The following is a 72,089-nucleotide window of genomic DNA, read 5'->3' as shown; positions in this document are numbered from 1 at the left end:
CTCAGCGGGGCTCTGTGGACGTGTTAAACTGTTGGATCATTCAGAAGGTGTCTTATTGGCTGAGGATGTTTGTCATTCACGATTTTAACTTAACTTTTATGTCTCTTTGGTGCCAAACATTCAGTCCTTCTACATGCTATTAAACAGCCAAAAATCAAAAATGTGTTTATGACACAGCATTTATTCTGCATGAAATGAAAGTGCTAATCAAATAAAATGTAGCTCATCACAAATAGCTTCTGTGTTATCTGTAAACAGCGTAAGGTCACGAAATGTTGACAGCATGTATATGTGGAGATGTGTAAGCGAGACGGTCATGTGCAGGTTTAAACGCCAAACAGCTCAGAGAACTCGCCTGCTGCTGCTGTTTGTCACTGTCACATTCTAGGGACTCATTCACTCACACCCAGAGGGGGAAAACTTTGATCTCCCCAAGACTAGCCATTCATTTTAGGACTAATCTGTAGTTTTTCCACTGTCAAAATATTAAATATGAACTCACGCAACCACTGATAATGTGGAAAACCTTATTAGATGAAATATATTTCATTACATTTTGAATTATTAATGGGTGCCTGAATTTTGTTTTTGCCTCTATATAAATCAGGTCAGATCCTCTTGAAATTAATGCCAGAAAAGGTGCAAGAAAAGCAGTGTTTAATGCTCACTTTTTCATGGGATGGATCCCCAGACCCCTAACTTAATGTTTCCCTTCAATATTCACATAAAATGTATGCAGAAAGAGAATTGCTTGTTTTCTTGAAAGCATTTAAACATCCTGTAATGCCTGTTTGACATCTAACTCAACATCTTTCTAAAACCACCATCCCCGTTCCTGTGCACATTATGCAAATTTCACTGCAGGTGTTTTTTTCTGTTGTGACTTTATTGTTGTCATTCCTGCAAGTTTAGATTTGAGGCCCCCCAGGCGTATCGGTGTAAGTCGAGGCTTGTACGCAGAAGTTTTGCAGAGCAAGATCGCGTCTGTGTGGTTGCCTTGTCTTTTCAGTATGAGACCGCATTAGTAAAGTCACTTTTTATTTTCCCGACGAGGCTGTTGAACCCGGGTGTAGACATAGAGGCATGAGAAGCAGCTAGCGGACTGTTTATTTTACAGGCAAGCAGAAAAACTGGGCAACAAACTGTGCTGGGGAAGTCAGGCTGAAGAGGCTTTTAGCAGGAAGACTAAAACTAGGACTTGTACTGGTTGCTGGAAATCTGGGGATGAGACCTAGGCCCCATTTACATGTAGCAAAAACAGTGATATTTCAATGCGTTTGGGCCTTTGGTTTAAACGTAAACGAAGCTACAAGTCACCGAAAACGATCATATCTGAAAATTTCAGCCAAAGTGGAGATTTGAAAAAAACTTTGTCTTTACGTTGGCATGTAGACGGGAGGAGACGGAGTTTGACGTCACAGTATGCGACAAAAGCGTCATCAATGTCATATGTACGCGACTTATGACCCAGTCAAGTATATTTTCAAGCATTTTACGTGTTTTGTACTCTAACACCAGAAGCTTCACGTCTCTGTCGGTCCAAACACACGACCCTCGCGCTATTATCATTGAAGTAGCAGGAAGTAATTTGTGCCATTTGTTGTGTTTTTTTCCAGGATTCTGATGGCTAGCATGGCTTTTTACTTCTCTTTACACTGCCCCCTGTAGGTTTGGCATGCTCATAGCAGCTCTCAACAAGGTATTTATACAGGTCTGTTTAAACTAAGATTTTTTTGAAAACGATCTGGTGTGAGCAATGTTATTTTTGAAAATGTAGATGTTTTTGTAAATACCCAGCTATGTGTAAAAGTAGCCTGAGGCGTTAAGCTGGGAACCAGAGACCAGGGCTCAGACTTTGGCTGGTAGCTGAAAAGCAGAGACCGGGGACGAGGCTGGGCCAAGCAGGGCAAGTGGGAAATACTGAGAGGAGCCAAGTGAAGAGGGAGGCCAGCAAAGAGCTCAACCCATAAAGAAGACAAGACAAGGCAACAAGTCTGGGAGCGAGCACCGAAGCATCAGAGGACACAGCAAAACAGGAAGTAACAAAGCAGAATATTGACGAAATGGTAAAGAACAACCAAACGGCTGGAACCGCAACTGACAGCTTGGACAAGCTTTATGATCTGGAAGCCAGGAAACGGCAGAGCAGAGTATTTGAAGCCTGATGAGTGTGATGCGGTGCAGCTGGTGAAGCTCTGCTCCAGCGCCAACACACCTGTCTACACTCCCACAACACACACAGAAGCAGAAGGTTCACATCTCATTTCACTCATTTCAACCTCCTCTTTCACCCAGGAATCAATCTTGGTTTGCGATCACACAGGACAAAAAATGACTGTTTCATATAAAAGTAAAAACTAATTTCTACAAAGTAATGTCAGTTAATTAAAAATATAAATACAACAAAAATGATTGCACAAGTTTTCACTGTCTTTAAAGAGACTCACCTAATTGAACACAGGTGCAGCCATTTGGTGCTAGAAGTCAAACATTTAGTGAAATGGAGATCATCTGAGTGCACCGAATGGGTCTCTGGTGATTGTAGCATTAAAACACCAGTCAGTGGTGAACCCTGGCCAGAACTACAGCTTGAAAACAAAAGAACACTCCAAGCAGCTCCATGAAAAGGTCACAGAAAAGCACAAGTCAGCTAATGGATACAAGAAAATAACCAAGTCAACGAATATCCCTTGGAGTACAGTTAAATCCATCATTAAGAAATAAAAAGAATGTGGCACATGTGTTAGTTTGCTCACAGAAGGGTGTCTTCAAAAACTGATCATGCAAGAAAGAAGCGAGTGAGGCAGTAAACCAATCCATATCAGAAAAATCTACATCAGAATTTCTCAAAGCTACTATAAAGTAACATTTTTCCTCGTGAATGTGAACATTTAATGACTTGAGCTGCTGTTTTTGTGCTTCTTATGTCACATTTAAACGATTTAGCCGCATAAATAGATTTTCTTTATCTACTATATCTATCTATGCATCTATTAACAACACAGCAACAAATATCTGGAAGTCTGTCTACTCCTGCCATTGCCCTTAGTTAAACTGTATAATCTCCTCTGCCGTCACACACAAGTCTTTGAAGGTTTACTGTCACAGCCTGAAATCACATTTTCACAGGCCACAAGTTCTTTGAATTTGCCCTTTTATGTGTCCTTGACTAACTCTGCTGCGGTGATTCAGGGGCATGCTGCTCTGTTCAGCTGACCGCTTTCATACAAGACACGTTTTGTTCAGTTTATACGTCACAAATTTCCATTTACAGAGCTTTCTCACAGTTTAACAGCCCTTGTTTTTCTTGCATAGACTGGACAAAACACTGAAGTGCACAGAGAGAAAGAGCACATTTCAACCCATAAAATGCATATATTTACCTGCAGCTGACACAGCCCAGTGGTCCACTGATACATGGACCATGGCCTTTATTAACTCTCAATCATTTGTGTCTTTATGAGAAGTATTTCAGTTTCTTGCCTCAAGTGGATTCTTGAAAATGTTGAATCGGTCAGTGTGCTCAACATAGTGTTGGTGAAACTGCGCACTGTCTCCCTAAAACGTCATTTGACTGGTTATTTTGTTCCATAAGACAAAATAAATGTTGTTTACCAGCCAAAGTAATGTTGATTCTGATTGTGAAGAAGGTAGAAAACAGCATAAAACACATCAAATCAGTCTAAGGAATCAAAATTACATCTTTTCTTGTCGTGTACAATTGTGATGTGAAGGTCATGGAAGCAATTCAGGTGCTTTAAAAATCTTTAATGTCTATTGTGGAAAAAAAGCTAAGATATCGATTTAGAAATTATAGAACAAAGTGTGTTCTTTGCTACTCCAAAACTCCAGGTTTTATTCAGTATCAAAGTAATCCAGGATAGCTTCGTGTACATTCATGCGTATTTTTGCAAACACCCATCCATTTTCTTCCACTTAACTGGAGTCAGGTCGCAGTGGCAGCAGACTAATGTGAACAAAGACAGGCGAAATAAAACAAGGCTAAAGTTGTACACCACAGTAGAATTACCTTAAATTCATGTTATACTTATTCAACTCTCCAAATATAGGCTGTGGGTATAAGCCTGCCATTTTCACCACATTTCACGTGGCTTTCTCCTCTCCTTCCACTATCTGTGTGTAACGACAGGCAACAACAACAATAACCTCAGAAAAGCAACGCTGAAAATGGCAAGTCTGGAGAAGGTTTAGATCGTGCAGTAAGGCAGCTCCTTCTCTTAGGACGGTGAAGAGGGAGTTGAGCTGGAAGACGAAACTCTCGATTTATCGTTCAATCTACGTTCCAACCCTCACCTATGGTCATGAGCTCTGGGTAGAGACCAATAGAAAGAGATTGCGAATACAAGCAATTACAAATGGTTTCTTCTGGGTGGCTGGGCTCAGCCTTACAATATGGGTGAGGAGCTCAGATGGGAACCAGTTGAGGAAGTTTGGACATAATAGGATGCCTCTGAGGTGCGTTTGGTTGGATTTTTCCCACCCAACTGCCCTACTTTGTCTGCTATCACAGTAATCTGTAACAAGTGGATGGATGGATGGATGGATGGATGGATGGATGGATGGATGGATGGATGATAGATACTATACTATACTATACTATACTATACTATACTATACTATACTATACTTGCTGATTACACCCCCCAAAGCAACATGGAAACTCCTTGTCCAGAAGTTGCAGACTGATTCTCTTCCAGGAATTAGGTTGTGCTGTTCACGTGCCCGGTTGTCAAAAATGAGGTACTTTATTGCTTAATAGAAGAACTAAATGGTGTGGCAACCTTAAAGAAGAAAACCGTCTTTGTCTCATGTAAATTTGTGTTTATGTGCTCTTTTGTATTGCACAAGATAAAAGCACAAGTTGAGTTTTCAGTTCATTTAAGTATTAGTGGAATCTAACATCCAAAAACAGAATCATTGCACATACACTAACTGATTGGTGGGTGTTGTACCCATGGCTTTGTGCACATGTTGAAACGAGAAAGGGCCTTTCCCAAACTGTTGCAACAAAGCTGGAAGCTGATGAAAATACCTTTTGTGCGTCTGAGCATCAGTATTTCGCTTCACTGGAACAAACCAGGAAAAACGGTCACAGACACCAAAAGTACACCAAAGTATGTGGACAGGTGTATCACGTTTGTTATCATGACTCATCAAGCCAAAAAAAGAAAGAAATCTAACTTGAAGACCTTTGTCCTCTGCAAAGCTCAGGAAGAACAGACAAGGAAGAGTTACTTCATACATCTAACATCATTGTGGGTGCATTCAGACCGTCCTGACAGTATGAATAAACAATAACAACTGTGTTTCAGAAATCTTATACCCAAAGCAAAATGCTGACCCGATGCCACAAATGGGTCAAGCTGTGTCAGACACCAATGTTTTTTGTTTCTGAGAACTGGGATAACAGAAGGAGGAGGGCAAGCGAATAAGCTTCATGAAATATACCGGAATAATCCTGCAGCACAGAGGCTTTACGCCTGCTGTTGCTGCTGCTCAAACGATCCTGAATCTGCAACAAAACTATTCCTGTTACATAACACTTAGCAAAGCAATTACATGGACTGAGCCGGTTATCCTTCACTCCAAACAGCAGTGTTTGAATCTGCACAAACCTCCCAGCAACACTGCTCATGCAGGACAGGAGGGAGCCGTCACTCAGGCCTTTTCGGATTCTATCCTTCCATCAGATGCTGTTTGCAGACTATTTGCCTTATAAAAATACTCACAGGAGTACCATATAATCACCTGATATGCCTGGAATGCTGATAAAACTGCACAAGCTGCATTTTGTACAGATTTAAGTCCTAATTTGGAAGAGAGATTGACTTTTTTTTTTTTTTTTATCATATTCACCATGATGCATTCTTTATTTTAAAAGTCAGGAGACAAAAAAAAAGAAGAAATGATCATACAAAAGCAAAAACTGAAGTGTTTATATCAAGATGAATGGTTAGATTGGACCAGAATGACTGGATTGTAATCCTTTACCTTAAGTCAGGTCTATAAAGGGCCTTTGGGATTCAGTGGGACATATTACTGCAACCAGGTTCCAAAATCAGGTGCAAAACGTGAGACCAGAAGATAAAATGCTGTTACAGGAGCATATTAGTTCATATTGTTTTGAAATGACATGCTCAGAAATCACATGAGTTAAAAGCATGAGGGTCCACATTGTTTTTGCCATGCATGTATGCATCTGGAGGAAAAGTCTCAGCACCTGGAGATTCAGAACGAACAAGCAAAGACCAGTTGCAGTCACATACAAACTTTCAGTAAGAGAGGAAGGACATTTTACTATTGCTGCACGTTAAGTTTTCTGTTCTTCCACATCACAGATGTAGTTCACAAACTGATTTACTGTGGTGCAGGGAACCAACTTTTCCTCCTGGATTTATCTACAGCAAAACCAATAAGTATTAATTGGTTCAAACGCTGTCTCCATCTAACTTTCTAGCAGTTTAAGAAGAGTATTAAAGTGGGAAACCAGTATTGAGGGTCATTAATTTTACACCTAATGGCCATTTAGTATCAAGCTAACAGACAAAACTAAAGCTAACAGGTCCAGTGAGGCCAGAAGACTATAAAACACAGGAACAGCAGTGTTATTGTATTGCAGTGTGGTGTCCGTTAATCCCAGTATTACAAGCATGACTGAGATTTGATGCTTAACTGTTTGCATTTTCTATTTTCTTCTGCTTGTCCGGGGTTGGGTAACGGTGGCAGCAGGGATCCCAAGATGTTCGTAGGCCAGATGAGGTAGATAATCCCTCCGGCGAAGTCTGAGACTACTCGTGAGTCTCTTTTCTGTTGGATGGTCCAGAAAACCTCCAAAGGTAATTGTAATTAGATGCCCAAACCACATCAGCTGGCTCCTTCCAGAGACGTAATAACTTCTTTGGAAGTTTGGAAGGAAATCCTTTTTAACTGCCTTTATCTGCAATCTCAGTTTTCCAGTCACTACTCAGAGCTCATGACCAGAGATGAGGGTTGGAATGAAGACTGACTGGGCTGCTCAGCTTCCTCTTCAACAGCCCATGCATTACCTGCATTAATTTATTATCATCATTATGTTTAAAAGCAACCTGCAGCCCTTCAAAGTACGAGACACCACTTGGCCTTGAAAATAATATTGAGCTGTTACTGCTGTAGGTATTAAGACAGTTTGCTGGGTTTGTTAATGTCAGTGGCTTCTATCATGCTGTTAAATCTATCTCTTCATTCAATTCAGAGATAGATTTATATGGTGCTAATTTACAACATGAGTCATGTCAGGGCACTTCCCACAGCGAGGTCAAGACCTTTATAATGTTATATTGCACAGAGAAATCCAAGGATTCCTTTTGAGCAAGCACTTGGCGGTAGTTTTGGAAAAGGCTAAAAAAAGACACCTCCGTCCCAACTCTTTGTATATACACTCCAGTTCTATGTACACATCGCCTAAACATGTGGAAAACTTCTTAACTGCTTGACAGGCCTGTTGTGGAAACTTTCAGAGGCTTGTTTAGTGGAGCAGAAAACATGAAGCAGTCTCATTTAACTTTCGGAGCCATTTTTTTCACTTTTTGACTCACCCTGGGCTAATTTTTCACTGCAGTATAAAGTTCTGCACCGTTTATGGAAACTGCACAGACATGACTAGTCGTAGTGAGAACTCGGAAATGTCCTCAGTACAGTTTGACACAGTTACACAGCCATAAATCATAAATAAAAAGTTGAATTTCTTTGATTATTTTACTAAAAAATGTAAAAGCTGGAATAAACCTGCAGTTTGAATGTAGTGTAGTTTATGTAAAATGTCCACAGAGACACGTACAAGGAAGTGTCTTTGATGAAATATCGAGATTTTAGGTTTAGATTTGGTTAATTTTACTGATGGAACTGCACCTCAGATGTGACACATTGAAGGACAGTTAAAAAGGCTGAACATCCAACTGTTCTTTGGATTTTAATGGTTTCTAGCTCTGGTAGATAGTGTAATTTTGGAAATCTTTATAAGAGATAGTGTTTTTCAAACCTATCAGAGGATTTTGGCGTGAAGAAGGTTAAAACTCATTTTAAGGTTCACCAAACTCAGTCCAGGCTTGCTCTACTGTGGAATCTATCTGTTGTTTTTGTCCACCTCCAGGTTTATAGTTCAAATAAACCCCACATCGACAACTCTGATGCAAGCTTCCTTGTTCCGGGAAACCGCATACTTTGCTGCTTTTATTTGAAAGAGTTTGTTCAGAGCCAAAACACTTGCATTGTTGCAGCAACGGCACTTCCTTAGTAACCAAACTGGGCTATGAGGAATACTTGAACGAGATCTAATGTCACTGGGAAATGTTTAACAAAACCATGATTCAGAAAAACAGGTGAATCACAACAAAGGCTGCTGATGTTTTTCCTGGCAACCTCACCAGCCAAGGAAAATAAATGAGAGACGGGATCTTCTTGATCTGTCAGTTAATAAAACAATTTGCTTTATATTACGAGCAGGATTAAGCTTTTCCACAAAACTGCAAAGTAACAGCAGCCTGTTGAGATAATCACACCGAACCTCGTTGTGTCGCCTCTGAAATGCAAACAAATGCTCTGTTTTCCAGCTCTTGCTTTGGGCTTGAACAGAGTGGCTCTGTATTTCCTGCTGACTCTCCACCTACCTGCTCATCATCTCCACTTGCCAGCAGGTGAGAGATGCTGAGGTGCGGGGTTGTTCATCTCCACATCCCACACACTGCATTAAACACTCACATCCCCTCGCTCGCTGCCATACACTCGGGTGCCCACACACATCGAGAGGGCTGCAGGTGAAACAAGTGGCTGACAGTTATATATATTTCTGGAGCCTGAAATCTGCTGAGAGTCCAATTATAGAGGCAGGAGAGGAAAAGTGAGGCTCGGACGGATGTTTAGATGTGGCTGCAGAAAGATGAATTAGTCCCAAAAAATCTTAAATTGGCGCTGATAAATAGCAATAAATTATATATTTTTCTATTTCATTTTTAATTTGTTTTTGGATTGACACTATATTTTATGCTTTGGAAAACCCAACATGACATTCATGCCAATAAAACATACTAAATGATTAGTCCCATATTACATAAAGATAGATGTTAAAAGAATATTTTGCTTTTCTGTGCTTTGTACTCAGAGTGTTTTCAGCTGAAGAGCAAACTGATGCTAAAACTTATCACAGGAGGCAGAAATAATGTGAATAGTACTTTCTCCCATTACAGTGATTACTCTCTTTGAAGTAATTTTTTTTTTTGTGAGGGCAGAGTGACACCGACTGAATGGTTTTGCAGCTATGTCAAGAGCAAGTCAGTAAGAGTGTGTGAAATTCAGTTTCAGTACTGTAGAAATTGTACTTTGGCTGAATATAGACTGTATTTGATAATTAAAGCTGAGGGCTTAGAGAAAACAAACTGAATTTCAGCTGTTACAGTTTGTTTGTTCGGGGGATATTCACTAATCTTACGGTAAACGTTGACGCTGAGTCTCTTGTTTGGACGTGGAAGAACAAGCAGAAAGTGCAGGTAGATGAAGTGAAGCGGCTTTAATAGAGGATTTGAAGGTGATGTATGCGCACAGGCAGGCCGGCACAGGTAGAAACACAACAAAAAGGAACAGGAGAGGTGGCAAGAGTGGGAGCTCACAGCATGAAAAACACACAATCGGATAAAGGGCAGGTAGAAATGGACTGTATAAATACTGAAAGAAGCGATTAGGAAATGGGCAACAGGTGAGAGAGTGGGTGTGGTGAACCAGGTGAGCTGGGACTGTCTGGTGGATGGATTAAAAACTGAACTTAATGTGGCTGAATTGGGCAGAATAAGCACAAGCAGCAGGGCAAGAATTGTGACAGATTAAAGTGTTTGATTACAACAGATTTTTATGTACATGACTAAACTAGATCTAGAGTCTCTTTGGAGGATTCACAGTAGCTCTTACCATTTATAGCTTAAGAAAAAGAATAAAAAACATGAAAGTGGCTTTGCAAAAGTTTGGGTTTTCATCAAAATTTCTGTCACTCGAAAGCAGGATTACTGGTTTATTTTCATATTTTACAGTCCTAAAATACCGAAACTCCCTTAAGCAAATGTTTCGTCACCCCACATGGTCAACACTTAGTTACACCCTGTTTGACAAGTCACAGCTTGTAAAAGTTTTTTTTTTGTAGCCAGCTAGGAGTGTTTTGGTTCTTGATTGGGGGATTTCTGTCCATTAATCCTGCAAAAGTGCTTCTTGTTCTGTGGGATTCTTGCAGTCACTGCTCTTTTGGGATCTGTTTATGACAATGAGGTCTCAAAAACCTTCAGTTTCTACTGTAGACATAGTCCACTGTGGATTTTAAAGTGTGTTTAGGACCAGTAGGACCATCCTCATTTCAACTTCAGTTTTGTTTTTTGTTTTTTTCAGATAGTATGATCTTTGCTTGGAGAATCTGCTATTGCCATTTGCTATTTGTTATTCATCTGAATCCATTTTTTCACTCTACCATTTAAATATTCCTGATGCCAATGGCTGCAACACAAAACATGATGGGTCCAGGAGAAGATTTGTTCCTTGCATGAAATTCTGCAGTTATCCAACAGATCAAATCTCTTGGGTTTGCCTTGTGCATGTGTTCTTGTACTTTTTTCAGTCCAAAATTGTGCAAAACAAAAATATTACACTTATCTTGTTTAAAATTTTGGAGGTCAGGCCTTTAACTCACTTAAAACTAAAATTTACAGTGGTGACCAAACTGTTGCATGCCATTGTATCAAATTATATTGATATATTTATACAGACAAGTGAGACTTTAAGGAAAATCCCCAATAAATGCTTCCATACAGGCCACGAGGGCTCATTAAATAGTTTGGAAATGATGTGAATCATATGCAAAAATATGTGGACGCCCACTACATGTGGATTTTCAGCCACTCCAGCATCAGTTGGTTCTGTTAGTTAACCTCTTTGATCCAGGCTGAAATACCAGAACAGCTATTGCCATAAGATTTCAACATTCGTGGTTCCCGGAGGATGAATCCTGCTGACCTGAGTGATCCTCTGACTTCTCTTCTAGCGCTTCAACCGAACAATGAAAAAAAATTGAACAAAAACGGTTTCCAGCAAATCAAAGGAAAATTAATACACAAAAACATTCCTTTTTATTGTGATGTTTTGATGAATATACAGTAGATAGAGGTATAAAAGTATTTTGTGGCCTCATCAATACCGAAGTCATAGCGGAGATTGACAAATGATAATATGTGGATTTTGTTGCTCACTGTGAGCTCTTTTCTCACTGCAGTGTAAAGTTTGCATATCTGGAAATACTGGATACCAGTACTGTGGGAAAATGTAAAATATGTGTTTTTTTTAAACCTGTTTCTATACCTGTCTATGTGCTCTGTGTAAACATTTCCTGTAGTTCAGCAGAGTTCAGCTAAAAGGTCGTTCAGTGTTTTTCATGAATTTCAAAATTCAAATGAAGTTTCCATCACATGACTATCGGTTGCAGCTGAGTCACTAATGGTCTCAAGTTTGTTCCCAAAAACGTTGTTTTCTTGTTTTATCTATTTATTTATTTTACAGATTCTCTTTGGAGCAACTACTTCATTTTTAGCAAAAGTTTAAATGTGTCAAGAAGTCCTGGAGCACAGAACAGGTGGACACAATTACACAACACAACTAGGTTCAGGCAGAACGGCAGGTTTCTTTTCAGGCAGGATTTGCTACACAGGTGATCAGTCAATCAAGCAGAGGCATCCAAAGATGAGAGGCAAAAAGGTGAGGTTGAAGGCAGAAAACGAGGTCGTACACAAAACAGACCATGACGTGACTATGAAACGCTGGGACGAGGACCGTGAAGTACGAACTGGCAGACTGTGAGACACACAGGGTAAAGTACAGGAGGTAATGAGGGAGGATGGGAAACAGGTGAGGAGAGCAGGTGTGATGGGGGGGAAGGGCGTGCGGGAAGTGAATAAAACAGAATCAACAGGTTAGTGATTACAAAATAAAACAGGAAAGAAAAGACATGAGTTATGCAAACATAAAACGGAAACTTGACAGATGTGACAAAATGTAGAATAAAATGATTTTTTATGATTTGTAGTCATTATGCAATTTTGTTGTTTTTCCTGATGGAACGGTACGTCACAGATGAATAGATCAAGGACTTTTACAATGTTGACAATCCAATGATTTGTTGTGTTGTTGTTTTTTCAGTTTCTGGCTCTGATGAATGGTGTAATTTAAAAACACTTTAAAAAGACCTTCAAACATGCATGGTGGCTCGGTTGTTAGCATCATTGCATCCCAGTTAGGATGCCTCAGATCTTTCTGTGTAGAGTTTGCATGTTCTCCCTGTGTAGTGTGGGTTCTGTGATAGGCTGGCAACCTGTCCAGGGTGTCCCCTGCCTTCACCTTGAGTCAGCTGGGATAGACTCCAGTCCCTCCGTGACCCTTGTGAGGATTAGGCTGTGTATAGATAATGGATAGATGGTAGCCTTCAAACACATCTGCAGGTCTTGTGGTTCAATCTGTTTATTTCTGTACATTTCTAAATCTTTATTTATTGTCAGATTGGGTCTTAATGCCAAACATCTGGCTCCCTTTACTCCTGCTTTTTCTTTTTGAGTCATCCTTCAATTTGCATCCTTTTGTTGCTGCATCCTGTCCTCTCCACCTTGCCCTCCTTCACGTGGCGCACAATATTTCCTCCTGTGTGGACTACAGGGGAGGTGTTACTGGGAGCACATGGAGAACCTGATCCTCCTCACTGGACACGACCTGCCAAAACAACAGTGCCTGCGAGGATTAAACAGAAGGATCACTGCGATCCTCTTCTCCAGCATTGATAGATATGAGGCAGTGGGTTTGATTACATGCTGGGTGCAAACTGCACTGCTGAGTCTAATGTGACATGACAACCAGACTTCATTCATAGTCTGCGTGATTCTGCAAAACTGTTGCAGTATTCAAGCTGGTGGAGATCAGCGTTTGCAGCCTGCTCGCACATGCAGAGAGAGAAAGACTGCGAGACACACACATCCAGAAACAAAATCACAGGCGCACACTCCCCTGCTGTGCTCTGCTCCCAGTACTTGTATGGAGTCACATGCTGTCAGCATGGACGGACACGTTTCCAAGCACATGCCCTCTGCCTCTCCATCCCTTCTCTTTTTTTCTCTCCCTTATTTTGCAGTCTCCTCTCCCTGCTCTGACTCGCTTTCTACATTTCTCTCTTGATCCTCTGTTCCCGTCCTCTAAACAAAAAACCTGTTGTGTTGATGTTACGGGCTTTGTGTGTCTTTTCCGTGGTCATGCGTCTTGCAGGACAGCAATGTGAGTCAGAAAGGAGAAAACGGGCAGCGACACACGGCACGACAGACCATTTTAATTTAGCCCTCTCATTTTTCCACGACATGAAGCGTAAACAATCCGGACCCAGCGGAGCGCCTCATTAAACGACTGCTGTCTGCTCCCATTCCAGTGTTCACTTGATTGAAGTTATTACTGTTGAGGCGAGCCGAGGGAATGACTGCAATCAGAGAATAAGTGATTATCCACTACAATTAACTTCACCGGACTGTGACAGGCTTCTTCAAACAGGTATATTGATGTCCAGCCACAGTAAAAAAAAATTTAAAAAAAGAATCATCACCAGTGGGTGAAAGTGTAAAAATGTTATTCTGCTGTACATGGAAGACAGCAGCAGCTATCAATAGAGCTGTACACTTGCATCATATGACTTGAACTGGTGAAGCTTAATGCTGAATTGAGACTTCGACCAGATACTGGGGCTGGGCCTTACTGGACTCAGTTTTTGGTCTTGATTTAGGATCGGTTGGTTTTGACTTTGACCAGATTTGGAATTTAGCCATGGTAGTCTCAATTGCTAGTCTTGACTTAGGACTTGTTGGTCCTGATTTTAAAAACTATTTTCTTTAGTTGACTTTTTCACCTTTATTGATAGAGCAGGGAAAGATAGACAGGAAAGTGGGGAGAAGAATGGGACAGAGACCTGCAGCAAACGGCTGTGGGTGGAAGTCGAACCCACGACCGCTGCGTGGGGGACTATAGCCCTGTATCTGGGGCACTGTCTTATCCAGTTGAACTATCAGGGCGGTCCTGATTTTGACTTGTTTTGTAATTATACCTTGTTGGTCCTCTTTTCTCTTCCCAACTTAGGACTTAACGGTCTTGACTTCGATTACGTCTGGATTGGGAATTGTTGTTCTTAACTTCTGGTCTGACTTGGGACTTGTTGGTCACATTTTCCGTCTCAGCTTGAGACTTGCTGGTCTAAATTTTGGGGTCAGTTTGACTAAAACTGGAACTGGACCTCATTGGTTTTATTTTTTTTGCCTTTGACTTGGGACTTCTTGGTCTTGATTTTGATCTTATTCTTTAATATCAGCTGGTACTGGTTATATTCCATGCTGTCTGGATATCAACAAAAGAAGAGAAAAAAAAAGCTGATCAGTCATATTGCTAAACTGTTTTTCCTTTTTTTTTTTTGGCAAAATTGGGATTTTTTTGTTGTGCTTTTTTTGTTTTTAAATTTAATTTCACAAACGATTTCACGTGCAATACTTTCAAATGTGCATAAAAATCCATGATGAAATTACAGCAACATTCAAAAGCTTCTTAATGCATTCAGTTAACAGGTGATGAAACAATATACACAGTAATGTTAGACTTGCCTGCACAGAGTCCTGCATTCAGCTCAATCCAACACTTTCAGGTTGAACTGGAATGCGAACCAGGTCATGTCAGAGTCAGACCTCACTAATGTTCTTGTGACTGAATGGGAGCAAATGCCAAAGATTGAAATGATATGTTCAACAACCACATCTGGTTACAATGTTATGGTGTCTACATATTGTATCCAGAACTCGGTGAAGAAATAAATGCTGTAAAAAAGAAGTGTGGGAACCTTCAGTCATTTGTGCTGCACGAACAGTTACAAGATGCTACAAACACCTGTTCAGTTATATGTCCTCAGTCTGTTCTTACTGCAGTAGCAGCTCAGGAGCACACAAGCATCTAGTTTGCATTACTAAAATGCTTTTAGGAGGTAAGCTTATGCAAACCCACCTGCACTTGTCATCACTTTCACTTTTCATCATAATTACAAAGAATTCATGTATCAATTACTCCCTTGATGTGCCTGTTTCATGTTGAAATGGGTGCGACAGGAGAGTAAAATATCGGCCTCAAAGGTAAACCAGTTCATGTTTATCTGCTTGACTTGTGAAGCAGAGGAGGGGCTGGCAAACATGGCAGTCAGTGTTTATTTGTGCATAAAGGCAGCACTCAGGGGTTGTTCGGGGTAAGACTCTGTCCTGGTTTGTGTCCCTTTAAGGTTGGAGCTCAGTGCACACAGCAGATGGTGGCTACAGGTAATGCACCGGTCATACTTTGACTCGTTGACTCATCTGTGTCAGCAGCGTTTACCTTCAAATAAGACGATGCTGCAGAAATGACAAGGCAGTACTGGGGGAACAACAGAACAGACAGACAAGACGCCACCCATTACTGGTCATGACTGACTTGCACTTCATATGTAACGGGGCGGTTTGAAAATGACTAAACACTTAGCTGGCTGGACTTTTTCAGAGCAGAAACACAGGCGGCTCAACTGAAACTACATCTCTGCTGGCAGACAAAACAACCGTGGTGTTAATCCAGATGCAGTTTACTACTGTTTTCACTCTAATTACCATAAAAATCAGTGCAGGAGCTGTATCCAATAGCATTCAGATGTGACTGGTGAACAATCACATGCACCACATGTGCATTTTATTATTCAACTCCAGCTTCTACACCATTCCTCTTTTGCTTTCCTTTTTTTGCTCTCCCATTGCACACTGCTGCTTTCTCTTAAAATTAATTGAATATGGTGGCTGTAACCAGTGCATTTCACTTTGCATGTTCCTGAGCCTAATTCAACCCTAAGCATTGTCACTTATGCTTTGAATAAAACATAATTTTGCGACTTATTTTGGGTTTTCCACTGGCTCTTTGGTTAGGTTTCTGTACCAAAACTATGTGGTTAGAGACAGGAAAATATCACACTTGGGTTAAAACTTTCAACAGTAAATACTTGTTAGAAGCTTGGTTAAGCTAAGGCATCAAAATCATTTGTTTAGGTTGAGGAAAACATTGTGGTTTGGGTTAAAATACAACCTTTTTGCTTCATGTTTGAAGCTCCATTTTCTGGCTAAACAGGGTACACCCAATATATGAAAAGCAGCAACACTAAGGTAATGAAATAAATAGCAAAAACATGTTGATCTTAAATGCCTTTGTGATACGTCACAAACACGTTTCTGCAGACAATATGTTTCCCTTATAGCATAATTGAGAATGTAGTTCAGTTCTATAGAAATGCAATTTCTTGGAGACAGGGCTGCCCAAGCTCTACCAACTGCTGGTTTCAGGAAATAATAGTTCCAAGAAGCTCAGGTCCTCATTTGATGTGATCTTTGACCACAGGTAGTGTGTGGTTAAAAGTACACTCCCTATTTTTATCCCTATCCAAAATCAGCAGCTGACATGTAAGATTAAGCTACTAAAATGTCACAGTGCAAGTGAGGGAAGAACCGCAGAAGTCCCAAAATTAAGCCGTTTAACCAGGATGTCAGTCTTGAAACATGTACCCACAACAACCGTCACCCTCCTCCGGCTTCCTCCTGCATCAACCCTGAACCCTGTTTCCAAGGTGAAAGTTTTGCATATAGGATGGAAAATCATCAGAACCTTATTTGCATCTTGTGCTTGTAATTGGACTGATCATCTGAGGTTACACAATCATTCTTTTTTTTTATTTCAGAAAAACAGGCCTCATAGTTGGCAGAGTCTGGCTTAAACGGCACAGTGAAGACTTGTGAATGAACAGTGAATGTGTTTGCACGCGCTCAGTAATCCATTCAGTGGCAGAATTCCAGTTCTAGTGCTGCTTAGGCTGAACTAAAGGTGAAAGAAGTTTCCATGCCTCAGGAACAGCTTTAATATGGGAGCGAGCCAAGTGGCTAAACTGGGTTTCTCGTAATTGGATGTGTTTACTACTAAGAAGCCAGTTTGTTTAGTTGAATGGGTTAAGTGCAGTGACTGATGCAACCTTTTGTGCAGCCGAATGGTGGAGGCGCACTGCATCCTTCAGGCCTGTCTGTTATTTCCGGTGTAGCCGTGTTGGTAGGGCAACAGCAGCTGCTGCCCCGGCTGTACCGCCGTCCTGCCTCAGACGGCCAGAGCAGAGCCAGGCCAGCGTCTGCAGAGCTCAGGCTTTGGAGCAGAGCAGGGAGGGAGGAGCAGGAGGACAATTTGTGTTTGTGTGATTGTATGTGTGTGTGTGTGTGTTTCAGGGGGAGTTGTCCTCCGGCTGTCTGGTGTTGTCACGGAAGCCCCTTGGAGACTCGCCAGCCGGCCTTCGGGCCAAATGATTCATCCTGGCGATAATGTCAAAGCGTTAACAGCTAACAAGCATTTAGCTGCTACAGACCTGGAACAGCTCTTCGACATAGAAAGTGCAAAAGGAAGAACAAGTTTCAACCAGTTACAAACAATAACTCAGATAATTTGAAACTGAAGCTTGTAAAACCACATTTGTTTGTGTTGATTACATGTGTGCTTTGTCATTTTATATGCAACTACATTTACACAAGTCCTCTGCAATTGGATACCAACATGCAGAGTCAGAAACAGTAGAAACTACAAACACGAAAGCACTCGATTTATGCAGTTTCAGGAAGGTGGTTCAAACAAGATAAGACGGCCAGATATTGTTCAATAGCAATTACAAACTCACGCTGTGCAGCAAAACTTCAACACTGCACAACTTGATTTTAAACTTTACTTAAAATAAAACAAACAAAAACTAACTTTAAAAAAAACAAAAAAACTATTATTAATATTGCTATTTTACAGCTTTTCCAAGTGTTGTTAAATTACAGAACATGACAAGTAAAATTAAGTCTAGAAAATGTGTTTTAATTCTGGAAAATGTCTGTATTCTTACAAGATGATTATTTTACTGTATTGTTTTTGGCACCACAGCTGTCAGCATTTTTATTTACAGTTTGCGTTCCTACCAAACTTGTCTGCCATAATCACAGATGTACAGTGTCGTATCATTAGAGCAAAATAGTTGACCCCAAGCTGACCAGCTGATGGGAGGATTAACTAAATAAATCCTGCGGTGTCCTGGAAATCTTACCGAGCCACCTTAATGTGTCGGAGGGCACTCTGGATCATTACACAGACCTAGAAGTGAAGAAGAATCAAATATGATGCCACATATGATAAATCAGTGTTCAGTTATTTCCTCAACAGAGCTGGTCTTTCATGTGCCTAACATTCAGGTTGACACTTCTTATACTTAACGAAATCTGCATAAATAATGAGGGATTAGAGTTTGTTCTCGTAACCCACACTTATGTCACCACACCGAGAAGAAAATCATGGCAGAAACATGAGTCATGTGAATGACATAATGTACATGTTTTAGAAAAGGAACCGTAACAGCAACACCAGCATTAGATCTTTTTCTTTCCCAGACTGTATTTTGTCTAAAAATCTGAATCAGCCTCCAGGCTGTGAATCTGTGATGATGAGACATTACAATGACCAAAATGTGCAACCTTGGAGTTATAAGCAGTTTCTCTGTTTCTAGGCAACCTCATCTCTGTCGGCTGCGGCAAGTTCAAAGGATCAGATGAGAGTTCATGCTGTCACTCTTATGTATTCTGGTTAGCACGACCTAGTTTCACATATATGCCCGCACACTGGTTGCCTCTGAGCCAATCGCCTTGTAATCAGATGATGGCTTATTGACGTGTTTTCTTCAGCTTGCTCTGACCTTTTTTTCCCCTGCATCTTCTGCTGGCCAGGATGAAACAGCAACAGCAGCAATTTAAAAGCAGCCCTGCAGAGTCAGTTTAACCCTCAGTGCTCATGCACCTCCACCTCTACTTTAATAATACTTCTATTTTTGTCATTTTCAGATGTCTGACCAGCACGATATTCACAGCACCGTGTGGGAGGATGTTCCTCAACAGCAAATGGTGGAAATAAAACATGCCTCACCAGGAGCTGTTAATGTATTTTCTCATTTTCTTACATATCTTTGATTTGAACCTTTTAGTGCCCCATGAGGTGCTAAAAGCTGTTTCACAGGATTTAAGAGCCTGCATCAAAAATGTGTTGTCCTTCTCTGGATATAGGTGTAAAAACGGCTTTTACATTTCCTTAAAAAAAATTATAAAATAATCTAGTGTGTGTGAGCTCTTTTGTGAGAAAACTCAAGGTTTGCAGTAAAAAAATATCCTTACAATGGAATTTAACAGAGAGGTGAGGCAATTACACAAAATTATGAGGAGATACATTTTTCTTACATAACAGCATGTCCATATTAGAGATGCAGTCTAACAAAAAAATGGATTACTAATGTGCATTTGCTGCAATTAAAAGCAGGTAAAATGAAAGCTAAGACATACATACATACTATACATAGATCACCTCAAAGTGGTTTACACTGTCAAATGTGAATAAAAACAGGCACTGAAATAAATATTATTGTGGATTATATAAGAAAAGGGGGGGTGTCTAGAAGAATATTATTTTAGTGATTACAGAAGAAAACATATTTATGAGTCTATCCGGATGTTAAGTTGTGACATATCGAACTTTTGATAATGCTGTTTGCTGGTCCGAGCCTCTACTGCGTTGGCTGAGGTCATAGTCTTTTCAACATGCTGCAGTGCTGTGTGTCAAGAAATAACTATTCAATTGGCATTCTACCACTGCACCGCCTTTTATTCGCACCATTCATCTATAGAACCCTTTTAAAAACACTCCAGCATTGTATACTACAGCCTCCAAGTTTACAGTGTTTGGACACCGATATTTTAATGCCTCAGAAAAGACTCACTGTTGGAGAATAATTTTACAAGATTCGCAAATAATTCACACAGCATTAGCATCCACTGATAAGTAAACTCATGTCTTGGCTGCAATTGTACCCATTTTTGATGTCTTTGTCCTGTCATATGATGGCACTGATAGGGTTCTGTATCTCACTTTGGGAACTTCAGCATGTACCTTTTATTGAAAACTCTTAAACTCTCATCCTAATGCTACAAGACACCACCAATGCTGAGTTTATATTGGTCTAATGATACTTCTGTATGTAGCCAGGGGGGTGTTGATCATTATGTTAACCTGTGTAACTTCACCAACCTTTCAAAAGTTGTCTAAACCTATTGAATTCATCTTAGTGTGTGTCCAAATGAATAGCAGTCCTGTATGCTTATATTTTTTTTAGAGATTGCTCAAGCAATGTGCCATGTCATCTTTAGATGTCAACTAGCTAGATAGCGTACTGCCAACTTCTGACTCAGCACAACCTCATAAATCCTCTTTTACTGGATACCTGAATTGAACCTTTGATTATATCACCTACGAGAACAGCTACACTATAAATTTAAAGGAGTTTGGACCCTTCATAACCCTTATTGTTGCTTTGTTTTGGGATCTCAAGGAACATTTGGGGCTTGAAATATTACAGCATTACGTCAGAGTGGATTAATATGCTGATGGGCCCCTACTAATCCCCCACCACTCGCTGTCTTTGCATGTTTATGTACTATACTACGTCACCTCCAAGTTTCCATTAGCTTCAGTGCAACTTGCACTCCAGGACTGGATTAAAACCTAATGCGGTTTAGTTGTCTGGATTAAACACAAGTTTAATAAAGAAATGTAGAATGTGAGGACAATATAAACAAAAATATGAAGCTCTCAAAACTGATTGACACGTTCAAAAAGCAGCAGCCAATCACACAGGAGCAGCAACATCTAATAACACCCAAACACATAGACATACATAGATTCTGGGGCCCCAAGAAAGTTGCCTGCTCTCTAAATCCAGCAATTAAAGGGCTTGAGGGTGTTTCATCATGCCTTCTGGTTTTGTTCTTAACACTGGTTAAACTGTAGCTGGGACACACTAAATTAATTAACTGCAATTTGTGCAATTTGTAATGATCTTTATAGTTACTATCAATAAAAATGAGACGCTGTCTGCGTGGCACATAAAGAATTGGAAGTCTGATAAAATTCTGCGAAAACTAATCTCCTCATGTTTATTGAGTGAAGCAGCGGAGAGGTTGGTAAACATGGCGGTGAGTGTGCATAAAAGCAGCACTCAGAGGTTGTTCAGGGTGAGACTTTGTCCTGGTCTCATGTCTCTTTAAGGGCCCAGCTCAGGGAACACAGCAGATGGTGGCTGTAGGTTCTGCACCGCTCACACTTTGACCCAATGACTCATTTGCATCAGCGCTTATCTTCAAACGAGAGGATCCCGCAGAAATGACACAGCAATAACGCAGGAACAACAGAACAGGTAGACAAGTTTGGTATTGATCATAATGGACCGGCACCTACAGGTTGGATCCCTGCTGGACGTTCCATATGTCTGTAGTGAGTGTAGCAACAAACTTGCCAATAACCAAAAAAACAGCAAATAAGCAGAGGTGGCAAGTATCAAGCATGGAGGTTTTTGGAATTTTTATTTTATGTTTTTATTTGCATTTAAGGTCTTTTTTAGATTAGCATTTATGGCCAATAAAACCGGACTTGGCTCAAGTCATGTTATTGATAAAGGTTATCTCCATGACAGAAGACGATAACGTTCAAACAACAAGTTAGCCATTACTCCAAACCAAAGTCCTTATAGGTAAGTTTTACTACGTTGCAGCCATCTTGGTAACATTTCCAGGAAATTATTTCAGGCTAGTAAGACCAGGCTCCTTTCTAAATCAATAGAGGGAGTCCTATTTGTTTCAGTTATCACTATGACATAAAAACTACATGTATAAAATCATCGGTCAAATTTACTCAAAAAACACTTTGAAAGTTTGGTAAAAATAAGGTTCAGAAAGCTTTTGCTTCTCCCATACATATGCAAAATTTCGTGACTCTTGCATCAGGTTCAACAGTTTGCATTCATTTTTTGATTTATGACAACTTGTAATGAAATTATTCTCATTCAACAAACTGTATTAAGGAAATTATGTATTTATTATTATTACTCACTCAATGATTGATAGCATAAATGCGTTTCCTAGTTGATTACTTCCTGATAGTATTTTCCATTATTTAAAGGGTTTTTAGGGGGTATATTTGAATACCATAATTGTAAACTCAAATTTATGTTGGCAAATTGAAAAAAAATAAAATAAAATTGCGTCGCTCCAGTGTTGGGCAGGTAGGGAATCCAAGTAAAAAGTCAATTTCATTAAGTTACCTCAACTAAAATTTAGTTTTAAATCAACTAATGCTGAAATTTAAGTTTAAATTACATACGATACTAAGTTGATGCAATTATTAACATCATTATGTTAACACAACTCATCAAAGTAATGGTTGCATTAGATTTTTACATTTATTTTTTTATTTTTTAATTTTGCAGCCATGCATTTAATCAAGTGGTAAGAATAGGCTTCTTGAGGTACTTCTTGGAGTATAGATTTCTGTTTAGGATTCTGTAAGTGGTGTGTCTCTGTCATCTGCTGCTATTTTTTAGTGTTAGCATGTGTCAGCCATTTCCAGCTCTTTGGAAAAGTTCAAAATGTGGCTTTTTTTGCTTTCACAACATATAATAGGTTAAATCTAGTGCTGAATGATGCATGTGTTGGCCTAAAGCTCCACTGACTGCTGCTAACTAGATTCAAGTTTTAGTTTAAATAGACTATGCACACAACTAGAAACTCAAACTAAACAAAGCCTCACTGCCTTCAGTCGACTTGCAATCACTCGCATTTAGTACTTTGAGGCACAAAGAGCAATATGTGGAGTGCAACTGGCTCAACTCAGTAAACAAGAAAAAGCATTTTGTTTGTTGGACTCTTATTAAAGAGTAAAAAGTCATTTTTTAAAAATAAAAATATGGTGGTTTGAGTATATTATATTCTATTCCATATTCTCACAAATTAGCACAAACCTTAGCATTATTTCTTCAAAAAGGAGCAGTACTTATATTAGAGCAGAGTTTTTTTTTTTGTTTTTTTTGTCACATCTGCTCAGAGCTGATTTGAAATGTTCTTCATCTCTGGCTGTGCGAGACATGTTGGCTGATTTTATGTCGTTCCCTGTGGAGGACGAGGCAGAGAACCCACCACCGAGCCACGCAGCAGAGACAAACCTGGCAGCTGTGTGGGCTGATGTTCCCACTGAAACCATTCAACACGCTACGCTCTCCTCGTTGCTTAACGTTTAAATACACTGGGAGTTTCATATGATTTCTTAAATGAGCACAAACTATAAAGTAAAGAAATGGTGGATGCAAAATATACCAAAATGACATTATATTCCTGTCATAAATATACTTTCATGTGTTCTTAGTGACAAAAAATTAGAAAATGGCGAGAAAGCTGTAGAATTTAGATAAATTAATTACGCATAATTTAACCTTTTCCATGTGACATTAAAGCTCTTTAAAGATCAAAAACCTACTGACGCTTTTGGCAGAGTTTGATGTGAAAGAGGTGAGTAACAGCAGACAGTGGGAGCTCCTGACTGTGACAAATTCAGTGACTGGTTCAGGCCTGTTGTTGGTATTACTGATTATGAACAAAGCATACACTGATGGATACATTAAGCTTTGTATTTCAGGGAAAATGGCACCTATTAATCAAGAAAATCTCTCTTTTAAAAAAAGGCACCAATAATAGAAAGCTCTCAGAAACACTGGTTCTCCACAAAGGCAGAGTATACAGTAAATTGGATCTTAGTTGTTGTACCGCCCAAAAATGAAGCAACTACTTTACATCATATTTAACGTTTGTTTTTTCCACAAAAGGATGTTGAGTCAGGGTTTTAGCAGATTGTTGTTGGAAGTGGTTGATGGGTTAAGGATCTAGTCCCCTATAACAATGAGGCTTTCAGCAACAAGTGCCCAAATAGATCAGTGTTATCCAAAATGACTGGTAAGAAAAACATCTGAAGAGGCATTTTATGAGCCTCCATCTCTATGATTACGATCTGGCTATGCTGAGGAAACTAAAAAGGTTTGGAAAAGGGATCACGGTTAAGACAAACTGTTCTTGCACAACACATCTGCAGTTTTAAATGATTATAGGGTAAATCCTTGGTAAAATTTGAACAATGGGTGCTTGACTTTGGACTGTGTTAGGCAAAAGCAGACTTCTTGTTTCCTCTTGTCTCCTCTTTTTTTGTGTGTGTCAAATGAGGATAAAGTCTCAGGCAAAAAGTCGGTACCCTCACCAAATGATGATTCATGTGGAAGGCAAGGAGAAAACAAAGGAGCAGCAGTGTTGATGCACAGTTGGCTAGTTCGCCTTTGTAGTGCAGTAAAGAAGTTTCTGATATTTCAGACAGGAAGGCTGAGTCACGCATCACTTCCATCGCAGTCTAAAAACCCACTGCTTCAAACTACTTGTCAACCTGTGTTGTGGTGTTGAATGTCCTTTCAGTCATTTGTTTAAAAAGGATACAACGTCAAGCTTGGATGTCTGATGCAGTTGAGAAAAAAAAAAAAATGTTGGTTTCAATCCAAAACTGACTCATGGAACTGAAATCGAGTGTGCATGATTGAATTTTCAGAAAGAGCGACCCAATTTAAGGACGACCAGAGCACGGCCAGACCGAATCGAACTGAAAACACTTGAGATTAATAATCACTATCCAAAATGTGATCGAGCCAAAAAGACCCGAACAAAGAGAGAACAGGAGTACCAGCTACAGCTAATGCTACAAGCAACTCTGTGAAAAGGTTTTTGAAAAGCATAGGTAAGGGGATTGATGCAAGCAAATGTCAAAGTCACTAACTGTGCCTTGGAGTACAGTTAAAGCCATCATTACGAAATTCATAAACCTGCTTTAGAGTAGGCTGTCATATTGTGGGGATAGTTCTCACCAGCAGGGAGATGCAGATTTAAATGATTCTGTGCAGGTTCATCACAATACCTAACCTCTTCCACATTGCCACATATTTTTAACTGATGTATTGTGATTGTAAAAATATCAGCTGCAGCTACTTTAAATTCATAAATCTGCCTTAGAGGAGGCCATGCTGAAAAACTGAAGCATGGTGGTGGCAGCATCATAATATGGGAATGATTCTCAGCAGCAGGGTTTGGAGGGCTTGTAATGACAGTGTAGGGATTTATGGAGGACAATGTAATAGAGTCTGAAGGGAACTTCGATTTAGGGAGAATATGTGTTTTACAGTAAGACAACAACCTGTAGCATACCACCAGAGCTGCATAGAAAATATTCAAAGACTACAACATGTTCTGGAGTAGCCAAGTCAAAGTCCAGACCTCAATCCCATTTAGAATTGATCTTTGGGGTTAAAAAAAAAAAATCTGTTAGCTCACAATCCCAGTGCAACCTATTAGAGCACGAACAGATTTGCCAAGAAGAATGGGGTAAACTTTCAGTGTCCTCATGTGCAAGGCTAATTGAGACCTGGCCACAGGGGCACAGTGCTGTAATTGCAGCCAGAGGTACATCTGTTAACTTTGACTTGAATTAACTAATTGCTAATTTTGCATTTTATACACTTGACAAACTAATTGACATTATTTTGAAGAAGTCTGTCTTTGGCATGAAAGAGTCTTTTGTAAATTCTTGTCAAAAAAGTCAAATTAAATTGATCATGATTCAGTATAGGAAAGCAGTAAAAGGGGAAAACTTCCAGGAAGGTGAATAGTGGATATAGTCAATATACTGTATGTTGCTTTAGCATCTGCTAAATAATGCAATGTAAATACACAAGGTAATGATATAGTAGCTAATGACGTGCTAAGTCTGGGCCTAAGGGAAGAGTTGGCATGCTAATTTTAGCAGTTCATGTGAGAGCAGACAAACATCCAGCTGAATCTATTCTTTTCCTTTGTGTTTCTAGGTTTTGAAAAGATGACAAATGACGTTCACACCGTTTCAGCATGTGAGCACCTGGCTAACTTGCTCTGGCATTATGCAAATTGCTAATGGTGACTAATTTTAGCAAACACCTTTAGACAGATTTATGTGACCTTTCACAGTAAGGATTTTTTAAAGGGCAGTGCATTAGTAGGCAGATGACTAATTGAAGATTGTCAGGTTTTTACATAACATACCTGACATTCTATTTACATGCCATTCTCATCCACACCTTCATGCTTGCTGTGTGAGGCATTTTTCCTTACAGTCAGCAGGAAAATCAATTAACAACTTTCCTGTACCTGAGAAGTGATATGAGGAAACTAACAGGTCTGTATTTCATAAAAGAATTTTTGCAACATTTCTGTAAGATTAGTTTTTGTATAAAAACGTAATGACTGAGGATTAATTACAAACCCAAAAAAGAAACAGGGAGGCAGGTCAGCCAGACAGCGTGTTTGAAGGGTTTTTATCAGGCCGAGATGAAACCGTGACAGATTTCAAAATAGGGATACATCTGTAATCTCTATCTGTGTAATGAGGAAAAGAAAAGGTTATCAGAACTGCAGCAGGAAGAAGATAATTTATTCCCGCTCACACACTGTCTTTATTCTGGCCAGCGTATCAATTTGAAACCTGCAGGCTTTATGCATGGAGACATTCGGCCTTTTCTTCAATGGCATTAACGCTGCGACAGCTTACATCATCCACTGCTATTAGAGCAGCTATTCATTCAATTTGAGGAAAATGAGAACAAGTCATATCAAGAAACTAAGGGGATTTTTGGAGCGTTCATTTAAAAAAAAAATTTTTAATGGATCATTCCCTGCAATAGCCATGTGAAATTAGCAAAACTGTTTAATAGTTAGAACTTGCATAATGTAAGTGGAATCTTCATTCTTCTTTTTGCTCAATTTTTGGTCTCTACCAACATTTTAGGGAAACATCTGTCTTTCTAGCAGCTGGCTACTAACTTTGTCTGTGTGCCAATTGCCAAAGAACAGGTCGTGAACAGTTTAGTTTTTACAGTTTTTTGGGGTTGCTGTTTTTATAAGAGCCTTATAACCAAAACCAACACTGTGACTGTAGTGGCTGCTGGCCTCACTGACCCCCACAATACTTATATTCATATTTATTGTTCTGTTCTATTGCTTGCTCTCCATCGGCTCTCCTGTTTTCCCCAACCCCTCATTCCCACTCTCACCCAACCGGTCGAGGCAGATGGCCGCCTTCCCTACGCCTGGTTCTTCTGCCGGAAGGTTTTTTTCCCGCTACTCTGCTGCTGCCTGGATGTTTCGTTGCCTCTTTCACTTAGGCTTCCTGTGGTGGAGGCTGGAGGCTATCAAGGACCAGCAGCTGTGCAAACAAAACACATCCATGACCCTGTGTTCCCTGCAATTTCCACCCAAGCAACGCATCCTGGCGGTCTGCTTCGATGCTGATGAACTTGATGTTGGTGTGCATGTGGAGGTCAGTGAGAGGTCCCGGTCTGATGATACCAGTCCTTACCAGCCAGTAGGAACCTTAACCAGTGCAACAATTCCCTGTTGCTATTTTGAGATATTGTTGCTGCACCCTGTTCCTTCCACCCAAGATGATTGTGACTGGTTTAAAGGAGCACAATATCTTGCCAGGGTTTTTTCCCCCCCACAGCAGAATGATGAGGTGAAGCCAGACCATTCTTCACAGCACTTTGTTAGCACCAGATAACGTTCTGGCAATGTAAAACTAGGACAATGAACCGGGCTCAGGTGGCAGCTCAAAAGGGAGGGATGAAAAAAAATAAAAACCCTTTTCCTCTTTACCACCAGTAAAATCTTTGGACAGTTCCTAACTACAAGAAGGACAGTTGTGATCCAACAGATGGTCGTTCAACAGCTCACGGATTTTTACGTACGGCTTAACATTGCCACTATGAGCTTTATAGTGTGTGTTTTTGCATTTCTGTGTCACTGCTGTATTTTCTGATGTAGCCAGTCCACAGCAACATGCCATAAAGTGCATCAATCTCAGATCATCCAAAGTCCTCTGAGTTACATAACAGCCCCGCATTCCAGGTAGAATCCCAGGCTGGGCTAAAGCGCCTGTGGACTGAATATAAATTCACTTAACACAAAAAATATTTCATACCAAGTGGGCACAAATATGCTGTATACACCTGCAGGTACAGATTTTATCAATGCACTGTAGGTTGCACAAGGGCTGCGTAAAGAGGAGATGAGCTCAATGCAAGTTCATTTTGTCCGCAAGAGTGTGTCTGCAGAAGCCTCATTTTATTTCTTTCCCTGCTCTCTCATGTTAATACATATCATGACCTCTGTCGCTGTGACCCTCCTGCTCCTCGGCTTTAAGCTTAAGCTACTGTTTATTCATCGACCACCTCATGACTGCTCATTTCAGATCCATCTGTGCAGGAAATTCACGAGCTGACGGGACCAGAGAGGTCATGTACTGAGGTAGCAATTTAAGTATGAGACAGCAAAACTGATGGGGAAGTTTCGTTTGGCTTTTCCAGGGCCAAACGTTACATTAAATGACTCGTCTGGGTGTGTTGTTGTTGTACGGTGGGTTTCTTCTCTCTCTCTCTTTTGCCCTGCACACCACTGGCTGGCTGCATGTCACCCAGATCACAGTCAAGAACCCTCACCGCACAATCATTCCAGTTGCTGAATAATACAAAGCAAACAGTGACCTACTTTCGAAGTAGGGAACAAGCTGGAGAGAAGAGATGGAGTGGAATCCAGCATGGAGGTGGACTAGGGGAGGGGCAGAGTCAGACCAGGAGGCGGGTGGAGCGGTGATGGACGGGTTTAGGCATTGGTTTTCGTCACGACTTAGGCAAAAAGGGGCGTGCCTGTGCTGACGAGACCTGAGCGGCGAGCATGGTCTGCCATGTGAGCTGCAGAGTCCGGTCCAACAGGCTCCATCCACCGCTTGCAGCTCACTGCAAATGTGATTAAAACAGGCAGGCACAAGAATACTGCAGCAAGCCCCTATCCTGGAGGCCTCCCTGCACAAGGAATGCAGTTCACAGAAACAGGGCCTCACACATGTGTCACACCATCAATCTGGGCAATGTACACTTTTTGACCCTGTAGCTGCCCTTCTACATTCTTGCTATTTTCTACCTTTTGTTTACATCGTGTTTATCTTGCCAAGAGCCGCAGGTACGCTGTAGTGTTGCACTTGTTGCTAGGGCGTTTTCCTCCTACCCCGTCACAGAAAACTGACAAACAGGAAACAGAAAGTGCACACATAAATCAAGAAAATTCCCCCGCCACAATCTAAAACCCATTTAGAACGATCATCTTGCCTTAATTTGCTACACTGACATGCTTCACAATTAATTACAGGTTGATCAGAGCTTGTTATGCCTTGTTTTAAGTATAATTAATGACTTCTCCAACATCTAATGACTTTTAATTATCTGGGGCTCCATTAGGCTCATAACAAGTATTAGCTTTAAGTAAAAGAAACAGAATTTCCGTCTAAAGATGCAAAGAAACAGACCCTTTAAAAAAAAATTACAAAAATTCTCAGAATGAGTCAGATATGCTGCAGATTGTTTGTATGAATTTAATTTTGATGTGTTCACTTCTCCACACACAGCATGTTACTTTTATTTTTCAAATTTTGTCCTAAACAGAAATGACTTCTTCACTCTTTGTGACAGTGGACTGTTTGGGTCAGTAAACATGAACTTTCAGTTGGCAGTTAAGGCAGAGAAGTTCAATACTGTTAAACTTTTACCTTTTTTTGACATCTGGAGCCAAAACGTGCAACAAGTTGCCCAACCACTGAGTGCACACAAATATAGACATAGGCCAGGTGTCGATTCTCTTTTTGTTCATCGCCCCCATTTAAGCCCTTCCACTCTCAACTGGTGAGAAAGTATTTTGTTTTTGACAGAAGATGTGACTTTTAAAGGGAAATTTTAAAGAAACAACCCACATTTGGTCAAAAGAGCAGAACAGTGCAACAGCTGTAAGTGGTTAATAATTAAACAAAAATCTCCATTTCATTCCTTCTGCATTATTCAGTCAGAAATCATTTTAGCCTCTTTTAGATATGGACAGGTTATTTTGGTCTTATTTTGGCATGCACTGAGTTACATTCATGCCAAAGTCATTGTCAGTTGACACAGAGACTTCGGTACAGATTGCTTGGAACTTAATTTTTTATTTTTCTTTTACATGCACTGTTAGCTTGTAATTAACCACCTCTGTAAGAATAAAAACTGCCCAGCAAAACAAAATTTTTAGACATGACAGGAGTTCATGGTATGAATAATTCTGAACCAAGAACACTCTGACTGATAGCAAGCTTGTTAATTCTACAAATATACTGTAGTTGCTATCATCCAACTTTTTATACCAGCTTGCAAATATTCATGTATTAGTACAACTTTCTGGTGTGACCACACATTCACACTGTTAAAAAGAGAGATCCTTTGGAAGTAAGGGGGAAAAAAAAATATTGCAAAATCACAAGCATTTTAAATAGAAGTGTTTTGATAAAGAATCTAGAAGCTGGGGGTGGTGGAGCAGAGTTACCAGATAGCTGATGGAGACTGATTGAGATGCCCGCGACATCCCAGACGAGATGAAGATGGAAGAACAGGGTCTAGGAGCTAACTGGCTTACAAACAGATCATTAGACAAGAGTAGTGATATTGAAATTGAGAATGACAGCATGGTGTAAAGAAGGGTTAAAGAGAAAGTCGCTGTTAAACACAATCTGAAATTCACCAGAAGGTATGTGAGAGACTTTGAAGTCAACTGGAAGAAGGTTCTTTGGCCTGATGAGACCAAAAATGATTTTTGGCCATCAGACTAGATACTGGCATCATCATAAACACACCATCCGCATTGTTAAGCATGGTGGTGGCAGCATCATGATGTGGGGAAGCTTCTTGGCAGCAGGCCCTGGAAGGCTTGTAAAGGTAGAGGGTAAAATGAATGCAGGCAAGTGTAGGGAAATCCTGGAGGACAACTTGATGCTGTCTGCAAGAACACTGCCACTTAGAAGAAGATGTGTTTTCCAGCAAGACAATGACCTGAAGTCTACAGCCAAAGCTGCATAGATAAGGTTTAATGATAACAAGCTGAATGTTCTGGAGTGGCCAAATCAGAGCCCCGACCTCAATCCAGCTGAGAATCAATTTAGCCCCAGTGCTGTAATTGGGGCTAAAGGTGCATCTACTAAACACTGGCTCACGCAGTCACTTAATTTCCATTTTGCATTTTTAATCTGTTTTTACTTTGGCATGAAAGAGTCTTTTTTGTACATTCTTGTCAAAAATACCAAATTAATTGACCATGGTTCAGTGTTGAAAAGCAATAAGAGAAGGAACCTTCCAAGGGTGATGGATTCTTTTTTATAGGCACTGTATTTACTGAGAGGAATAGAGTGTGAGTGAACACATATTCCTTACTCAACTGATGCATGAGCTTCCTTTGACACCATTTTTGGACAAACAGGCTAAAACACTGGGACTCCTGCCAGTCTCCCACTCTGAAAGTTGCTTCTGTAGATCTTAAGACACCACCAACACATTAGAAAAGTGAAAATGTGATAATTATATGTAGACTGATGAGTAATGCTGCTACTTGACTGGAGGAACTGTTCTCAAACTTGCCTCTGGAGGCCATTGTCGGTAGAGCATCTTTTTAAACAGGTCACACATTAACCCACATATGTGGAATGTTTCAGACAAAAGTGCCAGACATGGAGGTTTCTTTCTTCATCTCTGACAGCCGGCGTTGTCTCCCGGTGAGGCTCCTGCTCCTCTGACAGCCGAAGTTAAAGTCACGACGCACGGCTCGGAGAGACTGGCTGAGGTGGACATGTACGCAAGAGAGGGAAATGTAGGGCACGTCGGCAGCACTTTGCATCCAGCAGCCGCAGTATATGTGTCTGCATGTACAGTACATGTGGGGTCAAACCGAGAGGTATAAATAGATCAGGACACACTGGGCTGAAGTTCACACCGTCTAGTTTTCCAGTTCTACCAGTTTGTCGCCGCCTGCTGTGAATAACCAGGCTGGGTTTTGCTCTCAGCTTGGTCTTTATTAATAAAATATAGATGTCACTGTGACTAATAGATGAGGCATACTGGTAATGACTGCGCTGCTGTGGAGGTAATTTGGTTAATCATGCTGCGTGGTGTTTGTCAATACAAACCAAATTTGGTCATTTATCAAAAATGGCATTGGCCTGCATACAAAGCAGTCTACGTTATTAGGCACATTGTTAACTCTTTCATTGCTGGAGTCCTTTACTGTAAACCGAAAAAAAAAAAGAAGTGATGCTTTGACTGGGGTATGGATGTAAGAAAGGAAGCACCTGATGCCAAAATATTAAGAGGAATAGTTGGATGTTGCAGTCTGTTATTGATCAGTATCTTTCAATGTCCTTGAAAGAAAAATATTCACTGAAACTTTATTCAGTTGATAAACTACAACCTAAAAATCTTTCTAAGCTGTATGTTTTTAAGTAATATCTGATATAAATTAAGCCGAAAATGAGGACATATAACAAGACTAGTAGAAGTGTTATCCCCACACCTCTACAGTCAACTGTATTTTGTAATTTTGTTCATTACATGCCAAAGAAACAGGAGGTAACTTGAGCAAGAAACCATCAGCCAAATCTGGGAACTTTATTCTCCAACAAAACATTAAATTTACCAACCTTGGTTTTGATCAGAGATAAAAAAGGAAATAGCAAAGAGTAAAAGCAAAAGAGAGAGAAAGAAAAAAAGAAGGCAGAGACAAAACAAAGCACAAGAAGCAGGTTGAGGCAAAATCCAAAAAACACAGGCAAAGTGCCAAAAACATGCAAGGGCTGGATGGAAACAGATCACCAGAAGGCTAAGACACAAAGCTCAGATGAATATTGGAGAGCTGGAGGCATATATAGTGATTTAGTGAGTGGGAACAGGTGAGTTTAGAGGAGAGGCGGGTCAGGTGACACCACCGGAGGGAAAGGCCGGGCAGGTGGGAGTGGTAACGTCTGAAATGACAACAAGGAGACAGAAAAAGACCAGAAAAAAACCTAGAACCATGACAGAGTTGGCGATATGAAACTAAGAGAGTAAAGCCTGTACAAAACTCTCAGCAGGTGTCTCTAGTGGGCAGAGGAAATACCAATAAAGTGTGACACTAATCTTATACTCAAAGAAACTTCCTGTAAAATGCTGGTAGCTGTGGTCACCAGCGTTTTACTGTATTTCTAAAGTGTTACAATTATGATTTGCTGAAATAGTTAATTATTGTATAGCTAATAAATTTAAATATGTGGTTTACTGTTTATTGCTGTCACTAGAACAACCACTTATATACCATCTTTATATCGTGCTGCCACTGTAACCAACATTAACTGTAATGTGCACAGTAAAAATGAATTCTGTAAAACAACAGTGGAAAGAATACATTTTTTCAAGGTATTCTCTGTTTATCCAAAGCATTTGAAGGCCCCATGATTCTAAATCTTGTTTTCCACCAAGCAAAACGCTCTAGCAGATGTCTTTGAATAAATGGTCTCTCTATGTGGAGTCGCTGAAACACAACTCTGTTAGCGTAAACCTAATGAGGGATTAGTGCGAAGGCTTGACCTCCGACCTCGGCCACCAGTCAAGACGCTGTTTAGCTTCGTGCAGCTGTCCACAGCCACTCCGACTCATCGTACTGCAGATCTGACACTGATAAGCTATAAGGACAGATGTTACAGTAATTAGTTCAAGGTTAAAGAAGTGAAGAAGTAAATTAACTTTGCTTTAAATCCACATTCCAGATATTAGGAACAACTAAATACAGATTTTTTCCCCCCCTCTTGTACATATATTTATGATTTCTGGGTCTTTCTAAGAAAAACAAACTGTAAAATAAACATAAAAAGCACTGGCAGCTCCTAACCTGGAATTTGCTTGGTAACTTTCAAGAAATTATTCTATAATTTTTTTGTTGATGCTATTTAGCAATGTGCAAGCAGTAAAAAAGAAAAAGAAAAAAACATGACATTTTTGGTATTTTAATAGTAACTCTATCATTAAAAAAAATCATTTGCATTTACATACACTTTGCCCAATATATATACATATATATATATATATAACAAACCAGAAAAACGTCTGTATTTTGATGGTGGCTCTATAGTAAAATAAATGATCACCTGCTACACACAGCCCCGGCCCACCTGCACACTAGGAAGGGGAATTATGTGCAAATGCTGTTCGGGGACTTCCATTCAGCGTACAACACCATAATCCCCTCTAGACTGGTCACGAAGCTGCAGGACGTCGGACTCACCTCCTCCCTGTGCAGGTGGGTCTGCAGCTTTTTGCCCAGCAGACCACCGGTATCTATCTATCTATCTATCTATCTATCTATCTATGAATGAATGAATGAATGACTATAATATTAATCCTAATAAAAGACATTTTTAGTACATTAATAGTACATCAGCAATAAAACATGACACATGTTCTACAATACAAAACATTTACAATTAAAAAATACACATTTTTTGTTAAGGAATTAAATCAATATTTTACAGGCATTTGCCACTATTTTCACTTTTTACAGGTTTTGAAGGTCAGTAGTTTTTAGTATAATTTTTACTGGTGTCCTTACTGCCAGATTTTTGACATTTTCCGTATTTAATGCTGAAGTATTTCGCTTCATTTCAAATTGTGTCTGAGATGATCATTTCTACATTGAGCCAGATAATACAAGACTCAGACAAATTCATTCTGTCTTTCCGTACATATATGTCGCTTAACCGATGACTTTTTAACCACACTGTAAAGACATGAACCCAAGGTGGAGAATAAAAACTAACTCTTTCCCACCGAAAGATGGAAGAATGTGATACCATTTTTCTTACAGAGTAATTATGGGAAAACCAGGAAATGAAATAAATAAATAAGTAAATCTGCAGCAGCAATGAGAATGATTAAAGCGTTTAATTTCTCTGCAGGTCTGGAAAACGTGGAGGGAGACAGTGGCAGAAGGACGCTGTGCTGTGTGCTTCCTAATCAGCAGTTATATATTCATTACAACGTGGAGTGCGTCGGTCAGAGCGGCTCCTCATCATCATGAGTGGTCACTGTGGGCTCTCAGGTGCAATGATGTCGTGTCCCACGTCGGCCTGTAGCTGGTTGTGTAAGTCACCTTCCTGCTCCGCATGAGTACGTGAGCCATCCACCTTTTTTCATGGAAATTCTGACACATAACGGCAGAAAGAACACATGCATGAATGATATAATAATGATGGATGGTGCAAATGTATTTAGACGCATCACACCCTGCTCACACATACGCCGGTATTAGGGATTAGCAGGTTAGAAAAGCGTGTTATTTTTTTTCTTTTTTTTTTAAATCACAAAAATGACAGAATTTATCAGAGCCAGTAACTGTAAACACAGAATAAAGCATCGCACTTTTAGCTAAACTACTAATCTGTGTGCATTTCTGTTGGGAAACTTGACCAAATCTGAGCCTAAGATCAAGATATTTCATCCAAATCACTTTATTCTGCATGTCATATTTAAACATTTGACAAGAATTCTGTGAAAAAAAACCTAATATTTTGCCATCCTAGTACAAATGTGAAGCCTTTAGTGGCTCAGCTGCATCGCACAGTAACATCATAAAACTCTTTGGACTCTTTGGCTGAGCTGCAGGCTAGTATAGGAATATATTTAAAATCTAAGTTGCAAAATATATGTAGACTATTTTTGTCTCCATTGTTGGTAGCACCTGTGGGTATTTGGAAAAATGCTGTATGTGTTGATTCCAGGTTTTCTTTACTTTTGACATTTTGGCATTTTTGAGTTCTCCCTACTTCTGTGGTTGTGCTTTTTCTATAGAAGTGAAAAACTTTATAATACAGTGAAAAACGAGCCCACAGTAAGCAAAAATAAAACAGGCGCAAGAAAACATCCAGAGCATAGTTTTGTCTTTGTGTTTTGGCCTTGAGTCCAAATACAAACACAGTTTAAAGTCAGTCAAAACGGAGCTTTGGGAAAACTCCTTCCAGGATGAGAATATATTCACAAACTCTGTCTGCAGTGTTGAATTTTTCTCTTGCGACACAATGTGCGATGGTATTTCCTTTGTTTACATGTGTAATTTTTGTGTGATGGTGAACGTAGCCAAAATATGGTTGCTGCCAACCTGCTGAGAGGACCTTTTACATATTGAAACATGATTGAGAAACGGAGCACGTTAGAATTAGTCCACACATATGATCCCCTTCTTCCTGGATGCATCATTGTTCGTGGCCTCCCAGAGCCAGGCTCAAGGTTATATCACTTCCTGATGTTATGACCTGCTCTGGGCAGTGCTTCAGTTGGGTTTTCATGTGGACAAACACTGTTTTTTGGAGCAAAGGAGGACAAATCCAGTTTTTAAATAATACCTGTGTGGACTAGGCCTCGTTTTCAGGGTCCTGTTGCCCTATATTTACTCTGTCAAGCTTCTGGGTCATATGATCAGACAAAATGCCTGTCAGCTAAATTTTTAAAAAGCTTTTTGACAGACTTCACCTGAAAAAATGTAAAAACTTTTTACTTCATGGTTTTGGTTTGAAATGGCGCATTAAACACCAAAACTCATGTTTGCACTTAACAAATGAAGCAATAGAAATTGGAGAAAACTTTTTTTACACTCAACCGAAATGGAAAAATGAGTCTTTTGATGTAAACAAAATGTGACCAACGGAAGCAGACTTGACCTGCTTGAAGCATGTGACCTAAACTCTGTCTGAGGAAACGAAAACACGAGGAGGCTGTAACCTTCCTCACACTGATGCACAAACAAAGATTTTATCTTTCCATCGTGTTTTCCACATTGTATTTACGATGTCGTCATCTGGTTGTGTCCTACTTTTCTCTGTCTTAAATGCACCTCCATCCTCAGTAACCCAGATTCTGATGTTTGCACAACAGTAGAAATTTGAAGCATCATTTTATTTTACTGATTTCCTGAAAATTTCCTTTACATGTGGTTAAAAATCTGTCTATTGAAGCCTCTCCTTTTAAATCTTTTAAGAGTTTTGGTGTTAAAAATGTAATTACAGAAACACTTTCTAACCTCTAAGATGAGTCCTTTATTTCACTGTTTCCAAATTTCACTATTTCAGAACCTTACTTTGTGGAACATCTAACAATGGGTGCAACGTTTTTGGGTTGCATCCTCTTTAAGACCAGCAAAGACACATCATCTACAATTATTTCTAAATAAGATTTGATCTTGAGTTCACAGCCAGCTACAGGTGTATTTTCGTCTTGACAACACAGCCAGCCTCATGTGTTATAAAAGCCTCCGCCATCAGAGAATTGGTGGTCCTGAGGACGTGATGCAACTAATTGTAAGTAGCCGTTATATCATGCTGTGAAGTCAGGGGTTGCAAAATGGAAAACGTGGCGTGAGATGTGATCTTTGAAGCGACGGGAAGCCCGGCGTATGGGAAGAGGATGACTTTCATGAAGCTGCGCCGCATTCAGTTTTAGTGAAAAAAAGCCAAATGACTCAAACCACTGATTGAAATGCGTTCTGTCTCTGTGTTGGCTGCGTGGAAACCCACAGTCGCTACGCTGGCAAGAGAAGAAGAAGAAGAAGAAGAAGAAAAAAAACCCTGCTGTAGTGTAAAAGCGGCCTCGTTGTTTCCTTGGAAACTAAAAGGAGGCTTTCCATCCCGGAGCTAAGTGCTGGGAGAGAGTGACACTGACCAATTAAGGGGTGAGAGAGCCGGCAGCGCTGCGCTTCTCACACGGCCTTGATGAATTATCTTCAAGAGCCTTTTGAGTCACCTTAGTGAAGAATGAAATTAAAGAAGCAAAGAGCGAAAAAGCACTGCACATTAGCTTCTGACTTCATTTCAGATGTATTTATCTTTTTCTCTCTCTTCTTTCTCTTAAAATGTTCTCAATCTTAATTGACAAGAGAGGCACTGGGATAGTTTTTATTCGTGCATTCACAGAGTGGCACTCAACGTCTATTACTCTAGTTAGAGTTCTACTGATGCATTTGGGTAAAAGGGACTCTCGTTGTTAAGATAAAGTCTGATCGTGGTACACAGTCGCTCATATGTTTTAAGATATTTTAAGCTGAAAAGAAGATTTGGATCAACAAGAAAGTAATCTTTTGCAAAGGTCAGTTCTCTCAAATCAAATACATCTCCTCTATGCTGTCCTGTGGGATGATCTCAGCAGCACCAGTACTGAAGGGTTGAACCCTCTGAACCACAAGCAGCAGTTTCTGGGTAACTTTTGCTCCCGTCACATTTTAACTCACTGTGGGCTCATTTTTTCCTCTGTGGAAACAGTAAAGTTATCACGTGGAAGTGGAGAGAAATCGAAATGCTCTTCTATGCAACATGACACAGTTATAATTCCATAAATCACAAAGAAAAACAAAACAAGAAATTACATCAAACTTTGTATTTATTTTTACAAAATTGGAAAAACCTGGAATTGACATGCACAACATTTTCCCACAGGTGTTCCCAATACTGGAAAAATGTCTCTACATGCTATAGATATCTAACTACTTCAATTTTTGATTTGTTTCCAGACCTGTCTCCTATCTGCTCCTGGTCCATGATTATTAGGGTCCGAGGACCCCTACTTGCTGCAGCAAGCTATTGTTGTTTTTATGTTTTTCCTTCGAGAGTGCCGGCAAGCGCACACGCCCTGATGATCGCTGAGGCGGCAAATCAGGGGTCGCCGTCTGTTGAGACCTTTGAGCAACATCAGTGGTTTTCTGACGCTCATACCTGTCAGGTAGTGGTGGCACCTGTAGCGGAGTTAGCTTTACCCTCCGGAAGAATGATTCCACCTTTTGCTGGACTTTATCAGGGCTCACCACCCTTTTAAGCTGTTCACGGGCACGCTGGCCTCTTCTGATTTCTTATTGGCATCTTCCATATCAGCAAATAGTAATACTATCGATGAAAAATAGTCAAATGGAGCATCAGGTGATGCCTCTGTTTTGTTTCTGTGCCGCGGTTTTGTGTCAAAGTGGGAGTTGAGTTTGGGTTTTATGTTTTCATCCCATTCATCTTTCCCATAAATGCCTATAAAATCCCCTTTTGCTGTCCGGTGTTTGATGTAGCAGTCCAACCCCCCAGTACTTATTGCATCACCAGTGGGGACATATAACTCACTGACCACCTCAGTCACCTCACCTCAGTGAAAACACATGAGAAAATATTCCAAGACCTGCTGCCATAGTCATTAAACTCATCTGCACAGAACAGAAAAAAAGCACTAAAAATGTTGTATTTAGTGTCAAAGTGTAATTTAATTGTTATTATTTCGCTCTAGACAATTCTGTGCAACTGATGTCCAGTGCAGGAAGCTGTATGTCGACATGTTGCAAGACGCAGAGTAAAGACGTGGAGGTCAGGGTGGCGGATGGGCGTACTGCGAGTTTCATACAAGACGTGATTTGTTAATCCATAACCACGGTTGTTTCCTGACCTAACGGAGTGTTTCGGTTGCTTAACTGTTACCATATTTCACAAGTTCATAATACCACACTTGCCACCAGATGGTTATTGCAGAAAGCAAGGCGAGGCAAACTCATTTGTGCAGCACCCTTCAACAACAAGGCAACACAAAGGCTTTACGATGAAGTAATGTGAAAGCACATAAACATAGTGAATAAATGTAAGTGCATATAAGTGCATAAATAAGATGAAGATAAAGCTGAGGGTTGCAACAGATCTCCAATTTTTGGGAGTTTGTTCCAGATTCGTGAAACATTGAAACAAATGCTGCTGTTTTTTTGTAGCTCTGGGATGGTCCAAGGACTCTGGGTTTGAGCTCCTTTATATTCAGAAAATGATTCATCCTCCAGTGAATGCTAAAAGCAAATTGATTGATTTTAAAGCATCTTTTGCATTTCACATTCATGCTTAAATTTTCACTGAGCTGCTAAAAATGCCCTCCTCTGGTACTATGAACATTTACAGTAAATGTATTTAAAATTGATCAGTTAGCTTTAAAGAAAAAAAAAAAAAGTTCCAAATCCCACAGTCCTGCTCACTGAATGTCTGAAAACCAACATGGTTAATCATCTGAGGATCACGATTGTGTTCAGTACCTTTCACAGTAATATGGCCATTAGGTGTTTGTATTCTTTGCGTTACATTTCTTATATTAAAACAGAAAAATCTGGCCAGATTGTGGCGCTAAAGAAGAGGCTTCCTCCTCTGAGGAGTAAGAATGTCATCAGTAGCTGTAATATTTCTTAAACTACCCGGTATAGCCTCTTATGGTACTAGAGGAAAAGTTATGAGCTCACAAACAAAACAAAACAAAACACAGTTATCCTCTGGGGACCATGATTAGCCTTGATTTATTTCTTTATGATCTCAAGTTGTGACACTACTAATAATTAACAATCCTGGTCCTAAAATATATCTATCTCCGCTATATTATATCATCATGCATGATCATCAAACCAAAGACAACATTACGGACCCTTGCTCTATCTCTATCCACAGCAGTTTGAATTGTTTAATGAATGCTGATGCGGTTCTGGGGTCAAAAGAGAGCAAATGTTTTTTCTGTTTCTTAGAAGACACATTATTCTCTGTTCAAGGACAAATGTCTCCATCATGATCATATGTGATGCCACATACAGATCAGTGTGTTCTGGTGCATGAGGATTCTTGTAAACAGGTCCAGTGAACATGAGCTCCTGTGTTCTGCTCAGTTGAACGTCATAAAACAAATGTCTCCCAGTCCGTCCACACCAGCCGTTGCTTTTTCGATTCCCTGTAACCGACTCGCGATCAACACATTTTATTGTTGATAGCAATTAACATAACGACTTCAAAGCAAACGCTGTGAAATTCACACATTCACTGTCACTTGCAGCTGCTATCGTCGTGTTTTCTGTACATCGCTGCAATTAAAGAAACATACACAGGCCTCTACACACAAACAACAACAAAAAAGTGTTAAAAAATATTCCACTGCAGGAACTCGGTGAACATGTGAACATCTACAGGAAACGCACCATACAGTCTGTGTAGGACCTAACCACTTCTACCACAGTGTTAACTTAGAGCGCACCAAAAAACAACAACAAATAGTAGTTACTGGATGTAAATGCACTTCAGTGAGTACATAGGAAATGGAACAATGGCTTCATTATGTTTGTCATTTCTGATGAAGTTTTACCAATCACCATTTGAATTCTCCAATTTTGGTAACATTCAAAATTCACACAGCCCTTTCTCAGGGCCACCAGAGGCTCCGGCTTTCCCTAAAACAGCCCTGAAGAGGTTCTACGGTGGCAGATGTCACAGTTAGAACACGTACAAAGGCTCAGGCCACATACAGCAGTCCGCAATTTCCTTAAGTGGAAAATGGCGTAAAAAGCTTCTTTGAACATTTCGACCTGATGACCTCCAAACTATCTCCAAGGTCCATTAGCTGTTCTGCAGCTACTGGAATCAACCATCCATCTGGACAGAGGAGCGAGGCAGAGTACGTCCTGGACAGCTTGAAAGTCCATAGAAGAGACAAACAACCACATAAGCTCACATTCACACCTACAGCACGCTGACAATCACTGGGTAATTTTGTCAGTAATGTCTTTGGACTGCAGCAGAGAAAACGTGGAGACACATGGAGAACGTGCAAACCGCATTCTGACCCAGAGCCTTCTTGATATGAGGCAACAGTGCTAATGGCTGCAGCTTTAATTTCTCATTTTACAGACTTTACTTGTTTTGTGAAATTACGGATGATAACTAGTGAAATCACAGACAGAGAAGTGTTCATTAACATGTTCAGCCTAAATAAAAGGCGTTACAACTGTTAATAATGTCCATCTCAAAACTCTATCATTAGTTTTTTACATTTGATTGTAAAATTACACTATTTAAATAGTAGTTGAATTATCAAAAAAGAGTTATTTTACAGATATTTGCCATTATTTAAAAAAAAAAAAAAAAGTACATTGAAGTTTGAAAAACGTCTTATAACTGTTTCCTGTTTTGTTAAGTTACAGATAATAAACCTTAGAAACAGCTACACAAACGACAACAAGAAAACAAGTCAAAACTGTAGATAACAACAAAAATATGTATTTTTACAAATGGCAATTCCTTCTTTTATAATGTTTGACTGTAATTATAATTTTAAAAAAATACATGAATCAGCAAAACGTCATTATTTTGCAGATATTTGCTGTTATTTGAAAGAAAAAAAAACATGAAATGAAAAATACTTTGTTTATCCCAGAAGGGAAATTCAATAACATGTATATAATGTGCATATTTATATATTAATGATTATAAAATAGTATACTTATTTTACACTGTTTTTACAAATTTGACCTGCTTTTACCTGTTTTGTTATATCTAGGAAAACAAAGTACAACGTTTTTTTTGTTTTTTTTTAAAAGAGAGGACAAAACAGTAAATGAATAATCAAATTCATTCTTTTACAACAGAATTATTTTACTGTATTTAAATAATACAAAAACAGCATTATTTTACAGATGTTTGCTGTTAATTTAACATTTTTTTTTGTCTTTCAACATGACAGTATTCCATCATTCTTTACCTTTTTTCTGGCACTCTTTCGGCCTGATAATCACTTTTTTTTTTAGTTGTTTTTTTTTTTTACTGCTTTGACTCAACCACAGAGGAACAAACAAACTACACTTTTTAACACACCAGTGACACACATCAAATTAGAAAAATGACAACAAATACAACCCAGGGTCACAGCAGCGGTTGTTAGGATGGACGGAAAAAAAAAAGTTGAAAAGCAAAAAATCCCTGACACAGATTTTTCCTTGAAGTCTGTGCAAATAAACTTCATAGAAAGAGCGACTGGAAGCTTTTTACACAATAATGCTGGGACCTTATTAAAGCTTTTATATAAACACTGGTCATTACAGGAAAAAAAACAAAACAACAGACAGCGGATAACTTGCAGCAGTCAAATATTTTAATGTTATTTGAGTTGATGTGGTGAGTCACACAGAAAACAGAACCGCTATGTTTGTTAGTAAGCAGAATAATGGAGATAGATTTGGCAGAAAACACAGCAGAGGGACAAAGGATCAATTGTTGGTACCCAGACAGAATTTTTAAAAACATTTTTAATATTGTAAAATGAGACATTTGTGAATATATCGTCCAAATTTACTGTATGAATCAAATAAAAATGCATTAAGTGGTTGATGACGTAATTCCCACCATGGTCCACTTGACCACGTCACATGTTCTCCAACAACAATGAGAAGTTATTTTCAACTAAACATGGACTTGAAGGCCCAGAAGGGCTCAGAATAATAACGTTTGAAAGTAAATCTGACCCATGCATTCAGTGATTTCTGTCTGTATTAAAGTCTGTTTTCCATTTACAATCACCTGTGTACACAACTCTGCACTGAAACTTAACTTAACAAGCATTCTTTGCAGCTTTTGGCTCATTTGTGCAAAAACTCAGAGCAGCTAAAATGTTCTGATAAACTTGTTGTACACCAGCACACAGACACACTTCTGGAACAAGCAGCTAAAAAGCTGGATTCAGAGTCAGAGGAGACCAAACCGGTCGGCTTGTTGCATTCAAACAGGCCAAATGGCTGCTAATGCTGCTCCCTTTCTGCTGAATGTGCTGCCAACATGGTGACTTAATAGTGAGATAAATGTCATATGTTGTGTTTTTACCATAGTCAGCGTGGCCTAAACATGACATATATGCAACTCCAAAGTCTTCACGTGTGCACACAAATTGTACATATTTGCAAAGATGGTAAACAGTAAAATGGAGCAGGGTTCAAACTTGGCAACTTTGGGATTTGGGGATGACCTGCCTCTACCACCCGAGCAATAAAATAATCACATAAAACACTTGTGAGCTTATAAAAGCAGAAACTTTGGTGCTTGTGCAGCCTACGTTGAAGTTTTAATGTGTAAGCTGAAAGATTTTATTCTCTTTTCGTTCTCTTTTCAGGCAGCAAACAAATACTGTTCACTAAAAATTAATTCATTAAAAGTGACATTAAGTTTTCAATTTTAAAAGTTCATTTTTATGGGACATTGGAACATTCTATAACACATTTATTTCTTTTTTCATCAAAAAATAAATGTGGAAATGAAAAAATAAATATGAACATTAAAAAAAAGCAAGTGTAGAAAACAATAAATCACAGTGGAAATAAATATAAACGTGGGAATAAAAATAAAGTAGGTTAAAAAAATGATCAATAAATAGAAAAATGAGAGGAAAATATTTTAAAAATGACATATTTCATTCATTTATTTACTATCTCTCCCTCCATACTATCTGGGTCTCTTTTTGAATCTAATATAAACATATATGTCCACTTGGTGCTTTTACACACATGTACTTTGTAGCTTCTGTCGCCAACATTCAAAAAAAAAAAAAAAAAGAAAGGCAGAAGATAAAAGAAACAAACATGACAATAAAGCATCCTCATTTTCTCTCTTCATAGCTGCGATGTTCGTTGTTTTTCTGCAGTAGCTGTGCAGCGAAGTGCCGCTATGGGACACATAAACTCGCTGCTCTCCTCTCCGAGGTGCCTCTGATGTGGGTCCAAGAGGATCTCATGTGATGTTTTCAGACCACTTGATGACCCAGAGGCACCGCTTGATCCCGGCCTTCCGACACTGGGAGCGAGCAGCAGCCAGCCACATGTCCAAAATCATCCAGCGGAGAGACGGGGAGGGAGAAAACAAGAGGTCAGAGGGAAGAAACTGAATCGTCCTCATGAAGCTGACACAGAGCAGAAGCAGCTCGTACTTGACGAGCGTTCCGAGCATCTCATTAGCATGTAAACATCAGCCTGTGTGTGTGTGCTGAGGCCTCTCAGTCAAAAGTGCTCTCAGGATCCATTTGCTGCTGCTGCTGCTGGGAGAGAGGTTTTTATGTTAAAGCACTGAGATTTGTGGGAGTCCTACATATTTTCGGGGGGGGGGGGCTCTGGGATCCGGTCCAGGCCAGGTGTGGAGCAGCTGTTACCCAGGGTTAAAGCCTCCACAGAGGGTCACAGGCAGCTTGGCTCATCCTTCGCCCACGCAGCCTCCCAGAGTAGAGCATCCTTCCTCTGGTGCTCAAAACCACCCACATCTCTCTTTTAATGTCTCTCTTTCACTGCTATTTTTCTTTTTTAACTCTCCCACTCTGTCTCCATCACGCTCTCATCCCTCTCTGTCCTCATTCTCCCTCTTCACCCACTGCCGCTGCTGCTGATGATGGAAATGGCTGCTGCTGCTGCTCGGCTGCCATCGGATGTCGAGGCGTTTGAGAGGCTGAAAAATAGAAAAACTACATTCAGCATAGGTGACACTTCTGCTGTGCATTGTTGTGAACACTCTGGTAGCTGTTCCAGCACTTGTGACTTTGTTACTTTATGTGTGTGTGTGTGTGTGTGTGTGTGGGCCAGGAGTGTGGACGTGACAGTCTGCATGTTCTGCTCTGCACTGCCATCATGTGGTCAGTAGGAGAGTGAAACCACGAATCAAAGAGCAGCTTTTCTATTTCAGTCTGCGTGTGTGGATTTTTATCTGACGCAGGTCTGAGGACCTCAATGCCTTTAAGAAAGGGATTTTTGTTCTGTTTTTTTTTTACAGTCAGAGTTCATCTATATCCATTGAGAAGATTTTCTGGAGTGTGTGTCTGCTGTTAGCTTCTTCAACACAATGTGGACAGTTTGTAAAAGCTTTTCTATTTGCTGTTCAAGGTTTAGAAAAAATGTACTCTGAAAAATCTCCCAGAACACAAGACCTGATCTTTCATACGCAGCATTGTATGCAGTACAGCAATAATAATAATCATCATCAACTTCCTGGTTGACACTCCAACATAGGAGCCACACACAGTACAGTTACACTTAAAGACGCCCTCCACCTCCCTACGTTTGTATTTTGAGTGTAATTCATACAAACAGAAAGTTTTTTGTTTTGTTTTTACACTGCCAAAGATTTGCCAGGCAACACAAGACAGAATCCTGTTGGTTGTACCTTTAGGCAAAACAACCAAATGGGATAAAAGTGATCAGTGGAGAAAGATGGTTCTTGGAAAGAGTTGATTTCACAAAAAAACAAAAACAAGCAGTTTGTACAAAAGATGCATCAGGTGTGGATTATACATTACACATAATGCATGAGATAGCTTCTATGCAAAGTGGAGGCTTCAGGTAAAACTGCAGTTTGGAAAAAAAAAAAAGAAGATGACTCCTAGAAGTTTGTCTTTTAGGTTCAGGAAGACATGAGTTAGATGTAATCACATGCTGGATCAAAAAAGGCGCTGTGATAGTTAGAAAGGAGACAGATGGCACATAGTAAGAAATCTAAATGGAAAATCAGAGATCGTGAGCTAATAAATACTTTAATAACTTGATTGTTCAACAGGGGCTCGTTTCACCAAATTGGCAACACACAACCTGCTATTTGAATCCCAACAACAAACATTCTTCTCTGGCTAGATTTGACGAGTTCATCAAAATTGAATTTATCTTCGATTCGAGATCTTTAATCTTGAGGATGCGGCCACCAATCTGTGTGCGATCTATACTGGCGATTTGTTGTGGCAAATTGTCATGCGGTCACAAAAACAGTAACTAAAACAAGATCAGTAAGAAGGAAAAAGCAGATATTGAGAGTTTATGCTCCAGTTACAGCTTTCATCAGATATTAACGAACTGAAATACTGAAAGGCTTGCTGTTGTTCTTTTTTTTTCCCTGTGTTCTGTCAAAACAGGGATTGCAATAATTAGCAAATAATTGGATTTGGTCTCTTAAAATAGAAGGATCACAAGAGGAAATCCACATGGAAAGGGAGATTTTGTGTAACCAGGACTGAGTTTCAGCGCTGAGCAGTGTTTTCTATATTCTGACAGTCTAGAAAACCCACTTTTCATATGCAGGAATCATTTCCCCTCCCACTGTCGTCAACGCCGGGATGATTTTCAGAAGGTCCTTGTGGAAACGGCAGCGTTAAGGAGCTGCAGTCTGACATGGAGAGGTCAGATATTATCAGAGGATTAGAGTCCTGGAATAGTTTTCCTCTGGGAATACAAACAGCAAGCAGCCTCATTACCTGAGAGATGAGCTAAGAAAAGAAACCAGGCTCTAGATTTGGGTCTTTAGGAGAAAATTCTGATCTCCTGAAGACACTTGGGACAATCATTTTCATCGGCACAAACCATCAGAGCCGAGCTGTGGTGCTTTTCAGGCAGATGGCTCGCTCTTCCTCGTCCCTCTAAGCCCCTCCAGCTTCCAGAGTATCAACACTCGATTCAGGCAGTCGTAACAAGCTCTGGTTTCTATGGAGACTCCACCTACACAGCCAGCAGTAAGGCAACACAAATGTGCTCCCGACGCCAATCTTTCTCCCACCCCTCCTCGTCTCTCCAGCGTTTTTAAATGCTGCTGCTCCTTCGCTGCTGTTAGTCACCTTCCCCTTGTGTCTGCTAGGACTGAATATTCACACAGAGACTCAATGTGTGCACACAGAGGATCTTTCCTGTCTGCACACGGAGGTCATCAGCGCACCCGGCTAGTTGCAGGCATTGCGTAACGCTGTTATTTTGAAGAGTTTGAGAAGTAACGCTGAAGGTTAAATCTTTCAGGGACTTTTTTATTTTATTGACAGACTAAGGTGCTGGAAGATGAATTTTTAAATATTTTTTAAACACTTTATCTGCATTTTGTTGCTGCTGGCTCGCTGAAGCCAAGGAGGTGCAAACGGTGACATCAGGTTGATTAAGTCACAGCGAGGGGAAGTAGCAGGAGCTGGGGAGGGTAACAATCAGATAACTCAGAGTAGAACCAAATCAAACAAAGAGTGGTCACCTTTCAAAGCACCAGAGGCCTCGTTGGAGCACTCAGCATATATAGCCTCTCCAGCAGGTGAATCCAATCACCTGAGCAAACACCCAGGTTCATGACATTTTCACTAATTCAGCAAATTAGTCCACCAGTTTTCACACCATCATGGTACAAAATACCAGTTTGGAAACACAACCAACAAGAAAGTTGGTCCAAAAATGCGACTTTTCTGATTTAAGTGTCACCAGTCTATTCCTGGTGTCTTTTCCTTCATCAATATTTGGTGCAAGTTTGCAGCTGAAATGGTTCACATTGATTGATTGATTGATTGATTGATTGATTGATTGATTGATTGATTGATTGTAGAGCTGAAAGACCCGATCGGCTACACAAACAGATATAGTTTTCATCAAAGCCGTTACGTGTTTTCTTTATTTTTGCATCATACTTGATCATTTTTTTCTTTGAGTAATGTGAGGTTTGCTCCGTTTCCCCCCCAGTTTTAGCTCTAAAAGCGATGATCCAAGAAGCAGAATCGCTTCCACTTCTCTTGACAGCAACACCTTTTCCTATTTCTTTTTTTTCTTCTCATTTCATAATGCAAATAAATGACGCACAACACACATCTGCCCACAGATCTACCATCTGTCTACCTGTGAATGTAAACAGACAGTGTTGCATGCTTGTTAATGAGCTTCCAACCTGTTAATACATCAGCAAGATACTTTATGTTAAAGTGCTCCAACATTGCCATGAGTCTTGTCGGAGTGTCTGTAGTGTTGTACGTCTGGAAGCCGGAAGCTTTTCTTTCTTCTGCTGCAACATCTCAGGATCATAGAACAAAAACCTGCAGCTTGAAGGCATCATGTTTGCAGTAAAGCAGTATTTAGGCACAAAAAAGAAAAAGAGGATGCTTTCAAAAAAAAATAAAAAATGCTATCAACAGTTTTATTCATCATTTTTGGTGCGAAAAAGTGATTGCTGGTAAATGGCATAGCCAAATGGAAAAAGTTTGTAATAGAAGAACTACGAGGCCAAACTTCAAGGATGCGACTTCATTTGAAAAGTAAAATCTTGCAGTTTCTGACAAAGCACTCGTTTAGCAGTGGCTAAAACCAGCTTGAATAGAGTCGTTAGCGACCTGGTGGCTGCTATCACCTGGTCTTTATGACTGAGGATTTGGGACCAATCAGACGTCTCCCTGGTATATAGCCAGTGTTGGGCATCACGTCTCAAACTTGTGCACAGTTCTGCGTGCGCATAGTTCGACTCCAGGAGGCTGCCTGTGTGGTGGCTGAAGTGAGGAAACACCTTCGACACAGCAGCTTTATTTAGCTCCTCCAACACAAAGGAGGAATGTAGGAACTCTGCAGGGTGCAGACTGGATAATTGTTTCACTGTTGCCTGGGCGTCTGTTTATAGAAAAACACATCAGTGCAACATCAACGCTGAAAAATGCTCCAAGCTTCAGTAAACAGACTAAAAAATGTTTCTGTTGATGAAATATCAAAAGACAATGTCTGAGGGCCGCGGCTTTAGTTCACCTGGTTGAGCTAGCGACCCCTGTTCAGGAGCTATACTCTCCGATGCAGTGGCCATGGGTTTGAATCCCGCTCATGGCCCTTTGCTGCAACCCCTTCCCCCATTCTCCTCCCTCACTTTCCTGTCTCTGCTTTGACTGTCCTATATAATAAAGGCCAAAAAATAAACAAACAAAAAAACCACAATGTCTGCTAATATGCGCTGCATCATCTACTGCACTTCAGGTGTCTTTTAGGAGCAATAAAGCTTCACTCGGTGCATAAAAGTCCTCATTACTGGACATGAGTTGAAGGTGACAGCAGTTCAGGTTTAATTCCTGATGTTGACCATGGACAAAGTAACAGTGAACTGTCTGAATCTAACTGTAATTTCTTCTTTTTTTCCCCACCACTGCTGTGACTCTGCTACACAACCCTTTAAACATCTTAAAACAGACTTGTGTTCTTTGGTTTTCTTTGTCCTGTGTTTTTTTTTTTTTATTTCCCCCTTTTCTTCCTCTTATTGTATCATTTTTCAAGTGCTTTATAGAGTTTGTTTGCTTCCTAAAAACATTCCCATCTGCAGCGGAGGAGCACACCCATGTTTAACCATTTTCCCCCCGAATTCATGTTTTTCACTTTTCAGCTTCAAAGCGTGTTTATTTCAGAGGTCAGCCTTGACGAGGTTTATGCTGCTGGTAGTTCAGTGCAGGGCTGCCTTGTGTACACGCTATCTGCATTATATATTCAATGATTGTGCTTTTTAAACAAGAAAAAAAAAAACATGTTCAGTAAATTGGGAATTAAAACTGTTAAAAGTCAACTGTATTTATTCTGGAATTTCTTTCTCTTGATTCTACACATTAAAAAAAAAACCAAAAAAACACATCCTTCACCTGAACACTCTTGTAATTAGGTTCCAGCCATGTTGTGCTACAGGAAAAAATATTTTTTTCCCCAACCCTCAAACAAGCTGAAAAATGTTCCTCTGCTGCCCCCCTGTGGAGAGGAGTGGAACTACAACCAGTCTTGGCGTAAATAAGAGTTGAGTGCAGTTTTATTTAAACATAAAAAACAAAGTTGAGCCACAATCCTAATGTCAAAGCAAAAAGATACAGGGGAAAAAAAGGACTTTAAATTAATTTATTAAAAAAAAAAAAAAAAAAAAAAGCATTTCTCCACTGAAGCAGAACAAACATCAATTTTTTTTTCCTTTTACTATTGTTTGGAACGTGTACAATCAGAAAAAAACAGACTCGCCAGGTCGCCAGAACAGAGTAAAAATAACGAAGCAAAAGGAGGGAAGGGTGGGTGGAGGGGTCTGCCAACACCACAACGTCAACACAGCTGGGAGGGACCAGGAGGAAGAGGAGGGTGTGAGGGGAAACGAAAAGAAGAAGAAGAAGAAGAAGGGAGGGAAATGAAAACACAAACATTTAATCAAGTGCAGGTCTGGTTTTGGACAAAGCAGGTCTTTTTTTTCCTCTGTTCAATTTACAGTTAACAACTTCTCCGTTGTCGGATACATGCAAAGGTCAACATCTGGAACTACACATGGAGATTTCATATGCTTATATCGGTTATCTGTGCAAGTATTAAAATATGTAGGTATAACGAAGCAGTTTCATATGGATATGTCAGAACGAGGGGGGGAAAGAAACAAAAAGTTTACGAAAAAACTATTACACTGTTTTCACTGAACAGAAAAAGATCACATAAAAAGAGTGAGATTTCTAACTTAGTTACCGAAATGTCACCGACCTCACCATTTTTGTACGCTTCCTTTAATTAAATTATTACTTATCTAGATAAGTGAAAATACATTAAAAAAAAAATAAAAAAAATCCTATTCTCCACATTTTTGAACAACAAAATACTGCATATCTACGTACAGCTGCGATTAAGGAAGGTCAGTATTGTGAGAGGCTAGCTGCCAGAGTTTCAGGAATATTGGCTCCGAGTTGATCCCTTTCTGAATGCGTTGACTGTTTTTTTCTTTTTTATTCATTAAAAAAAACAAACAAAAAAAAAAAACAAAAAAAAAACCAAATCTAACCAATGAATGCTCATCATACTCGTCGCTCGGTTGGTCACGTCGTCCAGAGCCGTCTCGACAGCTGAGGGGAGGGTGTCGTCTGCTGGCTGCCGGAGTCTCCCGTCTGCTCTGAGGTAGATGCGACAGAAAGGTGGCGTCCAGCCCGAGCTGAGTCAGGGCCTCTCCCAGTCGGATCACGTGAGGTCAAAGGTCAGCTCGTAAGGGTTATTTGTTGTTAAGGCTTCCTGTGGTCTTGCTTTAGTCACTCTCCTGTTTCAGTGGCTCACAGGGGACACCTTTGTCTTTTTCTGTATTTTTGTTCTCAACCCACATTCCAGTGTTTTTTTTGTTGTTGTTGTTTTTTTGTTTTTTTTTTCTTTTTAAAGGGGGTGGACTTTTTTTTTTTCCTCATGATGCTCTAGAACAGATAACCCAAACTGAAAATAAAAAAGAATCTTCTCCGTTTGGCACCTCAGGGAGTCAGTGGTAGGAGAAGGAGGAACAAAACGTACGACGGGGACGAGAAAGAGAGAGAGAGAAACCGTGGATGGGGGAGGAGAAGGTGAAGGTGGTGGTGGTGGGAGGAACAAAACGTACGACGGGGACGAGAAAGAGAGAGAGAGAAACCGTGGATGGGGGAGGAGAAGGTGAAGGTGGTGGTGGTGGTGAAGGTGGGGTTCGTGTGGTGTGTGGTTCAACAGACTAGTTGTGGTGGCCGCCTTGGTCGTTAGCTGCCGACGAGTCCGAGTCTGCCGCGGCGGCTGGGGTCGTCTCGTCCTCTGATTTGTTGCGTTTGGCGTCCGGCTGTTCGCTGGCCAGCTGGTCCCCGTTCTGCCGTTTGGTGGGGAGGGAGGCCGAGGCTGAGGCGTGGGCCGCCAGCAGGTGGAGGGGGCTCGCCACAGCTGGAGCTAGAGGAAGCAGGAGGGGAGGGACGGGTTATCAGAGGAAACACTTCACTGCTGGAGCTGCTCAAGCTGTGGTTAGCCGACATCTATAAGCAGCAGGTCTGTGGCAAGCGTGGTTTGGATCAGACGCTCCGAGTGTGGCCGACTTTTTACAGATTCAGCGGAGGCAGTGAAATGGTTTCTCGTTAACACAATCGCCAGATCTTGTGGTTAACTTGAATTTGTGTTATTCCATAGTCGCCGTCATGTCAAATTTGATCACTGTGTGCGTGAAACCAGTGCTAAAATGATGCCAAGTATTTTGATTACTGTTTGGCCATTTCTGAAGCTAAACTGTCAAACATTCCTGTGTGTTTCTGCTTGTTAAACAAAGTTCAGCAACTTTTTTCCCTATAATCAGGAGTCTGCAATATGGATTGAGAAAAAACAAAGCAAACTAATCAACAAGAAAAAAACGTTGTGGTTGACATCTTAAATACTATTAAGTAAAATGAGCAAAAACAAAGAGTAATGGAGTTTGTCTTTTGGTCCAGTAATGCATGATCTAACATACTAAGTGTGGACGTATTAGTGAGGGAAGTGTGAGCTACAGCGATTAATGGATTTGATGTCAGCTGTTCAATTAATCAATCAATTGGTTCTGAGTAGTTAAAAAAATAAAATAAAATAAAATAAAAATTCTCTGATTCAGGCTTCTTAAATGTGAATATTTTCTTTCCTCCTCTGTGACGGTAGTTGGAACATATACAGGTTGTGGGACAAACAAAACAACTGATGACATCATCTTTGGCATTTAGAAACATTTTCAGGCATTTCATAAACCAAAAACCAATCAAGAAAATAATCAACAATGACCAGAATAGTCGCAGCCCTGCTGACATCCGTCCAAATGCAATCTTCAAAACAAACAAAGCCAACGTTTGTCGGAGGAAGCATTCTGCGCTAAGCTCCCCACACCTGCTCCTCACAGTGTTGTGTCTCACCTGAGCTGGCGGGTCCCTGGATGGCAGTGGTGATGCTGTGGGTGCCATTCTGTGTGATGGCCTTAATGGGCAGCTGGTGTTGACCCACGGGGGCCTGCTGCACTATGGTAACAGTCTGCAGGGGCGTGGCTGACTGGGAGCTCTGGATGATGCGACTGGAGGCACCTATAGAGGTGATGGTGGGAACCGTCTCTACTTTGACTGAGGAGGAAGAGAAACATACAAACACAGACTTCAGAGGTGGACAAAGTGTCACGTTACAAACCTTAGGATTGTGTTAACAGGAGTGGAGTACTGCAGTAATACTCGACAAAGACATAGACTACACCTGATCTGAGCTGCTGAGACACTCTTTGGTTGAAGCACTTGTGAGAAAATGTCGATAAATCAGATATTATGAATGCAATAAAATGCAGAATAATGGTTTAACTAAGTGCTGCTTCTTCACAAGTGAAGTGGACCAAATCTGCAAACAGAAAACGCTTCTGGTGGCCTTTCCAGTAATCTTGCTTGTAATATATTTGTTTTACTTTCAACCTGAAACATACTTGATTGAATGCAGCGGTAATTTTACATGTGCTTCCTCATGACAGTGGAGGAAGGGGCGCTTAAAAAGCTGCAATTTAATTCCAGATATAATTCAGAACTGGCAGGTTTGACGGCAAGAAAGACCAAAATATTTTGCAAGAATGTGTGGAACTGACATAAAGATCAAAGAGCAGTTCCCCAGGAGAGGATGAGAAACCCCGGTAGCTTAAAGGAAGCTATGGTAAATGCATCTTTCTGACCGTCTAGTCTGTGCTCGATGCCAAATATTACCTGCAGACTGTGGCACACCTGTCTTAGCTGTATCATAACCACTTCTTTTTTTGATAAATAGAAATGATATTTTTGTGTAACAACATAATAAATACGGCGCAACACATGGAAACCAGCAATGATGCAAGCAGTTCAATAAATAATAGATCAATAAATTATTCAGCAACTATAAATCAATAAACTAGAGGCTTTTGAAATATGCATGTAGGCCTTCTTTGTCGACAAATAGTTTTATTTATTATGTTGCTAATTCTGAGACCAAGTCCACAGCTAATGAGTGTAATACCAGTGACATCTTTTCTCATAGGTTATATTTCCATATTTCACTAAAAATATAAACATATATTAAAAACATATATTAAAGCTTTTTTTTTTTTTTTTTTACCTAAGCTAAAAACTTTAAGCACTGTTTTTCACGGTTTTATAGCACAAACGATTCCTATCAGCAGTATTTAATTCTAAAATCTAAAAGACCTCTGAAGGGAAATCATACGTAAATATTTGAGAAATGTTATGTTGTGTCACGGGCTCGAGCAGCTCCAGTACTTTCTCTCAAATACAAAGATTTAATTCATGCCCTCAACACCAATTTACAACAATCAGCATTGAGGTCTTGTACTCAGCGCTTCGAGGCTTTGACTCAAAGATTTGTCATCGGCTTCCATCTCACCTTTGACTTCCGTGTGCTCTCCGTTCTCCTGCGGCTCACTCTTGATGATGGTGGCTGGCTGGGCGATGACGGCGGCGGAGCTGAGGGACCCTGCCGGGATCTGCTGCAGGACGTGGACAGTCTGGACAGCAGGCTGGGAGGTGCTGGTGCTCACTGGGGAGGCCATGGTGTAAGTCACTGGCTTGATGGTTTGAGGTAACTGACGCTGGACTGCTATGAGTACCGGCTGGTTGTTAACAGGCGAGCCTGGAGCAGGAAAAGTAGAGCACAAGGCCATATTTATTCATGAGAACAGATGAGATTTATACAGAGGAACTGTGCAGGGTCATAAAACACCAGGCTGAATCTCAGTGGCACAGCGAGGAAAAGGTATAAAAGGGGAAAACAAAAGTGCAGGTGCAGAGAACTATCTAAATACACACATATCAGGTATTCTAATATTTGAGGTAGATTTTTTTTTTTTTTCAAATCAGTTGTCAAAAGCATTAAATTAAGCTTTTTATGTGCAAATCTGTTGAGAACCCAACAAATTTAATATGACTTGTAACTGTTTTAACTGGGAACAATAAAATGTTCCAACAAACAATGTGAGGAGCAATAAAACTGTAAAACCAGCATCCGAAAGAAGCCCCAGCAGCCCCCGTTAAATGTTCGACCTCTGTGTACGTGAACAAAGTCAGTGTTCAGTGACTGTGCACTTATGTCTGACTTGTGTTAACAATGTGTGAAGAAAATGTTGTTGTGCAGACAGATGTAAGGGACCGCGTCGTACCTGATGTGTTTTGTGCAAAGCGTGCTTCCTGGATCACTGCCAGTTTGGGCTGGACCGCTGTGGTGGACACCGGGGCGGGAGCAGAGGAGGTCTCCAGCTCCAGGGGGACAGGGGAGCCCTCTCGTGATAAGCTGTCCGGGGTCTGGACGCCGCTGGAGTGAGCGGAGAGCACCCCCGAGTGATTGGGAGACGCCGGGGCGCTCCTGAGAGAGATGAAAATGTGGATATGATTAACAGACACGGTGATTTGTGTCTATACTTTGAGGTCCTCAGATAACAGACTCAGCAGCAAAAGCAATAGCATTAAAGGACCATGTCCATCATGTGACGGTGTTGCTCTTTGATGAGTTTCTAAATAGTTTAAGGACAAAAACAGAGTCTGTGGTGTGGAGGCATAAAGTAAGTCTGTGGATGAACAGAAAATACTTGTATGAAGATAAACTAACTAATACTTTCGCCCTTTTTGTGATCCTTAAATTAGCCTGTTTTCATCTGTGTGTTGACGTATTTTATCTATCACATGTCACATCTAAAGTGTTTAAATAAATGGCTTTGCTTGACTGGCAGATGACAATGTTGGCATGGTATTATCATTTATGTTATCAACTGGCCTGTCAGCCAAACAACCCGTCGAACAGAGTCTCTGTATAAACTGACTGTTACTAACATTTCTGACTAGAACGTAAAGCTTGGAAGGTTTATTACAGTTTCCCCATAAAGGCACATGTATGGATGTATATCAAAGCTAAGAACAGTCACATAAGCAGGTTTATGATAAGTTTAATACGCAGGATCACTTGTCAAGATATTCTATATTAATATTATTATGGAGAAGAGACATGCAAACACTTAGTTTTGTAGTTGCGTGTTTGGACAACATGAAATGTAAACAGATGACAGTGGTAGTGACTGATATGGAAGTGCAGTTATTGGCAGGAGAATGTGTGAGCTTATTTTTGGTTTCCTGGGTGTAATGACTGTAAACTGTAATGCTTGTTTTTACACAGCGAGACTAGAAGCCTAAAAATATCTGAGGCAAAACTCCAAAACCAGAGTAGTTTATAAGCACGTGTTGGCATGTTAACGTGCTTCTACACCATGATTAACTGCAGTGAAACGTGTTCCATTAGTTGCTTTGGATTGTAAGTTGAAGTGTGTAACAGTGACACAAGCAGACCTGGAGGAGAGGGGTCCGTGTGGGGTCCTGAAGCAGGGGACACCCCGGGGCCTTCGTTTCCTGAAGGCCTGCTCGATGAGTTTGCCCTCTGATGACGGGTCTATCCTCCAGAAGGAACCTTTACCTGGTTCCTCCTGCGACCGTGCCACTTTGATGAAATAGCGGTTCAATGACAAGTTGTGACGGATCGAGTTCTGAAACAGGAGAAGAACAGGTGACGTTACAGCAAAAACAAAAATGTAGACTGCTTTGATTACCGATTATGGTTAACATTATGGTGGCAACTGTTTTGGGAGAAAACTAAGCACTGAGGATCTGGTGCAGAGGTTCTGTAGGTCTTGCTCTAACCAGTGAACATGAGGCAAAACAAACCTGCCAGCCCTTGTCTGCTGTCCTGTAGTAAGGGTAGTTCTTTGTGATGTGATTGTAGATTCCATTTAGTGTGAGCTGCTTGTCCGGGGCCAGCGTTATGGCCTGGACTATCAGCTGTGCATAGGAATACGGAGGTTTCGAGTCGTCCTGTGGAGCAGAGGCCAGAAATACAGATTTATGAATCACATACAAAAAAATCTCTCTAATACACAGGAAACTTTCTTCATGTCTTCCAACTAAAATAGCGTGTTGAATGCTCTTCCCTTGTTACTGTATTTGAAGGCTGAGCCATTTGTGAGACATGTCCAGTTGTGTATTTCTGACAGAGTTGTTTTCCAATATAATAAAAATTCAGCTTCAGCTCCATAAACAACTAAAACAATGTCTGAAATGTTGTGATCAGCAGCAACATTTACCACACTTTAACACATCCTGAGATGTTGAACACAGTGAGCAGGGCCTGAGCTCTCACCTTGGGACTGTCCCCTCCAGAGGCCTCTTTGTCGTTCTCAGGCTGGGAGTTGTCATTTATAAGCTGCAGCTCCGCAGAGCTGACCATGCGACCACCCATCCTGTAGCCTGAAGAGCCTGCACCCCGCGGACTGGAGGGGCAGGAGTTAGCAGCACTGCAGGGGAGGAGGAAAAAAAAAAGACAGTCAGCTGAAAAGAAACTTACAGTAAAGATGATTTACACTTATAATACTGAAGAAGAAATAAACAACCAACTATAGGTTTGGATTAAGTGCTTAAACCTAAAATATAACAGGCTTGGCATTTCCCAGAAGGGGCACAGCGACGTTGTGTGGCTCGGATCATCCGCAGTCTGTGCTGCAGTGGCACGCTTTTGGCCGACATCTATGCAAATCGCCCTACCTCCCCGATTGTCTGGAAACACTGCAATCACTTTCGGAGCCACAATCAGGCCTAAAGCAGCAACGCTTTTAAGTCCTAATCAGGTCTAATTACTCAACATATGAATAACCAGATTAGACTTAATGTAAAGGACGATTTCCATGTTTCATGTTGATTTCGGTCCTCAGGGGATTCTGGAGGTGGTGGTAAACCAAACAACGCAGCAGCAGATCAGGACGCCCACATATACGGCACCTGCTGCCTCGTTCATTATCTCCAGTGTTTATTTGTCAACACACTTTGTCATTTAACCTTCACATAACGTGTGAATGACTGAAGAAACCTGGTTGAGGTTTTCTTTAGCCATCTGGCTGAGATCAGGGTTTGAGAGGATCTAAGGGTCTGAGATGGAGCCGCCTCCCTCTCTGAGCTCTGCAGTCAGAGAACTAAGCCTAAGCTGATCACTATATAGGGGCCATGTCAAGGTCAGCTGACAGGCTCAAGGTCACTGAGGAGCTGTGTGGGAGGGAGTTTTCTTACCACAGAACACCCACCCAGGGTCAGAAAACATTAGGGCACTAGAGGAAAGTGCCTCAAAGCTGAAAAGATTTACGAAGCTTTTATATTAATGACTTATTGACTGTTGGCTATTGACAACATTCCAGTCCATATAAAACACAACTTTGTCCTGCACTTACTTCCATCCTTGTTCTTGGTGTTTTCAGTCAACCAAACTTCTACTTTCTATCAAAATGGAGTATTCCATTCAATGTCTGACAGAACCACTATAAAGTTCCTAAAGTAAATAAAGCTATTTGAACTGAAAGGAATCAATATGCTGCTCAGTCAGGAAAGTTGACCAAATCTGAGCTTAAAATCATAACATTTCACCAAAATGCATCTCAGTTAAAATTCTCCAAACATCAGCTGTTTCTCTGACCAGAGAAAAAAAAAATCTAAGAAAATTGCGCTTCTCTGTGTCACCGGGAACACCAACAGTGACTTGATGCAAATTCAGGGATTTTTCTTCTGAACTGCAGGCTGTTTACACAGAGCAGACAGGAGACACATATTAAAAAGTAGTAGTAAAATATATATTGTATATAGCATCGCCATTATTTTTCAGCATCGGTACCACCTGTGGGCACTTGGAAAACATTGTACATTTTAATTCTCATTTTTCCCCCCCAATTCTTGCAAAATAAGCCATCAAAGAACCTAAACTGTTTCCATTTCTTTTTATGATTTTTACCATTTTAAGAGTCTTATATTGCACAGAAGACGTTATAGAGTTCTCTCTCTTTCTAGCCATGGTTATGCTTTTCCTATAAAAAAAAAAGGGGCAGGCCTTTTCATTACAGTGTAAAAAATGATGCCACAGTGAGTAACAACGCGCAGAAGCAGCAATCATCCAAAAACTCAGGGTTCAGGGGGTTAAATTATGAACCTTCATTTGTAAGTGAAAACAGATGCAGGTGATCTTCATCCCACAAGCTATGTAGTGCAAAAAAAACAAAAACAAAAACAACATAAAAACATAATTTCCAACAATGAGTACCTAATGGTGCCAGTCGGCGATGGCAGGGGGCTCATTAGGTGAGCGATGTTGTCTGGAATGTTGATGGTCAGGGGGGAGATGTGGGGCTGGACTGGTTTCACTGGGGACTCGGGCGCCTCACGCTTCACCTTCTTCCCACTGGACAGGGCTGTGAATGTGATCTTAATGTTTGTGCTGGGGAACCTGAAAGTGCACCTGTAAAAGGAAACACACACAAAAACTGTCTGAACTCTCAAAACTTTATTTAAACAAGCACCGAATCACGTGTCAATGAAAACAGCATTACGAAAGGCAAATGAGTGAGTACTGGAAAACACCACATAAACCTTTGGCAGGCGCATTTATGGATCCTCTGCTTGACTTTAATGTGTTCAATAATTCAAATTAAATAGTAATCCATTGGCTGGATGACACTGATATGTCCCTGTTTGAGAGGAAGTAGTGGCTTCAGTGGAAACTGAGCTAAATTAGGCAGAGTGGTAAATATAAGACATGCCTGACATGCACACGCCTCTGCACCAAGTCAACAATGACAACATACCTCAGATACAACTTTTTTTCCTGTGGCCAACTGATGCATCTGATTATACAAATCAGGAAACAGAACAATAACACTGACTGATCATTAATAATTTGTCAAACCAAACTGCTGCAACACCCGCTGCTGTTGCATCCAACATCGTCTAAGCCTTCCTACACTTTCCATGATGACTTTCAGTACGCTGCAGAAAATAGGGTAAGGACTTGTTCCATTTTCGTTTATATGCAGAATGCCTTGTTGCTGCATGAAATTATGCTCCAAAGAGGCTGTGTGTGTGTGTGTGAGAGAGAGAGAATTCGGTGTCTCTGCTTCTAGGATGGATCTGCTGCATGTCCCGTTTCCTCTCGGTAAACTAGGTTGCTGCTGTTCTCTTCATTTATGCAAAATTGATAAAAACCAGCGAGGCGTGTTGCTGATCATCATGACGCCAAACCATCTGAGGAGTTGACACCGTCAGATGGGAAATTTGTAGATAAAGGCGAGGCTGTTGGCTGACAGTCTGCAGTAACATCCACCAAATTTAAAGTTACTGTTACTTAACAGAAATTAAATAGACACTCCACCAATCACAAACAAGGGCCAGTTTATTTGCCCTGCAGAAGTTTGACCGACTAACATTAATAATGTGAATCTTTGTGAAAAGAAAGATAAGTGTTAAAAACTGTTGGTTTAAAAGAAGTTTGTAGGCAGTTACTACTAAAAGACTCCACATTTTATTATAGAAATTGAAGGATCCTGTGTTTTTTCGGGAGCTAAAAGTTAACGTCTCTCTTGTGCATCCACCAACTTTATGGAAATGGCCTGAGCAAAGGAGCGACTCAGTCCACTTTAATTCAATGTCAAATTCTTTAGGATAGCCTATGTGGGCTACATCACAATTAATTCTCATGAATTCAAACTTCATTTTAACGCACCATCCTCTTCTCCTGCATTACAGATGATTGGGGCGTCTGTATCTCGAGGATGTCATGAACAACAGGTCTGTGGCATTGTCCCTACTAGTTTAACTTATCACTGATAGCTGAAAAACATCCCCCTTCACTTTACCATACGATATCTAGAGGACAAAAAAAAAGAGGAAAAACTTACGACCACTAATAAAATAGGGATGCAAAGCCATCACCAAAAGTAACTGAAGTTGTAAGGTGGATTTTTTTGTAAGTAAAATATTCTGGATTAGTAGCAACACCACGGGTGTACAAAAGATGTTTCTATCAGAGGGATGGAGGGAAACCTTGGAGGCGACACTCACAGATACCACTGAATAGAAAGGACTCCTCTAAATCGCTGCTCAGATCGGACTGCCTGACACCCTGGAAACGGCGCAGGCACACATTGGTTTTCACTTAGTTGAAGACTGCCAGGCACAGCAGTTTTTTTGCCAGGCCCTCACAGAGCTGGCATCTGCTGAGAGAACTGTATCCCCGACACCTACATCTCAAATTAGCTTTGCCGCTCGCAGGAGGAGACTGCAACACTTCCTGGAGCCAGAATGGTGAGGGGAGACACTTTCATTATGCATGTAGCCTTTCAGGAAGGGTTGAGTCTTCGCTGCAGATCTGATAAAAGTCGTGGAAGATCCTTAAATAACATCAGACAATTTAAATATCTAGCAGCTGACGGAGCAGGAACAATGGAATCTAAATATATCAGTAAAAGATAAAATATCAGACAGTATTTGGTTCCTTTATGCTCTTCCCTGTATGTCACCCTGCTTGTCAGTGAACGCAACTGTATGGCTCAACTTCAGCAGTCTTTTGATATACGAATGTTAGGCTTTCAGCATATCACAACGACTGTATATTGCACAGGTAGGCTATTTACAGACTGCCTGATCAACAGTCATACAGTACTAGTAAAGCAATAAACTATAATGATAATAAGTGATTTTTTAAGCCACTTTTAAAGCAACAATGCAAAATGTTGCTATGTCATTCTCTGTGACATTGGGGTGAGTATCTGTAAATGTCACTTTGTGTGATGGGGAAACTGCAATGAGGTTTGTTTTTTCCACTTTCCTCATTGACTTAAAGGATTACTCAAGAAACTAATGTGCAGGTTAATTGACAACAAAAAGTAATGATCAGTTGCAGTACGAGCGCCAATGCTTAACTGATTGACTGTCAATAATTAAATTAACTTTCAAATATTTTGATAGCTGATTAATCTGTTTGAGTATTTAAAGAAAGAAAGAAAGAAAGAAGGGAAGTCCAAGTTCTCTGACTCCAGCTTCCTAAACTGAAATGTCTTTTTTTTTTTTTTTTCTATGAAAGTAAAACTAAATATCTTTGGGTTGTGGACAAAACAAGATATTTAAGGACGTTATTTTGTGCTTTGGGAAACATTTTCGACCATTTTCTGATATTTTATAGCCACGTCCACTTTAAGGTAAATCGAGAAAATAATCAACAGATTATTGGCTAATGGATGTAATTGTTAGTTGCAGCCCTTCCAACTGCAATATGATAAAAATGAAAAGGAGCACACTTGGGCAATGCAAATGTGAATGAATTGAAAGATTTAAAAAAATAAAAGTCAATCACTTTCTGTCTGTAAACTATGGCAGAGAAACATTTGAAAATGTTAGACATGAGTGTTGCTATGATTTCATAGTTTCAGAACTGTGGAATATAAAACACTTAACAAGTNTTTGAAAATGTTAGACATGAGTGTTGCTATGATTTCATAGTTTCAGAACTGTGGAATATAAAACACTTAACAAGTGCCAACCGCTTCAATTCAAAGACTCTCTAAAGTTTTAAAAGGTTCCTCATTCAGATCAGGAAATATCTGAGATGTGAGACAAGATAAGTACTCAAGCCTGACAATCTAACCAACCATTTAAAATTAATATAAGATGCTTTACGCAGCTACTCTCGACATAGTTTCAACACTACGTGCAACACATCACTTTTAATTCCCAATAGTGATTTGGTATTGTTTAGATGAGGTTAATAGAAGGAAAAGCTGTGTTTATTATGTTATTCAACACCTCCCTCCTGCATGTAATCACAGAAGTGTCTTTATAAACCCTATTTTTCTCTTGCATGAACAATGAGGCCTAAACTCCAGAAACGCAAATGCACAGTTGCTATGCTGCTAAGCTGTGAGGACAGCAACAAACAAAGCTGTTCAACTGAAAGCTTTCACTTGATTTTCACCCCCACCCAGCCTGTAAAAAAAAAAGAATGTAAACAAAAGAAGACAGGAAGAGCACCAACTTGGAGTGAATTTGTGGGTGTGGGAGAGGGCAGGCAGGGGAGGGAGGAAGGCTGGAGGAAGGGAAGGCTGTTGCTTTCAGTTGGCTCTGTTTACATCACCAAAGAGGAATCCCTGGAATACAACCGACCTGTCCCCTGAGCCACAGCTCTGCGAGTTCTCTCATGCTGTCAATCTGCCTCCTCAGCTGTGTTGGTCTTATCACGGACAGTGTTAGTCGTTTAAGGGTCTTCTCTAGCTCGAGGATTACAGTAAAGCATGTGAGCCGGTGCTAGCTGGTGTCTTACTCATGGAAGTCCATGAAGTAAAGACTAATTAAAAGCTCCATATTGACAGTCGGTTCGATCAATAGAAGAATCTGAAACCACTGCTGCTCCTTCCTTGTTCCTCATGGTGCCTACATAATAAAGTCCATCGATATACTGTATGTATTATGCAGCTGAAGAGCAGTGCAGTAACTTTCAAACTCTGTGCAGCAGAAGAAAACAGTCCCGTGCAACAGGCCAATTTAGAAATTGCATCAAGTCAAAACAAGTCGACATTGTGCGGTGCACAGAAAAAAAAGTGGTTTCATATTGAGGGATTGCACAATCGCTGAGAGCAGTGTGCAAAGTCTGACCAGCGTTGGCAGAAACTGGCAGGTTTGTCGACATTATCGGGTAGTGAAGTGAATGAACTGCAGCCACTTTTTTGGCATTCTGAAATCCCAAATGGATCTAATTGGCCAACATGTAAACATCCTGGTTTGGTTTATTATTCGTGACGCACAAATGGTTTGTAGTTTTAATTCTGCATGTGGACACATTTTTCCTCCCATTCTTCTCAAACGGCAGAAATTACACATCAAATTCACATATTCAAGAATTTAGTTATCTTCTTCATTTGTTTTTGTGTCAAACTACAGAGTAGGCTATTGTTAACTTAATCACACAAATGATAGAGGGCATAAAAATTGAACACAAGACTTCAATTCTGGTCCTGGATGTACAAATGTAACATATATTGCATTGTTTTGATGAATCAAATACTCATATAGCTTTGAAAATGTTAGAAAATTTGTCAAAACAATCAAAATTTACCAGAAAACAATGTAACGTCTACTTATTTGTTTTTCCAGATGTGAGATCTACAGATTCAAGAATACAGCAACAAACCTTAACATTTAAGAAACTGAAAGATGAGAGTCGTTGGCAATTTTAGGGTTTCAACAACAGTGTCTGTAGGTAATTACACTGCTGAGCATTTAAAAAAATTACAGTATGTCAGTAAAAAACACAAAATATACCCATCAGTCACAAACATCTCATGGCAGTGTCTTGCATCTGGTTGTTCTTTTGTTCACAAATCCAGGGATATTAAATTCACAAATATTAGTAATCATGCCAATGCGATGACGGGGTTAATTTGATTACCAAAGTTGTTGGTAAGTGGTTTCTGTTGAGGAACTTTATCTGTATGAGCAACATGGCCCACATCCAAACCATGCAGGAAATATTTACTGGAACCCAAATGCCAAGTTTTACAACTCACTGGAAAAGTGAAAGACTGACAAATGTTTGTGTAGAAGGCAGAATATTTCACAACAGCACTTTATCAACATGTCAAACAATGGCTCAGTGCAGGCTGCAACCTGCAAGACACAACTCAGAAACTTCCCCGGCCTCCCTTACAAAAACTTCTTATTCAATTTTAGAAAGAAGACTCCAACTCTGTTTCTTGATTAATAGCCAGTGTAAGCTAGTGACTGCAGAATTGGGTTGGGTTAGCGTGAATCCGAGTTATTTGAATAGAGGTGAAAGGTCCCACAGGTTGTGCCGTTGAGAGCTGACAGGGCGGGGACGGGCTGGTTTGTTTACGTTTAGGGGTCGAGAAGAGATCCATTCACAACTGCACAGAAGCTAACTGCTAGCTAACATGTTGGCATGAGCACAACGAGGAATGTTTACAGTATCACGAGAATACATTTGTGACTTTAGAGTGTCCACGTGATAGAAAAAAATCCCACCACCAGTCAATATCAAAAACAGTATCCCTGTAGGTTGGTTATTTTGGCTAACTAGCTCCACTGGAGACACAGAGGAATGCGGCTAAAGCTAAGTTAACCACTGGATGGAATGTGGAATGAAGGCAGGCGGCTAATTAACACTGTTGCTAACAAGAATGTCAACAAAGAAAATGGCATTGGGAACAGGATGCGGAGTTCTTGCTAACATGCTAAAACACGTGGTCTAGACCCTGCTGGCCAGTATAAACCCAAAGTTGTTAACTGTAGCGGGCTTGGCTACCGGGGAGCTAGCGTCCACATGTTCTCCAAGAGGGGGGGAAACTTACATTCGTGGAAGCTGCAGAGGAGGGGCGCCCCGTCTCAGGAACACTCCGTCTACAAACACCCCGTTTTTACCGAGACACCTCAGGTAGAAATCTCCGCTGCCGGTGCCGTCGTCGCTGGCGGTGAATATCTCCAGATGCCTCCGCGAGATGAAGCTCGAGTGGCCCATGCTCACGTCCACGGAGCCCTGAGACGAGTTCCGGCCGATGGTCACCGAGCGCTTTTTCATCATGTATTCGAATTCACGGCCCTCGAGCCGGGCAACCGGCCCAGACGATCCGCTCACCACAGCCATGCTCGGGGGGAAAGTCTCTCAACGCCGAATACTGGGAGCACTAAAACACCGGTGTACGGACGCCCGACTGCGGCCCTTTCGGAGTAAATGGAGCAAATCTACAAGAGGGGCATTAAATTCAAAACAGGAATCCGGAGGGGAACATGCGAGGCCAGGGACAGCGGCTCCGACCCACCGCCGAGAGAAAGGGGAGCAGAGAGATCCAACCAAACAGAGCAGGAGGCGGGCACGGCGGCACCGACAGCGCTCTGAGCCAATTAGAATCCAGGACGCTGATGCGGCTCCGCTGCTGCGACCAATCACTGTTGAGAATTAATCCGAGGACAGATTCAAGGTCGGTTGGGGGGTAGCTATACGCGCATATGCTGCTCGGGGTGCAGTAAGAGGTGGAGTGTTTTAATCACACAAGAAAGGAGCGGACCGACCAGGTTACACGTGCAACCAGTCGTAATAACCACTACAGGTAAAGATTATTGATAATCCGCGGTAATGCATCGATATCACCGACTAATCGTGTATCCAAACACCGAATCGACCACGTGTGTGTGTGGAATTGTGTCATTTAGCTTTCCTCGATCTCCACGGTGCAGCAGCGCAAAGCCACGGTGCATGATGGTTCTTCCTCCTCCACTACAGAATCCATGTCCGGTTTTACACGTTGCTCCCTTTGCAGCATCTTGTTACTTTGGAATGATGAGGTTAGCTGACTTTTATAAATGATTATTGTCAAAGTCTGTAATCAGCACCAACAAATCTTGTTTCCTGGACAGACACACAGACAGACAGACAGACCTACCTCATGTTGGCCTGCTGTGGTTGCAGGTTTGTAATCCTGTTCTGTCTGCAGGCCATGTTATCATCAGAGTGACTGACCCTGCCATCTGTAGGCCATTTGTTTGTAAACACTGTATGAGGTGGGGGAGTGGAGTGCGTGCGCGTGCCCATGCATGCGCGTGCCACTGCTGAATGCCTCCATCAGATGATAACACCTCTGAGTAGGTGTGAAGTCATTATCAGGCATTAACTGCGTGCTTTCAGGGGATGCAGCAAAGAGGTAACACCAAGGTCAACAGTGGTTTTTTTTGCAGAGAAGCTCAAGGTTGTGAAGACATGAGCGAATTCACAGATGCACGGCTAAACAAAAAATTCTGCAGGAATGTGGTTTAACTCACCATAAAGAGTTGACAAAAAGAAGGTTCTATCTACAGGAGTACTTCAAAAAGTTCTCTGCTTCACCCAAATGTTCAATCTTAACTATCCCTTTGCAGAAGAAGGTCTCATCTTGAGCTTCCAGATTCTCCTCTACAGCATGCATGACCTCAACACTGCTCTGAAAATGGCATGTGGGATTTCAGTTTGGGGAACAAAGGTCAGATGGGACAGGTTGGGTGAATAAGGTTCATGGAGCAACAGATCAAAGCCACATTCATCTGCTTCTGCCACCTGATGCTGTGTGGACAGACGCATTGTCCTGCAGTTCAAAGCATCTCTCTACTTTAATCTGTGATAGCTTCAAACATTTGAGCTGCTGCGGACAGTGACAGAAGACTTGATGGTACACAGTTATGCCCCAAAATAAGCGTTACTCCCCTTGTTTTCCAGGTGAGATGGAGAACTTTTTAAAGTATTAGCTGCCATCAGACTGTTTAATGGACAGGAGTAAGAACTAAACCTGCTCTACTACTTATACGGTTGTGTAATGTACAGCTATAAATGTCTTTCTAAATACATATTCCCGGTTAGGATGCCTGAGATCTTTCTGTGTGGCATGTTCTTCCTATGCAGTGTGGGTTCGCTGGGTTCTCTGGCTTCCTCGACAGTCTAAAAAAACTGCTGAAGTTAATTTGCAATTCTAAGGATCATAGGTGTGAACGTGAGTGTGTCTAGGATGAACCTGTCTTCCCCCCTGAGTCAGCCGGGATAGACTTCTGCCAGTGAGATTAAGCAGTGTATAGATAAGGGATTTTATGGTATATGAAGGTTGTAGATACGCGAATGCACACTGCATATCTTCTATACTGTATGTTTTGCACATTACATATTGTAGATATTTTTATTAACTTGCTCTGAGTCCTCAGTATGTTTTGTGTGCATAATTGACGTGTCATAAATGCTTTATTCTCAGTGTTAAGTGTGGATTCTTGACTGTAAATACTATAACAAAACAAATATTACAAAGCAATTTTGATTATTCATTTATCAACTCTGGTCAACTCAGCCATCAGAAATACACTGCATAGGATAGGAATCCCACAGAGGCTCTCTATGCAGAATTCTGCAGATCCTTATTAAACATTCTAAAGCAAAACACCAACAAATGCATGCAGGGCAGAATTAGGCCGTTAAAAATTGATTATCAGCATTAAAAAATGTGTTTGCATGTCAAATTGAGGCCCTCAGACGCACTGAGATTTCAGAATTGACAAACCCCATAGCTGAATCCTAAGAAGTCTGTCCTGTCAGCTGGGCCTGAGATCAGACACCATCAACACTGATCAACCTCAGACCTGCACTGCTCTCCAACAGCTAATCACAAGAAGCCACATTATTACACTCACAAAAGATGCTTATCTGCAACACTAAAGCAATCAAACCAGAACTTAAGCAAACTTTATTGCTGTCTGGTGCTAAAACGTGAATATAAACTGGCAGAATATGTCTTTACTGTCACAGATAGGAAGCAGAGGCAGATCGTGACCAGATACAGACTCAGGGATCAGAGTCTGCTGCACAGAAAGGACGACACAAGTCTTGGCTGCCGAAAGAAGAAAGAGTCTGTGGTCACTGCACCACAGGTGAGTAGACGCACTTCTCTTCTAATGTGACAAAAACAATGGTATGAGAGAGAAATGCTTTAAAAAGTTTGAGTCATTATTCTTAAACTTCCTAGACGTGCACAGAGCAGCTTATCTAGTTGCACAATATATGACGGCATGTCACAAATTATCGGACAACGAATGCAACAGTTTTTATACTTACAGCACATACAGATAGACACACAACACATGCATTTCTTCCTGCCATGCTTTTGTTCTTTTTATTCATTAAAAAAACAACTCTCCTTAATGCCTCAGCATCATTTTTAACCTGATATTTATGCCAGTAAAACATACTGAATTGAACTGAAAACAATAATTAAAGTACAGATTTCTGCAGATCTAAAGCAATTTTATTTTTTTATTTTTTATTTTTTGTGGAAATAACAATACAAAACAATTAATGTGGCAAACTTTGCAGCTACAACAGCCACCTTCTCCCTCTTACGTCCTCCTTCCTTACTGGTTACTGATGCATGTTGTGCTGATGATGGATCCAGGTCGAAATTTGCAATTGAAGCTCACAGTTTTTCAGATATTATCACCCTTCATGCATGGAATAAATCATTTTTTAAAACACACTGTGCAGGAACTGAACAGATGCAACTATACAAATGAAAATATGATTTTGGTTCTACTCTTGAAGGAATCAATCTAAACAATGGGTCAACACTGATATACATATCCATCCATCCACTATCTATACACCGCTTAATCCTCACTAGGGTCGGGGGGGCTGGAGCCTATCTCAGCTGACTTAGGGTGAAGGCAGGGGACACCCTGGACAGATCATCAGTCTATCACAGGGCTACACTTAGAGACAGACAACCAAGCACACTCACATTCACACCTACGGACAATTTAGAATCACCAAATAACCTTATCATGTTTTTGGACTTGTAGAAGGAAGCCGGAGAACCTGGAGAGAACCCACGCTGCACGGGGAGAACATGCAAGCTTCACGCAGAAAGATCCCAGTGCCCCCACCGGGACACGAACCGGCGACCTTCTTGCTGCGAGGCAACAGTGCTAACCAATGAAATAATTTAAATTAATCAAGAACAAAAGGCTGACATGATAAAAGTCATACTATCTAAATATTGAATGAGCAATACTAAAATTAGTGTTCAATATTCCTTCAGTCTGTCTTTACACTTGTTTTATTACCAATGTTAGTTGAAACAATGAAATGCTAGAACTATTCATTTATTATTCTGTTTTTCCTGAGTTCAGTTAGGTTCGTCTTCTTAATAGCTGAATTAGTTTAGTTCTGAACACTGTAGATTCAAACATATTTGTAAACTGTTTCTTAATATATAAGTAAGATCAAAGAAGACAAAAGAATCACCTGTTATACTGTAACACAACTGTACAAGTAGCTCATGCCTTTAAAGGTATACATTAAAGAAGGTATTTTACTAAAACAATAAGATGATTACTTTTACTGTAGTTCTTAATAAAGTTCTTGAAATCACTAGTTTGACTGATCCTTTAAACTCACTTCAATCATATATAATCTACTGACATTCTCACATAAAACAGTGTATTATGGGCGTATTTCTTCTCCTCCTTTCACTTTTAAAGTTCAAGTCAGAAAGAGTTGACAGGCCCGCTCCATTTAACCTCCAACTTCAGCTCCACCAACCACTGGAGGGAGACATGCACCTTTTCCAACGCTCCAAAGATGACATCATGAAGCCATCAGCCATTTTAAGCCTTTAGGCCGAGGTAGCGAGAGTGGAATAATAAACACACCATCGTCACTTCATCACCTGCCCAACAAGAGATTTATCTGCCTGCAGCCAGTGTACACAAGCATTTATCTGCTTATTAATAGCAGCATTTATACACAGCTTTTTATCCGTATGTGAGCTGCGTAATGCACCTGATCTTTATACATTCTTGCATATTAGATTATTTAAATCTGACTACTTTTGGTGCAAACATTAAATAACAAATCAAATCAAGATGATTGGATGGAGCCGCATACAGAGACCCACATTTGAATTATTAAAAACCTTTAAGACAGAAAATTTATTATTTATCAGTGTTTTTTATACTTTTGTGTATATTTGTGGGAAGCGCTGGTGACAGTCATTCCAGGAAGAGCAGCAAACCACTAATGCCTGGTCGAAGCTCTTTCCAGCCACACGACTGCGAGTCCCAACCTCACATCTGCTCATCCTTACCCTGGAAACAGCATCTGCATCATCACGCCGCGTGGAAATTTGAGACCTCGTGTTCTCGAAAGTAAAGCCCCTCGTAATCTGCATCCCTCACGGGACGCGCTATTATGCGTTGGTGTGTACGGTTGTGATTAAGATTGTAATGACATATAGCGTCAAGACAACTTGGGGATTATGGCAGAAGAGAGAGAGGGCGGCGTCCCGTGGGAGAGGAGGGGCAGAGCAGCAGGGCTTCCATCTCTTTGCAAAGAGAGAGAGACCCATTACGCCTCTCCTCCATTTCCTCTCTCAGGGGCACGAACCAAATGGACACATTAATAACACTCCCCAAGTCTGAGGGAGCTAATGGTGCCTTGAGTGCTGATTAAGGCTGGGAAGATTTGGGCGTGGAGGAAGAGTATTAGTTTCATTCTCTTTGCAGAATGTTGCATGGATCCAGTGTTAGAGCTGTGTTTTTTTAAGTGTGTGTTTTTGTGACTGTGCAAAGGTTTACACTGTAAAAAATTACTTTTTCAAACACTTTTAACTGTAATGTTTTGAACAATTTAATGTCATTTTCCAGATTTTTCCCATTTTGTTAAATTACAGATAACTAGAAAATCACAGAAAAACTATTAAGTACATGTTAAACACACACACAAAAAAAAGGCCCAACTGGAAATGATCTGTAGTTTTTACAAATGGCAATTCGTTCTTTTACATTGTTTGACATTAAAATTAAGATTTTCACTATTGTTCTGTATTTAAATCAGCAAAAATATCATTTTTGCACAAACATTTGCTGTTATTTGATATACAATTTGGTGTACTAGGGATTTAGGGACTGATTTTACAAAATTTCCAAAATTTCCCTATTTTGTTAAATTACAGGTCATGTTTTGTAAAATCTCAGAGGAAAATAGTGTTCATCTGCATGTTGCCTGTAAAACCAACAACAACAAAAAACAAAAACCATATCAAATCTGGATTTTCTTTCTTTCTTTCTTTCTTTCTTTCTTTCTTTCTTTTTAAAAAAAAAGGTAATTCATTTGAATTTACAATGTTTAACCTAAAAATAATTATTTTTTTCTTTTTGAATCAGCACAAAAATATCATTGTTTTTCAGATGTTTGCTGTTATTTGAAATTTAAATGTGAAAATTGAAAAATAAATGTTTTTTTTAAAAAAAAAAGGTATATACATTGTTTAACTGTTACTTTACAGATGTTTCCTTTTTTGTTAAATTACAGATCATTTCTTTTAAAGTCACAGAAAAAATATCAATT

At 40.4% G+C, this 72,089-nt stretch overlaps 1 protein-coding gene across 1 annotated transcript; it reads right to left on the bottom strand.

Moving 5' to 3' along the window:
• Positions 1-51,920: 51,920 nt before the first annotated feature.
• On the bottom strand, positions 51,921-66,024 carry foxk2b (forkhead box K2b). The gene is made up of 9 exons (XM_008280457.1): positions 65,530-66,024; positions 59,439-59,633; positions 57,501-57,654; positions 57,029-57,175; positions 56,657-56,850; positions 55,480-55,682; positions 54,708-54,953; positions 53,219-53,419; positions 51,921-52,238 (listed from the first exon to the last, which is right to left on the bottom strand). The coding sequence occupies exons 1-9, from the start codon at positions 65,820-65,822 to the stop codon at positions 52,033-52,035; spliced, it is 1,839 nt and encodes a 612-aa protein (XP_008278679.1). The 5' UTR covers positions 65,823-66,024; the 3' UTR covers positions 51,921-52,032.
• Between the last annotated feature and the right edge of the window lie 6,065 nt (positions 66,025-72,089).

Source organism: Stegastes partitus, unplaced genomic scaffold (assembly GCF_000690725.1).
Source record: "Stegastes partitus isolate 25-593 unplaced genomic scaffold, Stegastes_partitus-1.0.2 Scaffold195, whole genome shotgun sequence".
NCBI classification, from domain to species: Eukaryota; Metazoa; Chordata; class Actinopteri; family Pomacentridae; genus Stegastes; species Stegastes partitus.
Note: the sequence above shows the minus strand (reverse complement) of the source record. Positions and strands in the feature narration are given on the sequence as shown.

Coding starts and splice junctions, on each gene's coding strand:
- foxk2b (XM_008280457.1), bottom strand. CDS start 65,822: ATGGCTGTGGTGAGCGGATCGTCTGGGCCGGTTGCCCGGCTCGAGGGC. Junction 57,655..59,438: donor TCGCCGACTGGCACCATTAG/GTACTCATTGTT, acceptor CCTCCCCTGCAG/TGCTGCTAACTCCTGCCCCT. Junction 55,683..56,656: donor CACGGACCCCTCTCCTCCAG/GTCTGCTTGTGT, acceptor CATCTCTCTCAG/GAGCGCCCCGGCGTCTCCCA.